The following is a 69,719-nucleotide window of genomic DNA, read 5'->3' as shown; positions in this document are numbered from 1 at the left end:
ATAGTACTTACCTCCTAGGCTCATGAGAATATAAATGAGCTATCATATATAAAGCACTTAGAATAGTGCCTAACTCAAAGCAAGCTCTATATAAATATTGACTATTATTGCATGCTAGTCACCGTTATCGCATTTAATTTTATTATTAAGTATATCAGGCACACAAAAAAGGTATAGATAATAAGAAAATTAACATTTATCTGTCCACCTTCCAGCTTAGAAATGAAACATCACAGATATAGTGGAAACCCCATAGAAACCCTTCCCCTATCACATTACCATCCCTCTGTTCTCAGAGGTAACTTCTTTTTTTCTTAAAGATTTTATTTATTTATTTGACAGAGAGAGAGACAGCGGAAGAGGGAACCGGGAGGAGTCAGAGAGGGAGAAGCAGGCTCTCCGCCGAGCAGGGAGCCCGATGTGTGGCTCGATCCCAGGACCCTGGGATCATGACCTGAGCTGAAGGCAGATGCTTAATGACTGAGCCACCCGGGCGCCCCTACTGTAAAAGTATTCTAATGAAAGAATTTATTTAAGTTTATTTAGGCCATTCTCCTTTGGGGTAACATTGAAGTTGCTTCCAAATCTCTGCTATTACAAACTTATTTAATTTTGTCAGCCACTTTATATTGAGAAAATAGCGAACGTCTCTACGTGGCATGATCTAGGGGAAGAGTGATAAGCAGTTACTTCAGATAAGTAGTCAAGGATTTTCTTCAGTGATGGGAAGCCACTGGAGGATGTTGAGCAGGACAGTGATTTATTTTTTAATAGATTATTATGGCTAGTATCATAATATCCAGGAGGTAAAAATGGAAGCAGGAGGACTGGCTAGGAGTTTATTGCAATAGTTTAAACTAGAGGTGACGGTGACTTAGATCAGGATCGTAGCAGAGGAAAATCCTGGAAGTGGACAGAATCAGCATATAAATAGAAATTAGACCCAGTAAGATTTTCTAATGGATTTGATAAAGATTACATAAAAGAGAAGTCGAGGATAACTCTCCAGTTTTTTGCCTGAGTAAATGGACGAATGATGGCGCTATTTTCTTAAATGGGGAACTTTTTTTTTTAACATATAATGTATTATTTGTTTCAGAGATACAGGTCTGTGATTCAACAGTCTTACACAATTCACAGCACTCACCACAGTACATACCCTCCCCAATGTCCATCACCCAGCCACGCCATCCCTCCCACCCTCCTCCACTCCAGCAACCCTCAGTTTGTTTCCTGAGATTAAGAGTCTCTTATGGTTTGTCTCCCTCTCTGGTTTCATCTTGTTTCATTTTTCCTTCCCTTCCCCTATGATCCTCTGCCTTGTTTCTCAAATTCCTCATATCAGTGAGATCATATGATACTTGTCTTTCTCTGATTGACTTATTTCACTTAGCATAATACCCTCTAGTTCCATCCACGTCGTTGCAAATGGCAAGATCTCATTCCTTTTGATGGCTGCATAATATTCCATTGTATATATATACCACATCTTCTTTATCCATTCATCTGTCAATGGACATCTAGGCTCTTTCCATAGTTTGGATATTGCGGACATTGCTGCTATAAACATTGGGCTGCACGTGCCCCTTTGGATCACTACGTTTGTATCTTTGGGGTAAATACCCAGTAGTGCACTTGCTGGGTCATAGGGTAGCTCTATTTTCAATTTTTTGAGGAATATCCATACTGTTTTCCAGAATGGCTGCACCAGATTGCATTCCCACCAACAGTGTCGTTGGGTTCTTTAAATGGGGAACTTTTCGGGGCACCTGGGTCGCTCAGTCATTAAGCATCTGCCTTTGGCTCAGGTCATGATCCCAGGGTCCTGGGATCGAGCCCCACATTGGGCTCCCTGCTCGACGGGAGGCCTGCTTCTCCCTCTCCCACTCCCTCTGCTTGTGTTCCCTCTCTCGCTGTGTCTCTCTCTGTCAAATAAATAAAATCTTTTTAAAACAATAAATAAATGGGGAACTTTTCAAGAGGAGGAGATTTGGGAGGAAAATGACTACTGTCCTTTGTTTCGAACATGTTAATTTTGAGATTAGACAACCAAGTAGAAACTTTGAATTGGAAGTTCAACATATGAGTGTGGTGTTTAGAGGATAGGGATAAACTAAATATGTTAATTTAAAGTCATTAGCATAATAATGTTTCTTGCCTTGGAATCTCATGTATTTCCCTCGAAAAGTGTTTCACTTTTGCTTTCCACGTTAGACTTTTAGTACAGCTGGAATTAAATTTTTTTGTATGGTGAGAGAAAAGGATTTAATTCCCCTCCCAAGGGAGGTCCATTTTCCCCAGCAGCATTTAGTATGCAGTCCTGCCTTTTTTCCTCCGGTCTGAAATGTCAGATACCAAATTTAAATAGCGCAGGTCTGTTTCTGGATTCTCTATTCTTTTAAATTTGTCAGTTTGACTCTGCCTATGCAGACACCACACCGTCTTAATCATTGCGATTTAGTCAGGGCTTAGTGCAAGAACAGAAACAACTCTAGATATTCCAAGCAGAAAGGAATTTACTACATCAAATTAAAGGAATTCAATGCTTGCAAAATTGTTGGAAGGGCTGAAAGAACAGTCAGAAGGTGCCACTAAACTCATTAGTTGAAGAACATACCACCGTGGTTGATCAACAGGCCAGGAAGAGGCTGCTCCCATCATAGCTGCCAACACCGCTTCTATATGCAAAGCTTCTAAGAAAAGGCTGTAGTTGCTATTTATAACTTCCTTAGTCAACTATCTATTCCTTTTTTTTTGTCCTCAGTCAGCATCTGGCTGGCTCTGGTTCCTGGTGGAGAGACCCATATCTTTATTCCTGAAGGAGCTAGCCTGTAATGGTTCTGCCTGCATTGGGGTGCTCTAATCTTCCATTAGCTTCACCCCACTCATGGAGGTACTGTGAGGAACCTCAGAGAATCCCCTGGGTTTTGAGCATACTCCTCCTTGCTCTTATTGAGAGGCAACAACTCTCTTTCACCTCAGCTGGTCCAGGAACCCCTTTGCCTCAGTTCAGTGGCATGAAGAACACAAAATGACCAGGAAGCTGCAAACCTCTCCTGGGAATTTATCCCTCTAAGCCAGCAGAATCCAAAGTTAAAGGAATGAGAGGTAAGAAAAATGTTCAAGGAGGTCAATATGTCTTAACAGAGAAGTCAGCCTTATAGACACTCCTTGGTGCCTAGATCCATGTATTTTGGCTATGGGGAAAATATCTCCAGATATGGCTCACCCAATCAGTCTTGTAAGACAGCACCCTAACCTCGGAAGGTGTTGTCTCCCAGGTGGCTCTGTAACTGAGTCTTCATTAGGCCATTCCATCAGTCCATAAAGTCACCCACCTCTGGATGACGGAGTACATGGTAAGACTATTGAATCCTGTGAGCATGAACCCACTGCTTCGCTTCTTTTGCTGTGAACTTAGGATGGGAAAAATATAGTGTGGGATATCATGCTAGTGAATAAGGCATTTAGTAAGTTCATGGATAATGGTGCTGACAGAAGCATTGTGGGCAGAGAAGGCAAATCTATATCTGGAGAAAGTATCGGTCCCAGTGAGGACAAAATACCGCGTCTTCCATGATGGAAGAGATCCACTATTATCAACGTGCCTTAGCAGGTTCCCTCAGGTACAGTACCATATGGCTCATGATTGGTCTGTGTTGTTGGCAGATTATCTTTAGAAGGTATATAGTAGCCAGATCTGCCTTGGTGAGCGAAAATCTGTTTTGTTGAATAATTTCCAACCTTGTTCTCACAGCTACAGTATTAATGAGCCCTTTTAGCAAGCCCTGTGTGGCTTGATAAAAAGGCTGACTGACATTTACAGATCCGGGTCATCTTGTCCACCTGAATATCGAGACCTGTCAGTGCCCTTTGGTAATTGAGCATTTACCAGTTTGTAGTTTTATTGATTTTTCCTATTGTATCTTTGTTTTCTGATTTTTACTTTTACAATTATTATTTCTTTCCATTTGCTTGGGGGGGGGGGAGTTTGCTGTGACTTCTTTTTGTAACTCAGCTCTTCGCTTTCCTTTCTTCTTTTCTAATGTATTAAGGCTATAAACCCCTCTCTGATGCTGCTTTTGCTGTGTCCCACATATTTTGTGTATTTTCTTTGTTGTTCATTCTAAATATTATCTAATTTCTATTATTTATTATGCTTTGAAATTTGTTCTTAAATTATTAGCCATATGGGATTTTATCTTTTTGTTATTGCTATCTAAATTAATTGCTTATGTTCAGAGAAATGTGGTCTGTGTAACACTGATTCTTTTTAGTTGTTGAGATTTGTTTTGTGGGACAGTGTATGGCCAATTTTGAAATGTGCTGTACACTCTTTTTTTTTAAAGAGAGGGAAGCTTAGGGGGTGGGGCAGAGGAAGATGGAGAGAGAGAGCATATTAAGTAGGCTCCATGGCCAGCGCGGAGACTAACTTGGGGCTCGATTTCATGACCCCGAGATCATGACCTGAGTTGGACATTTACCTGACTGAGCTAGCCAGGCGTCCAAAACGTTCTGTACCTTCTTAAGACAAATGTGTATACCCTAATTGCTGCATAAAGGGTTCTATATATCCATCAGTGCATCCTTGTTAATTGTGTTATTCAAATCTCCTGTCTTTACTAATTTTTGTTTACCAACTTATTTATTTGAGGGTTATGATTTTTTAATTTCCAACTTATAATAATTCATCAATTTCTTCTTATAGCTTTGTTTTATGCATTTGGAGTGATTATATAAAAGTAAGCAATTTCAGGACGCCTGGGTGGCTCAGTCGGTTAAGTGTCTGCCTTCGGCTCAGGTCATGATCCCGGGGTCCTGGGATCGAGTCCCCCGTTGGGCTCCTTGCTCAGCAGGGAGCCTGCTTCTCCCTCTGCCTCTGCCTGCCGCTCCCCCTGCTTGTGCTCGCTCTCTCTGTCAAATAAATGAATAAAATCTTTAAAGAAAAAAGTAAGCAATTGCTATATCTTCCTGGTGAACTGTTACTTTTATGATTATGTAGTAACTACTTTTTTATCTTAAAGTTTATTTTTATATTGTAGTACAATATATATAAACATAAAATTTACCTTTTTAAAAAAGATTTTATTTATTTGACAGAGAGAGACACAGCGAGAGAAGGAACACAAGCAGAGGGAGCGGGAGAGGGGGAAGCAGGCTTCCCTCTGAGCAGGGACCCCGATGCGGGGCTCGATCCCAGGACCCTGGGATCATGACCTGAGCCGAAGGCAGACGCTTAATGACTGAGCCACCCAGGTGCCCCAAGCACATAACTAAATTTTTAAATCCAGTATGACAATCCAGTCTTTTAACTGATGACTTGAGTCCACTTACAATTATTGAGTTTACTGATAATTTTCTTTTTTATGTACTATCTTATTTTGTACCTATATATCTTCCATATGTCTCTCTTCCTGCTTTCTATTAAATTGCTGAAAGTTTTAAATTCCTTTTATCCTTTACTGATTTTGAAAGTTGTATATATTTCTATTCTTTTCATGATTACTCTAATTTTTAAAAAAATAATCTTACTGGCAGGGCACCTAGGTGGCTCAGTCGGCTAAATGTCTGACTTCTCAGATCATGATCCCATGGTCCTGGGTTAAAATCCCACATCAGGCTGCTTGCTCAGCAGGGAACCTGCTTCTCCCTCTCCCTCTGCCTGCCACTCCCCCTTCTTGTGCTCTTTCTCTGTCCAATAAATAAAATCTTTAAAAAAAATAATAATCTTATTGGCTTAGTCAATATCCTTACTATCTTCCCAAATAACGTAAGAGCCTTGGAAAAATTTAACTCTGATCATATCTCTCTCATTTCATTCATTGCTATTATCTGGTATTGTATTACCTTATGTTTATATCCCCAAATTAGTCATTGTTTTGTCTTGTTTTGTTTTTAGACAGAGGGAGAGAGAGAGGCAGGGAGGGGCAGAGGGAGAGAGAGAATCTTAAGCAGGCTCCACACCCAGCATGGAGCCCAATGTGAGGCTCGATCTCACAACCCTAAGATCATGACCTGAGCCGAAAATCAAGAACTGGACGCTTAGCTGAGCCACCCAGGCGCCCCTCAAATTAGTCTCTTTTATTGTTTGCATAGTCAATGCTTGTTTAGATATACCCACATGTTTTCCAAAGTTTCTTTATTCACCGTAACTATTCTCCTAAGTCTTATTTTTAGTTCTTCCTTCTGGATAGACATTTTTTTTCAGGAAATTCTCTGAAGAGAGTGTCTTTAGTGGGAAATATATTTGTGCTAAGAAACCTGTTTTTGTCTGGAAATTAATTTATTTCACCCCTACCCTTGAATGATAGTACAGCTGCATAAAAATATCTTGACATTTTTTAAACTCAGAACTTTGAATACATTATTGTCATCTATTCTCTATTGTTACTTTTGGAAAGTTTGCTGTGAATATCGCTGTTGTTACTTTGAAGGTAATGTGATTTTCTCTGTTTGCTTTTAAGCTTTCCTCATTGAACTTGGAATTGTTCAGTTCATGGCAACATGTGTGGATATGGATTTAGTTTAATTGATCCTGTTGAAGACTTGTGTAATCTGAATCTGAGGATTCATACCCTCTATTATTTCTGGTAAATTCTCAGCCATAATCTCTTTGAATATTGCCTCCTCCAATTCTCTTTATCCTCTCCTTGTGAACCAGTAATGTATGTTGGATCTTCTCATTTTCCAGCACATCTTTTAGTCTCTAATATTTTCTAGCTCATTATCTTCTTGTATTGCCTTCTAGACAATTTCTTCATATCTCTCATCTGGCTCTATAATTCTTTCTTTACTTATGCTTGGGTTTCTTTTAATTCATCCATTTAGTTTCTTTTTAAACTTTAAAAAATTTGAAGTATAACGCACATACATACAAGTGCACAAAAAATAAATGTATTGTTGTATTAATTACTGTAATTACAGCTACAGGCCGAGAAATAGAATGTTGCCAGACCCCAGATGCTCTCTATCTCCCCCTTCCTGATTACAACTGCCTTCTCTTTGTTGTGATCAAGAAGGGAGAGATGGAGAGCATCTGGGGTCTGGCAACATTCTTCTCCATTAGAGGTAACCACATTCCTGACCATTATGGTAATCACTTCCTTGTTTTTTTTAAAAAAAATGTTTTACCACTAAGTATCCATTCATAAACAATACAGGTTAGTTTCATCTGTTTGGGGACTCTATAAAATAAATATTGTATGTAAATTTTTATGATCTTTGGACCAATATTATATATTTAACATTCACCTGTATTATTGTGTTTACCTGTAGCTCATTTGTTTTTGTGTGTGTTTATATAATATTCCACTGTCTAATATACCAAATATTGAGCCATTCTACTGCTGTGAACATTTTGTAGTTTCCAATTTGGTGCTATTATGAACACTGCTGCCATGAACATTATGGTACATTTATCCTGGTATATACAGATGTGAATTTTTGTAGGTTATATACTAAGATATAGAACTGCCAAGTCCAAAGGTATGTCTATGTTCAATCTTATCAGATAATGCCAAACTAATCTTCAAAATGTACTAACTTACACTCTGATCAGCAGAGAATCAGTATGCCCATTGCTTAACCTTGCCAGTACTTGGTGTTGTAAGAACAGTTTTTAATTTGAGCCAATATGGTGGGTATATGGTAGTATTTTATTATGGCTTTAATTTGTCACTAGTAATTTCACTAGTTACTAATTAAATTATACACTTTTATCTGTTAGGTTTTTATAGTTAGGGACCCTCTTAGATATGATCTATTAGCACTGAACATACATTTCTATTCCCTTCTAGTTACCTTTCCATATAAGAGAATCTGGAAAGCAAACCAAATAAACACCTAAGTACATTTCCCAGGTTCTGGTTACAAATTAGGTTCTACCAAAAAGATGGACTCATGAAAGATTTAGAAGGCAGAAACAAGGTAGGGGCCACCTTCCTGATACTTTTAGCTCTGCATTTATTTTTGTCAATGTGAAAAGCAGGTATGATAAAGACAGTGAGGTGACTCTGACTTTCACTCCTTCATTTCATTCAGTGATTTGTAAGCACCTACTTCCCTGATTCCTTCTTGTTTAAAATACCTAGAGAGATTTCTTTTCAATCCTGAACGCTGACTGATACAATGACTATTGCACTTCAAGTAATCTAAGATGATATCAAAGGTAAGAAACACCATTATTTTATTGACACTAAGAAAGCCACTGTGGCAATTAAAGTAAGACAAATGCTTTCCAGACACTAAGCAATTTTCCCTACCTATTTAAAGAGCCATTTTAGACGTTAGACGTGGGTTTTATAATTTATTACTCTTGTGTATTTATAAGAAAAGAAAATATAAGGGAAATAAATGAGTTAGGGCACTTCTAACACTTCTGCACATTCAGAATCCATCTCTTCTTAATGTCTTTTAAATTCCGTGCTTTTCCATACAATGGCATCTTCTGTGACTTCAAGAGCATTAGTAATGTAGCTTTTCACAAGAGTGCTCCATATTGTCTCCAGGATTCGTTCAAAGTCACTATCACCCATTCCGCAAATTTTAATGCATATGAACACGGAATGACAACTACATCAAAAAGGCTGCCTACCCAGCAGTTATTGTGGGCAATATCCTGATTTCAGAGATAGTAAAATGTGAACATCATTAGAATTGATGAAATGGGGTATGCTTTTTATATCTAAAAATTCTCCTATGTTCTTTTTCAAATTTGTTTCTTCTTTTTTAAAATAGTATTTAGTTTTTTCTCATCTTAAAAAATTCTTCCTTTAGGGGCACCTGGGTGGCTCAGTTGGTTAAGCGACTGCCTTCGGCTCAGGTCATGATCCTGGTGTCCCGGGATCAAGTCCCACATTGGGATCCCTACTCAGCGGGGGGTCTGCTTCTCCCTCTGACCCTCTTCCCTCTCGTGCTCTCTGTCTCTCATTCTCTTGCTCTCAAATAAATAAATAAAATCTTAAAAAAAAATTCTTCCTTTGTATCTTTAATCACATAAGTATGTTTTGTTATCTGGATCTGATAATGTAGTATCTTAAGTTCTGGGGCATCCAAATTTACTATTTGATGTGTCTGCTGACATTTGTTCATTTGGACGGTTTCTTTACACCTCTGTAATTTTGATTTATGAGCTTATCTTGAGCAAGACTTTATCTATGGGAATTCTGTGTGGCCTAGCTGAGGTTGTCTCCTTTCCAAGAGGTTTTATATGTTTGCTTCTGCCAGGCAATAAAGCCTGGGATCACTTTTAATATTAATTTCTAAGCTAAAGAACCCTAACACTGTACATATGATATAAATTTGAACCCCAAAGTGGCATAAAGTGAGGCAAAAATATCTTACAGGAGAATGTGTTTTGATATGTTGGAATTCCTTTCCAGAACCATGACCAAGACAAACTTATTTGTCCTCTCCCTTTACCAGTGGACAGATTCTTCCTTTTTATTTGGGCCAAATTTTGATTCCTATTTCTATATGACCATTAAAACCCAATCCCTAAAAAAAAAGTAAGGAGATGTATTGACTGGAGAAATGGAATGGAATACAAATTACCTACTCCAGTTAAATATATCAGATTGGAAGGAATAAAGAAACCAGTCTAAAGATTGTATTCATGGGGCACCTGGCTGGCTCAGTCAGTGGAGCATGTGACTCTTGATCTCAAGGTTGTGGGTTTGAGCCCCACACTGGGTGTAGTGATTATTTAAAAATATAATCTTGAAAAAAAAAAGTTTGTATTCAAGTAATTATAACATTTAAAAATGAAGATTCTGATTAGTGTTTAACCTTAAACCAAAACAAAACAAAACCTTTGGCTAACGAGATCAACAACTACCCTCAAAAACACTGTAGGGAATATCCAGGATCAGCTCTCACAATTAACATTCAGGTTTTTCAGCTTTCTTATTTTTGATCCCTTAAGAGACTTTTCTCTTTCTATCAAGCTTATTTATACATTTAAAAGACTATTTTAAGGGTGCCTGGCTGGCTCACTCTGTAGAGCATGTGATTTGATCTCGGGATTGTGAGTTTGGGTCCCATGTTGGGTGTAGGGATTACTTAAAAATAAAATAAAATCTTTAAAATAAATAGATAAAAATAAATAAAAGAATATTTTATATTTTATCCAATATTTTAGGTGTTTTTTTAAAAATCATTTCTTTTTTTTTAAGGTTTTATTTATTTATTTGAGAGAGAGAAAGCATGCACAAGCAGGGGGAGGGGCAGAAGGAGGGGGGAGGGGCAGAGGGGGAGGGAGTCGCAGACTCCAAGCTAAGTGGCTAAGTGCAAGTGGACCTAGGGATCCATGTAGGGCTCTATCCCAGGACCCTGAGATCATGATCTGAGCCGAAGTCAGACACTTAACAGACAGAGCCACCCATATGCCCCCCTAGGTGCTTTATAGTAAGTCATTCTTAATGCTGGAATCAAAAGTCCATCTCATTAATATGTACTATGAAATTTCCATTTAACAAATGAGAAAATTAAGGCTCAAAGGGGTTAATCATTTTCCCAAGTTTACACCGATGACAAGTGGTAGAACCAAATTTCAATCTGAGGTTTTTTGTCTCCAAACCCCTGCCATTTTCACTGAACCACAGTTAGGCAGCCTTGTTTTTTTCAATCTCCTGATACTACAGTGACTTTTCCATATTTGCAGTTAATTGAATGATTACATTATTATAGCTGGAGATTTGAGTTATTTGTACTTTATAAAAATGCCATAATGAGGGGTGCCTGGGTGGCTCAGTCATTAAGCGTCTGCCTTCGGCTCAGGTCATGATCCCAGGGTCCTGGAATTGAGCCCCGCGTCGGGCTCCCTGCTCAGCGGGAAGCCTGCTTCTCCCTCTCCCACTCCCCCTGCTTGTGTTCCCTCTCTCTGTCAAATAAATAAATAAAATCTTTTTTAAAAAATGCCATAATGAAATTTTGACAAACTTCTGAATATTCTATTTTTTTAAAAAAAAATAGACTTCTGGGCTTGGAACACAATTTAAAAGGGCGACTTGTCCATCCCCTTGCCTCCAGACAGAACCACCCTCCAACCATTATTCACAATCTTTGCTAGATGATAATTTCCCTTGGATTTAAGGTGCTATAGAAGACAAACTATAAATTCTTTTAGTCAAACTCAGGCTTAGCAAGTCTCCTGATAGTGGCTTATTCTTAAGTCTGAATTCATTCTTTCCTCTGTACCTCCGTCATTCCTGTTCACAGGGGAGAAACAAAAGAGCTTTCCTTGTCCTCTATAAATAGCATCTTTGCCCCTCCCCATTCCTGACTAACCACAAGCCCCTATGGAACCACTGATACTTTAAGCGTTGCCTTCTTTCTTCCTTTCTGGTCATGATTTTTTTTCTCGGCTGTAACTCCTAGTGAGTTATCTCCCCTTAATGATGCTGACGTATGGGACCCAGATAAAGTGCTATATAAATGCTAAGCAATCACAGCCAGCTTTGGCTTTGTGACCCAGGTTATCTCAGGCTGTTGTGTCATGGGATCAGCTCCCTGTTGATGTTCAGGATGAAGTTCACCAGCTGTAGACTTTTTTTCTTTTTTTTGCAATGAAACAGTTTTGTAAGTACTGGCGCCTTCAAAAGAGAGCATGCTATTATTTGCCGGTCTGTCTGTTCTTCAACTTGCACACATATGTGGCGCATTAATGTATACTGGTATACTAATAGAAGAACATGGCTGCTCTGGGAGATGGGAGTAAATCCTCTGTGCTGGGTGTTGGAGGTGAAGGTGGAGAGAGAGCCAGAGAGGAGAGGGATTATGGTGCAGATGGACACACATCCGTAACACAAAGACCGGATCTGCGTAAAATGTGAAAAAGAAATATTTTGACTACCCAATACCAGACGACCAATGTGACTGATTTTTTTTCATTGACTTGACTAAATCATCCCATTGTTTTGACGTTGTGTAACTCTGTAATCAAATCAAAGAACCCATTTCCAACATTTGTGTAGAACGAGTGACTGTAGACCTGCTCAGGTTTATTGTCTGTATGATACCAACCATCTCTGGAAAGGTGAAAATTTAGTCAAAGTCAATTTTAGTCATCACAATGTCAGAAGACATTTGGAATTTTGTCATTAGAGGACAGAACTGAAAAGTCATTTGGGCATTTTGTAGTCAGCTGTGGTTATCTTCTGATTTTATTACCCACTCAAAACTTCTAGGCACTTGGATAACATTGTGTGTGTGTGTGTGTGTGTGTGTGTGTGAATATAATATATAATATTCTAAGACTACAGCTAGAAGAAACTTCAGATTTTATAAACATTTTTCACATTTAATAGATGAAGAAAGAGTCAGGGAGAAAATGACTTACCAAAGGATATTCTATTGAGGGACAGGTGTGGACTAATAGTGGTTTTTTTTTTTTAATTTTTAAATTGTTATGTTAATCACCATACATTACATCATTAGTTTTAGTAATAGTGGTATTTTTTGACTCATCCAGGATTCAGCACACTTTCCTCTCCAATACCATGCTAGTGGGGGTCTGAGATTGGACTAATTTCCTGTAGTTCTTTCAGAAAAAGGGCATTAAGTTGCTTGAAGTAATGGTTAGCTGTTCTTGTTTCTTACAGACAAAAATAGGATGATTTAAACACTATTTTAAGTCTACTGTTGTCTTAGTCTGTTTTATAATATACCTGTGAAATGAATAGCGGTAACTCCATAGGACTTGTGTCTTTATCCGTATCTGAAATGGAGTATCTTTTTGTATATGTGCCTTTCTTTTTTTTTTTTAATAGAGATACAGCGAGAGAGGGAACACAAGCAGGGGGAGCAGGAGAGGGAGAAGCAGGCCTCCCTTGGAGCAGGGAGCCCGATGCGGGGCTCGATCCCAGGACCCTGGGATCATGACCTGAGCCGAAGGCAGACGCTTAACGACTGAGCCACCCAGGTGCTCCCTATATGTGCATTTCTAATATATACATGAATGTTATTCAACATCTCTGTGGGTATGTGTATGCATGTATGGGTTAGAGGGGTTAACACTATGCTTGCCTCCATGGGATGTATACTACTCAGAGCCTATCTATCAGTCTACCTACTAACTTGATGTCTAATGTCTATTGTTGGTGGCTCTCTTGCATACTTTTCTAAAGTGTTCAAGAAGAAACACAATCAGAACATATAAAGACATATACATTCAGCCTTAAACACACACATGTATACACATACCACGGAGACATGGACAGGCACATGCCACAGCACAGTCCCTGGCTCTTTCCTGGATCCTCCTGTTAGAGCTGACAGATATCATTGCCACTTCAGACTGGTACCAGTGAGGCCACCTGCTTTTTCTGTGTTTACCCCATACAGCCGACCAGAGAGATGACTGCATCACTCTCACTCGCTTAGATTTTACCTCTTTTCTAAAAGGTAGGCAAAGCAAAAGCATCTTCCCTGTCAGCATGTTTGTCGCAAATACCTTTACCCAGAAATTCATGTTTGCCTCATCTTCTCCTGCCAGCTTTGTAATTCACCTGCTTCCCAGCCTCTTCTCCCATGACTCGCTGATGCACAGTTTCTGCTCAACCGGACTCCTGTACTCTCTCTACCAACACACGCCTTGTCTTCTCCAGGCTCTAACCTGCACAAGCCATTGCTCAACGCGGGATGTAAGTCTCTTCCCGCTTCTGCCCTCAACTGCATTTCAGTCTTCTCCCCAGCTCTGAACCATCTCCCCTCCTTGGGGATCACTCCCTTGTCTGATTCCCCCCAACTCCCCGTGGCCCTGCTCCTCTGCCCCTGCAGGGATGTCCCTCTCCTCTCTTGTCTCTCAGTCTTCTCACCTTTCTTTTTTTTTTATTTTATTTTTTTTACTTTTTATTGTTATGTTAATCACCATACATTACATCATTAGTTTTTGACATCATTCGTTTTTGATGTAGTGTTCCATGATTCATTGTTTGTCTTCTCACCTTTCTTTCTGGGTCCTGAGTCTCTGTCCTATCTCCCCACACAGATGGGGGAAGGCTCCAGCTGGGCAGGGATTGGCCTGATCTCTTGTTCTGTGGTGGTCCCCACCCCCCGCCCCACCCACAGGCAGTGCCTTTTTCCTGAGAGGGTGTTTATTGACAGACCTGCTGGAGTAGAAGCTCAGCCTTGAGCTTCTCTTTTTTTAATTAATTTGATGTGTTTGGCATCAGCTCTGCTGCTAGTGGGGTATTTTCTAGGAGGGAGAGGAGTGTTGGAGGCCTTGCTCCTGTTCTTTCCCTTCCCAAATAGACTAGTATTTCAACCTGACAGCTCCCAGCCGGTCCTCTGGCTATGGAGCATTGAGTGTTTATTCTCCTGATGTTTTTATTCCAAAGTCTTTGCCAGGGTCATGTTGTTGAAGTTTGCCAAATGACAGCAGCCCCTGACCCTGCTACTGAACCTGACACACTTTACAGGTACAGCTGTTGTCAGAAAATTATAGAAGCCAAAGGCAAAAGATAGCTTTGAGAGGTCATCTTGGACACGCCCCTGTCTCTGGCCTAGTACCCATACATTTCTGCTCAGGTAAATTAGAAAGATCTGGTGTTCAGAGGTAATAGATGTCGTACTCTTCAATTCTCATTCCATTATCTAACAGGCCTCACTGTCACTTTCATTATATGGACCCACAGATTTTCCTTTCCAATGTCAGGCCTTTCCTACTTTAACTGCTCCCAGAAAATGGATGACGAAGAACATAACCTGCTGTACACTTGAAAAACCGGGTTAGAAGACGGGACGTAATCCAGAGAAAGTGGGCCAAGGGATTAATTCAATCTTTAACACAGTCTACATTCCTTGCAAAGACCAGAGTAATTTCCAGACTGATTTAGCTGTTAGCTAAATGTAGACATCTGAAATCCTTCCTAGATCACCATGATAAACAGATTTCTAAGTTTAGACTAGTCTCACCCACAGATTTCAATGCTTTTTGTCTACCCACATCCCAGTCTACACCCTTCCCCCAGCTTAGGCTCCCAGAATGCTGGTACCAGCCAGTAACACACACACTTACCACAGGCCTATGTAATGTCAGGCAACTGGTTGTAAGCAGGAGGAAGATGTCATCTAGTTAATCCAGCCACTTGCCTCCATATATCTAGATATTTGGAACTGACCAAATGGAGGAATAACCCATTGAAGTTTTCCTTCATCAACAGGTCGTTAGCCCTAAAATTTTGTAATCAAGCAGTGTCCATGGACAAAGTTGGCTGCACCATTAACACTTCCTTTCTCCACTTGGCATGCTGTGGCTGAACCGGCTTACTCCCCAGCTGGTGACCCCAAGGGCTGGCTTGAGTGGCTTGGCAGTAGTAATAAAGAGAGATGCCAGTATCCCAAAAGTCTGGCAGGCCTCCTGACTATCAGACAGCTGCTGTCATTTTCATAAAAGAAGAAGCAGAAGGCAAAACAGAACTGCAGGAAGGAGACTGCCCCGTTCCTAGTGTTGGAAGGGGCCAAAAAATGGGAACTTGTTTCTTTTTTTTTTTTTAAGATTTTATTTATTTATTTGACAGAGAGACAGCGAGAGAGGGAACACAAGCAGAGGGAGAGGGAGAGGGAGAAGCACGCTTCCCACCAAGCAGGGGGCCCGATGTGGGGCTTGATCCCAGGACCCTAGGAGCATGACCTGAGCCCAAGGCAGACGCTCAATGACTGAGCCACCCAGGTGCCCTGGAACTTATTTCTTGAGGGTAGTCTATTTATCTTGGGAAGATAATGGGGGCTGGGGGGAAATTTGGGTGAACCAATTCAAAGCAATATATCCTCATTACCTTTGGAGAAAATGCTTCATACTAGCCACCCTTGCAAGGGACCAATTGGGACCATTTCTACACAGTCTAGTGAAGCAAACAGTGATTGGGTATTTAGAGATGGAAATATATGAAACCAAATAATTCAGAAAATCTACTTAAAATCCTAAATCATCTAGATCTACACTCTCTTGTCTATATGTCAGATTAACTAATTGCCAAAGTTCTGCTTCATTTGGTGATATGTCGTTTCCACTACAGTAAGCCTGATCTAATTGGTTTATCTCCACAACTCCCAAGTCACAAAAACATTGTTTTAGCCCATCCCCCACTCTCTCCATGTCTCGAACCACTAGTGGGTCTGAAACAGCAGCTGAGGATAGAGGAAGAGAAACTCAAGGTTAAGACATAGAGAATGTTGGGATGCCTGGGTGGCTCAGTCAGTTGGGTGTCTGACTTCAACTCAGGTCATAATCTCGGGGTCCTGGGATCCAAGCTTGAGCTCCACCACTGGGGCTCCACGCTCAGTGGGGAGTCTGCTTCTTCCTCTCCCTCTGCCCCTCCCCCTGCTCTCTCTCTCTCAAATAAATAAGTAAAATTTTATTAAAAAAAAGAAATAGAGAAGGCAAGGGGCACCTCACTGGCTTAATCAGTGGAGCATGTAACTCTTGGCCTTGGGGCTGTATGAGCCCTGTGTTGGGTGTAGAGATTACTTAAAAATAAAAATTTTTGAAAAAAAAAAAAAGAAATAGAGGAGCCCAAATCACCCTCCTTCCCCCTCTACAGATATCTGGGCTGAAGCAAACCTGAGTTAGGGAGGAGAGAAGATTTCACATTAAATCAAACTCAGCGTCTTGAAGATACATTGGACTGGACATTCTAACTACAGATTTGGAATTGTGTATATGACTTGAAGTTGTTATAGGACTGTTACCTGAGAGTGAGCAGAAGAATCTTGGGGCTCCTAGGGTTTTAATCCAAGGGTCAAAAAGGATTACCTAACAACCATTGATATTTATAATGAGTGATGGAAGATAAAAATCAAGTTGCATTTTGTCTGTTAAAGGGTGTGTTAGTTAAGGATGGACTGGGTGGCCATAAAATACTCCAAAATGTACAGTGGCTCAAACACAATAGAAGGTTATTTCTCCTTTAGGTAAAGTCCTAAGCAAATGCTTCATGTCAGTGGAAAGCTCTTCTCTACATGTGATTCAGGGGTCCAGGCTCTTCCTGTATGAATGTCCACTATTCCCTAGGGCCTAAAGGCTGGCGTCCAAACTGAAGAAAGAGACAGGGAGCATGGGAGAGGGGAATAGGGACACATCCACTTGTTAAATCTTTGGCCAGGAAATGGCATATACATTCCATTGACCAGAGCTCAGTCACATGGCCACATCAAACTGCAGAGGAAGCTGGGTAATGTAGTCCAGCTGTGAGTCCAGGAGAAGAACTCCCAGATTTGGAGCAGTTGCTACAGAGACCCACCTGGAAGATCCTCATGGAGAACTAATGGTTCAACCACAATGGAGAGCATAACTGTGAGAATATTTTTTTCTTCAAAAGGAAGATCATCACTCCCCAAAGAGACTTTGTTCCAGATAGTGTGTGTTGATGCATGGGGGAGAGTAAAGATGGAATGGGGGAGAAATTGAGAGGACTTTCCTGAAAGAACAGAAGTAATCCCATGAAGATGGACGAGGATGGTGTAGCTTGACTACTGAGCCTTCCACTTGGAGACTGTTTCTCCCCGCCCCCCGCCCCATGGAACTTCTAGCCTCTTGTGTAATGAAGATGTGCCTTGTGTAATGAAGATGTGCCCTAGATCTTGAGGAGCCTGGAAGTAGACAGTCCTCTTAAAAGAAAACAACAACAACAACACCCTTTTTGCTACTGAAAAGAATCTCCGGTAAAATGTGCCATTGGATACAGAAGCCAGTAAAATCCAGTGAATGCAGAAGAACTGCCTGGCCCTTCAACCCTAAACAAAATCATATTTTACGTTAGATTAATCATAAAACCGAATTTAATTTTTTTTAAGTGCCTCATTTTGGTAGGATCAGAAGACACATCTGGCAGGGATGAGGTCATCACAAGAAGAGTTTGAATATTTGCAATTAAAAAACACCCGCCTCTTTTGGAGTCTCAGTCGAGGTGGGAGCAAACAGCTTCGCAGGACCCATCACCGAAGGCAAAGTTTCCGAAACTCAATCTCCTCTGTTACCTATATTCCGGGCCCCTAGCTCGCTATTAAAAATACAGGGCGTCTCCTTTCTCACGCAGATGCACCGTTCTGCAGCGACGCTCACTACCGTATTCACGTCTGTGTGGAGTTTCACTGGACTTGTACATTAAGCACCCTCCCCTGCCCGGTTTCTTGAGACGAGCTGGGACACACGCTGGAAAAACAAAACGGGGGAGGGGAGGAGGTCTGTCAAATCCCAAAGCAAAGAGCAGCCAAGGCTTCCTAAGTAAAGGAGAAGGACTCGGGGAAGAAATAATCCGTTAGTGCAGGTACCGCGCGGTTGAAATTACTCCCCCTCCCTCCAGTGCCGTCATGAAGAAGGACCCCGTCCTCGCCTTTAGGCGTGAGCAGCTCTGGGGGTTACAAAGCTGCAAAGAGCGGTCTTTGGAGGCTTGGGGAGTCAGCGATCCTTCGGTTTCCCAACCCCACCCGCTCCTCGCCGGTCCACGAGAAAGCCGGGTCCGAAGGCTTGCAGGGTGCGGAGCCCTGCGCCCCGGGCTCGACTGCGGGGCTGCATCCCCGCGCCCCCGCCCGCTCGCCGCCTGCAGCCCGCCACGGCCGCAGCTCGGACTCTGCCTGCAGAGGGGGCCGCCCTTCTCCAGAAGCGGCTTTGGGGAGCTCTGGGTCCCCGCAGGGCCACAGCGGGAAAGTGACTGGGTCCCCCCAACGTGGAGACGTTGCCGCGGGACCCAGCTCCTGGAAAGGGCGAGGGGGCGCTGGGCGGCTGCCGGGCCCCAGTGCGGCGCCAACACATACAAGTTCTGCTAGGAATGTTTGAAAATCAAGTTTCTCCCCGTTCGGGTTTTTCCCCCCCGTTTCAGTCTATTCCCTTCAAAAAACCAAAGACGTGGGCGGGCGGGCGCCACCGGGTCTGGGCACTGAGGTTCTGACTGGGGCAGATTTCGTTTGGTTCAGGTGGAGAAAATAAGGGTCGCCCTGTCCCAGGCTGGGAACGTGGGCCCTCTGTCCCTGAGCCGTGCAGACCTCCGCGGCTCCCTCGAAGAGGGGCGCTCTCCCGGCCGCCCAGAGCCTCGGAAGGTTCCAAGGAGACCGTGCGCACCCCTGGGCCCCAGCTCCCTGCGGGGACCGGCCAGGGGAAAAGCACTGAGCGCCGCTGCCCGCACCCCTCGAAGCGGCGGGCCTGAAAGCGCGGTCCGACGCACGCTGCGGCGAGGCGAGAAGGCGGCGAGTCCTCGGCCAGCGCTCCTCGCTCGGCTTCTGCTAGGCCCTCCGCCTGATTTCGGCTGGAGGAGGTGGTCGGTTTTCGAGGGCAGAATACGAGGCTACGGGGAAATTGGACGGGAAGGCAATACTCCTGAGCTTCTTGAACGGCCCTGGGAGAGAAGAAAAATAAAGAAGCTACTGATTTTGAAAATAAAGATCTGGAGCGAGATTATGATCCCACTGGCTTTTCCACTGAGGCTCGCCCCCCACCCCCTACCGTGCACGTCGGAGCTGGCTCCGTCCGAGAGAGCACGAGCACGGAAAAAATGCCTTTTGGGCCTTGAGAAGGGGGACCACCCCCCAGCTTTGGATACTTAAAGCTGAAGCTGCTAAACAATGAGAAAATGGTGGAGAGGGAGGCGTTAAGGGGGTTTCTTCACTGCCCTAGGGGTTTGTAACAAAGCAGATTTTGAACTTACTACAAATACGTTCCCTGTTCACATAGCGTAGACATCATTCTTCAAGTCCACTGTGTGGGGCGGGTCGCGGCGGCAAGGTTCTCGTGGAAGTGGGCGGACATATTCCAGCATTCTAAAAAATATTATCACGGCGAAATCGTGGGAAAATTCAGGCGACTCTTCCTCTCACTTACCTTTTGATTAGTTGAGTAATTCAGGAAAAGGAGAATTTTGGTTGCTTGTGGAGACCCATCATCGCTGGAGAGGAAAGAGAGAGAGAGAGAGAAGGAAAATCTAATAGAGAACCATGGAGTGTGTGCTGAGATGGTGGAATGGGTCCTCTGCATATTTTTTGGTGTAAAAGGACAGAGTCTGCCTTTCCGGGGCATCAGTTCCAGGAAGGATATTGCTTCCACTGTGGTAAAAGGCATAGTGCTAGATAAAGTTACCAAAAGGTGCAGGTGTGTATGGTGGAAAACAAGGGGTTTCTACTTATATCGCTGGAAAACATCTTTCTTGGTGGGAATAATACTTGGGCTCTAGTCCCCCCTCCCCGCCCCCCCGCGGGTAGGACCAACCTCCTCCACATAATCCTTAGGCTGAATATGCACTTGCAGAGTGAATCTGGGGCATTACTCCCCCTGACTTGAACTGGCAGATTCAGGTCCATATTCTAAGCTGCGCAGAGCATCTGAGAAATCCCTGCTGAGACCAGAGCCTGAGCAGTGAGCCCTGACAGGCCAACGTGAAGACCGAGGGGGTGTCTCTACCTAGCACGGAGCTGGGCTCTAATGGCTGCACCCAGAGAGCCACAGTACCCTGAGACCAAGGGAGCAGTTACTGTGGGGAAAGGGGGGTTGGGATGGGGCTTTCTTCTTCCCTGGATAAACCACATTTGGGAGACTTTCTTCAAGGGTGGGGCAAAGTTTTGACCGTTGTGAGCCCACTTTTCTTACTGGCAATGTTTGAAGAGAGAAATTCACCACTGTTTATGATCCTGTCCCTACTATTTAAAGTACAAAGTATTCTAAAGAAAAGATTTGATATAGGAAATCTGTAGACCCACAGTGCCCCAGATTTAGAAGTACATTTGAAGCATGCCCAACTGGGTTGTCGTCCTGGATTTCGACACAAAACAGGACATGCAACATGCAGCAAGTGACAACAAATACATAGTCACACCGAAATTAATACTGAGATTTCTATCATGCGAACAATTTGCTTTTTCTCCTTTACCCTTATGCCAGCTAAGATTTAGACAGCTTTGCAGAAGTCCCTTGTCATGGCTTCTCTGCCTCTGCCCACCCGTCCTTCCCACCCACTTCCCCCCACTTTTTTTCTTTTTTTGAGCCAAGAATTCTCTCACAAATTTTCTTAGTAGGTGCATGATTTTTTTTAACCACTTCCCTATCCCAAGACTGGAGATCAGGAACAGAAAATAGTTTTGTTTTGTTTTTCCCTTTCCTTTTGCATTTGGGAGGTGCCCTTTTCCCCAGGAACAAACGGACAGGGAGTGAGAAGGAAGGGAAAGCTGGGTGATTCTTGGTCTTGGCAGTGGTGGTTGTCAACAAAAATTTGCAATCGAGATGCGACCCTGTAGCTAAGCAGAGGAGTCCCCGGAAGCACAGGGACCTGACTCCCAAACCCCCGCCGAGGCTCCCAGTAGCACAGCCTAGCATGCCTGGGCAGTCGGGTAAACCCCCCGCCTCTCCCCACCCGCAGAGCTCCCAGGGACCTCGTAGGTCTGCTCTACCCCACAAATGAATGTACCCACCTGTGCGCTCGGCTACCGGTACCCACCGAGCGCACACAAGCGCATCCGTCCGGATCCCGGGGGCGATCGCTCCTGGCTGGCCGGCTCGGGCCCGGCCGCGGCGGGGAGCGGAGCGGGCGCCTCCCGATGCGGGCACTTATCCCGCTGTCCTCCCCTGTCGGCCCTTTATTGTCCGGTGTGGAAGCGGCTTTCGCCCAGCTTAAGCTCGGTCGGAATTAGTGAAATCAAATACTCAATAATTACTACATGTAAAACAACAACAATCCCCACATCAGCCTATTAAAATAAACGAAGGACCTCTCCAAGTCTTGGGCGCAATCCAGACAGAAAAGGGAAAGGAGTCAGAGGCTGGCGCCGAGTTCCCGGCGTAGGCAGGCGGCGGCGACCGCTCCGGCTTTGGGGGGACCCTGCATCCAGGCTCCGGAAATGAGCCGAATCTCCTAAAGTCCGTGCCCGGAAAAAAAAAAAATTGCGCTGAAAGAACAGTGTCAGCTCCAGGATTCCGCCAAGTTTGGCCAGAGGGCAGCTTGGTTTCCCCGCAGGCGCGTGATTCCGCTAAGCGATAGGGGTGGGTGGGTGGGGATCTGAGAATTACCCAGTGCAGAGTTGCTCCTGCATATCCTCAGACCTCTTAAAACTAAAATTGTAACAAGCATTTCTGCCTTACCTATGCTTGAATACCATGACCACGACACAGAGAAAACACCGGTGAGGTGAATTAATGAACACGTGTGTACCAACGTGTATCTTCGTCCACAAAACGGTAGGTCCACCCGTCCCCCCACACACATGCCGGCGTGGGCATAAAGACAATGAAAGGGTTTATATTTTAAAAATTAAACATGACTGTGTTTCATATTCAAGGGAAATATTTTTGAAGTTTTTACGAAGATTACCTCATTATCTGCATACGGGTATCTGAGGGTGCATATCTTGTGTTAATATTTATATAAAGTTCCCCTAACAACCAGCAAAGCATATATTATGTACTTACTTGTCTAGAGATGACAGGTTCTATAACAGATGAAAGAGAAATAAATCTGTATTACTTCTTTAGAGGGAAATTCATTAATAAGCCAAGCACTGAAAAGAGAGTTACAAGTATTTTGAATCACAATGCAGATTCTGGTGGAAAAGGATTTTCTTAAGGCTTCAGAGTAGGCAAGGAATTGCACAAGGTTCCTCCTCCCCATGCCGTAAGAGTAGCATGTCTGCAAAACTTGAGGATGGTCTTTTCTCACATCCGTTTGTTTATAGTGGCTTAGTGGAAGGAGAGAAGGTCACCTCTGGAGACAGCTGGAATTGGTGGGTTCGCAGAATCTCCCCAAGCTCCCATCCTAAAAGTATTTCCTTTCCTTTCACCCCTACCCATTCCATCAGCCTGCCCCAACCAGCACCCCTGCATGACCAACCGGTAAATGTCTCCAAGCTGTACGAGCACAATGCACACCCATCGCAACACGTGTTCCTCAGCATGGGCACTAACTCTCCAGGAGTGTCCCGGAGCCAGGACTCAGCAATTATGCTCCTTAGAAATGCAGAAGTCCATCAAGTGTGAGGAGCCTGGCTGTGGGTGAGAGCCCTCTGTTCCCCTCCTCTCCCCCCCAAAAAACCTCCCCCTTTTAGGAAGCCCTTCAGAAACAGACAAATAAAATCTTGTTATTTTATTCAAGGCATAGAGACCGTTTATGCCTTGAAAGATATTTCTTCTTATCTGAGGTCAATTTTCTCTGGCTGTGCAAGTGAGTGCGGTAATCTTTGGGAAGAGAAAAAAATGGATGTCCCCTCCCCCTTTCTAGTTATTCAGATTTCATCCACTTTGCTGCATGTACAAGGCAACACCACAACTGAGAGAAAAAAGTGCTCCTAAACACTCCCTAGAGAATGGGAATTTGGGTGAGAGGGAGGAGGCAGTGAGGGAAGAAAAGTCTCATACCGTCTCCCCAAGGGTATCATAGGGATAGTTTCCCACCAGTCACTAAAACTGCACCAAATTATATCTTTTAAGGAAGACTGAGTTAATTACCACCTGTTGGAATCTTGTTCCAAAGTACCGCAACAAACTCCCTCCTGCCTTTCTGCTCCACAGATCCCAAGCCTGGTTGGCTATTTTAACAGAGGTGTTTATTTGCATCCCCCCCAAATTTAGTTGAGTCTTGGGTCTTCACTTCCCTTTTTGGAGATGGGGAAATTAAATTTTCTTTCTTTTGATAAAGCATCTTCTGGAGGTCCTTCAGTTGCTTGTGTCCTGCTTGATTATTTTCAAATTAGAATGATTAGACTGTATCTTCTTCTGTGACTTCTGAGGGTATCTGGTCATGTGGAGAACTAAGCTGTGTGATTTCCCCCCCTTCCTCATGATGAAATGTACATATATACTCCACCATCTGCCTCTTAGGGGTTCCACCAAATTCCAGTTCCCAGCATCACGGTGGCATTAAGGAGGTCTCTCACCTAGTTAGAAATGAAACCTCTAGCCCTTCAACTCTTTTATATTTAGTCATTCTTTGGGACGGTTAAACAGTCCTCTTTGATACAGAAGAATGATGTATTTGGGGTCCACAACCCCTCCTTTTCCTAAGAAAAACGTTATTCTCCATATCTTCTTTTAAAGTAACTAGAAATCTGAAAGAGAGAGAGATTGGTCAGCCTCCTTCCTAGGAGCCCCAAATCTAAACTTTAAAAGATGGAGGAAAAGATCAAAAGTGATAAATGCCTTTTCCAAGCATTCAGTTTGTTGGCTTTCTGACCAAAAGGGGCCTTTGTTAGATCTCTGCAAGAAAGCCAAACCCAGCTCCCAGCAAACACTCCTCCACCTCTTCCCCACCCCCCTCACTCCCTTGTCTAACTTGAAAATGAACTTGGACTTCCCTCTCAGACAGGCCCTAAAGCCAGGAGAGATTTTATTTGTCTGTTTCTGAAGGGCTTCCTAAAAGGGGGAGGGTTTTTTTGGGGGGGAGGAGGGGAACAGAGGGCTCTCACCCACAGCAGAAGATGGGGTAGGGGTAGGGGGGCTCAGGGAGGCAAGAAAGGGGAGGAGGTACTTGTTAATTTCTAAACTCCATGTTAATTCTCCGAATTTTCTTTTGTCACTGGAGGGTGAGGAAAGAGCAAGTAACAGGCTGAGATGTTGCCAAGAGAGACAAGAGAGTAAGAGGGATGAGATTAGAAAAAGGATGGCGCTGGGGAAGGAGAAGCTGAAGAGGCCGGGAAGGGGTTCTGTCAGGAGGTTGACCAGGCTGGGAGGGTGGGGCCAGAAAGCAGTGGAAGAAAGAGGGCTGGGGTAAGGACCCCAGAAACCACTGGAGGAGACTTCCTGAGAATTCTCCATGGCAGGGGCTGATTTCCCCGCCAACCCAGTGCACCACCAGGCAGGGTCTGAGATTGTGGGCAGGCTGGTGGAGAATCCAGGAAAAGATTGGTGCTAACAGCCTGAACCTGAACCCCTGTGTGGATCCCTGCAGAACTAGAGAGGAAAGTTTGATGTGGTGCCCCAGGCTCTGGGCCAGCACCACAAGTCCTAGTTGGCAGCAGAAGGGAATGGATTTCTCTGATGTCTAAAAGAGGGAAGTGAATGGGGTCTGGAGGAAGACGAGTTTGGGTTTGAGAGTGGAAAACTCTGAAACTAGGAACAAAGTGATGCCTCAGCCATCCTGGTCCCATCTTCCCTCAAGCTGGGAGCCCAGGGAGGGAGAACAATAAAGGTAGAAGATGCCAGGATGGCAGCCACTGCCCAGGAGGTGAGTTCCCAAGCTGGCAGGAGAGGTCTGGGTGGCCCTTTTCTGATGCCAGGCAGTGGGGGTGGAGAAAATTAAGTAGAGCATGTTCCAGAAGGATCCAGGTGCCTGGGAGGTGGCATCTGTGTCTCCATACTCCTTGGGTCATCCCCAACCTTCCAGAGCCCAGAGACGGGGAGGGAAAGAGGAGAGGAGGAGACTGGGCTAGGCCAGGGAGCCCCAGGGTCAGTCACTTTTCTTTCCTTCTTCACCTATGTCACCTTGGCAACCCACCAAGAATTTGCCCTGAGTGTGTGGGAGGCTCTCTCACTCAGACACACTCTCAGGGGTGCCCTCCCTTAGGCCTTCCCTGAGCCCCCAAACCCTTCCTGTATGTGGCCTCTTAATCCAAAACATCCCTTTCTTTCCTGGATAGCTCAAGCCCTATGTCCTCCGTAATCCACAAATCTCCTTTTCCACTCTGCAGCCCGTGCCCTGGACAGGAAAGGGCCCCCCAAACTATGCCTGCCCACCAAGGCCCCAAGTCTGGGCCAGAATCCAGACCCCATGGTGGCGAGGCTCTTTGTTCTCCAACAGCCTCAACCCACCCCCTCCTTTTTTTTTAAACTGGAATTTCTCCCATAAAAAAGGGGGGGCCGGAGCTTGAGAGCTTCAAGCTTTTTTTTTTTTTTTTTTTTTTTTAAATCCTGGGGAATTTGAAGGAAACAGAAGAGATTGTGGGGAAAAGAAAGGGAAATCAACTGATGCTTAATTTCCAGAGAGAAGAATCTGGGACATACCAACTTCACTCCTCTCATCCTTCTCTCTAACCTGATGTTTAAGGTACCCCAGGCCCTCAAACGGGCTCATCAAGCTTGCACCCTTCTGCTGCAGACACTGCTAACTTACACCTCTGACTTTGTCTTTAATACAGTGGGTCAGGAATTCCACCCCTCCTGTTCAGAAAGGCTCAGACAGCTGCCTCTTCATTTTCTTAGTATTTTCCTGGGGCATGTGTAGGTAGATAGGATGGGTATGTAAATCAAGTGTGTATACAGAGAGATAAACGGACCAGCAGAGATCTTTACTTGCATATAGAGGATGTCAGCAGAGAGCTGGGTATCTTCATGAACACACTGGGTTGTGTCCACAGGGGCATGTGCTGGAATAGTGCATGCAGCCTGCACACGGTCCCAAGTCCACAGGCCAGGAGCGAACACACACACACACACACACACACACAGTGAGAACCCACGCTGAATATCTCCTTTGTATGTTGGACACTTAGAAAAGAAGAATTTCAGAGTTGAACTTAGCCTGGAACTCAGTCCCCAGAGGAAACTAAGGACAGAGCCCAGCCGTTCCAAGTGTCCCTTTGAGAAAGGAGCCCAGAGCAGAGCCCGGTCTTCCCCGATGGGGCTGAGGGGCTATTTTCCATTTTCCTTTGATATAATGAAATGCTGCGTCTTCACTCCCACACCAGCAGCTCAGCTAGAGACCGAGGAGTCACATTCCCTTTCCTTTCTCTTGACTTCCTCTAAACTTCCTCCGCAGTCAAGCTCCAGCGCCCCATCGGCGAAGCCGGCAGGCGAGGTGTGGCGTGCGGTGGGGGGCGAGCGCGGGCCACGGGTTTCAGCGGCTTTCTAGGGCGGGATGGTCTCGGAGATGTAATTACTACGTTTCCAGGGGTGCATATTCTCCTGGAGTGTTTAATTTGGTTTTATCTGTGTCTCAGCCAGATCCACATTTTTTCGGGGGAGGAGAGAGAAGCGACCCCAGGCTTAAAGTTAATTAACCAAGCAGGCTTTACTTTCCGCCGCCCGTGCGCCCGAAGGCTCTTGCACTGCCGCCTCCCTCCCCGCTCCCGGAGCGCCCCCGTCGCGGAGCCGATTTCAGGCGCGGAATGTCTTGGGGAGCCCAGCGAAAGAACCGGGAATCATTCAGAGTATGCGGTCACGTCTCCAGATGCTTTGAACTCCCTTAGCCCTGAACTTTCCCCTTCTCCAGCCTTCCCACACCCCCAAGTCTCTTGGAGGGCCTACATCTTCGCTGGCTGGTCTTCTTGATGGAGACTTTGGTTCTCTCTCTTCTCGTTGCTAAATTTTGGCCCCATCGTGCCCCTAATAAATGGAATTGTAAAATTGCCGGGTTAATTAAATCTATATCTCATTGCAATAGGAATAATGTCCTTACATAAACCTGGAAAAGAACATACTATTAATTTTATTTATTGCTGGGCCGCCCTGCACCCGGATCCTCCCCGCCGTTCTGCCCCCTACTCCCAAAGGCTGGGGGAAGCGTGTCTTTGGGTTCGGGTTCGCGGAAGACGCGTCTGGCGTTGGGCTAGAGCATTCCTGGATGGGGGAGGGAACCCCAGGAATGGGGTGGGCGGTTCAGGCCCTTTGTTTCCCGGCGGCCCCACAGAGCCCGGTCCACGTAGCCCTGGGTTCTCCACGCAGACCCAGCACTTCACAGTGGGAGAAGCCAGGGCTTCGGCACCCCCTCTACACCTGCGGCTGGAAAACCTCAGCCCTCCTCACTACCTACCCCACCAGCCAGGCAGCAGGCAGACGGGGGCCAAGGTCAACACGACCCAGTCTAGACTGGCCAGCCCCTGTTTGCTCCCCTTGTTCTACCTTGACCTTGGACTCTGAGGCAGGGAAGCCAGTTTCCTAGCCAAAAGCCAGCTCCCAGCAAGCCCCCACCTTCCCCGGGCTCATCTCTTCTCCCTCCACCACCATCATCGCCCTCAACACACTTTGAAGCTAAGCCAGCTTATGTTTTGTATTTTCTTCCTACTGCCAGCCCAGCCCAAAGCCTGCTTTCAGACTCTGAGGTGACCCTTCTGGATGAACATCACACTGATAAAGATTGCTCATTTTTTATCCTAACTCACTGACACCAGGGCGCTCTCCATCATCAAATACTACCTTCCCCATACAGAGAGAAGGGACGTGGCCATGGGGCCGCATCTCAGTACAGACTTGGCATTTGCTCTCAGGTTTGAGGGATCCAGTGGGTCTGGACTAGCCTGGGGCTACTGCATGGCCACCCCCTGTGAGCCGTCTGGACAGGAGCACCCAGCATTTAAAATCTGTGGCAGTGACAGGAAAGAGGGAGATGCTGCAGCCCCTCTCCCCCCCCCCTTTTTTTCTCTCTCTCTCTCTCTTTATTACCTCACTGGGCATAGGAAACCCAAGTCTGGAGACTGGTAAGGAAGAGGGGGACTTTTTCAAAAATCAGTAAATTGGTGTTAATTTTCTCTTTGACATATGGGGCAATTTTAAAGCATGCAGACACTCCACACTAAAAGGGAGTGACCCCAAGAAAGCCGTGGAAGCCTAAGTTAGAGAACTGTGTTGATCCTGGCTCTGCCCCTGGGCCCTCTTAGGCCGGCTCAGCCCAGGCTGCAGAGGGCCGAGGCGGCCCACCAGGCTTAGGTCGGTCCTTCTGGGGTCTTACAGAGTTGTGCCTGGGAAAGGTCCCTCCAAAGGGGCAGATCGGCCGACTCTCGTTCCACGTTTCCTTTTGTACACCGATCTGAGAGCGCTTGCTCTTGTTCACATCAAGGGCTCTTTAGCTTTCCTAGACCGAATTCTTCCCCCACCTCCTGCCCTTTTCTTTGCAAATCTCACTCTGAGGCTTTTCATTTCTATTGCACATTGAAAGATCAGTCTATCCTATTGCCCTCATTTCCCTCCTTTTACTCTTTCTCCATTTTCATCACTCCACCCCTTCCGTGTAGTGATGTGTGTGTGTGTGTGTGTGTGTGTGTCTTTTGGGGCTATCACATCCTCTCAGCCCTCTCTGCTCTGCGGTGGAGGTGGAGGAGCCGAAAGGGTCCCTCTCAGACAACTGGGGCTTTGGAGAAAGTGGCTGAAAGTCGGAAATGGAAATGCAATCCCGGCATCAAAGTCTCTCGGTGCGCGGCTTCGGGTTCTTTCCATCCGCGAGTTCTAGGGGATTAGGCCAGGGCCAGAACCAGGGCTCCCCACGCCTTGCCCGCACGCTTCCGCCTGCTTTCTAGTTTATTTATTTTAAAAAATCCAGTTTCTCCCCCACCCTTGGCCCCAACCCCAATCCAGTCACAGCGATCGTTTTTTGGCTAAGGATCAGTCTCCCCCTTAGCCAATCTAAACCTAAACCTAGAGGGAGGCGCCCAGGAACAGTCCTAGTCTCTCCAGACCCCTTTGCGTCGGCCAAATTCAGCCTCCCCCTCCTCCCTCTCCCTCCCTCGGGGCTGCCAGGGGGGCGTTGCCCTGTTCCTTTAAATCTCCCAGCTCCCTCCTCTTCGCCCCTCCTGAGAGCCAATCATCAGAGACCTGTTTCCTTTTGCCCCACCCCACCGCAAGGGGTGGGAACCCCAGGAGACCGGGCCCCAGAATCACGTGCGTTGGCAGCGTCACGTGGGCGCGGGAGGGGTGCCGAGGGGAGCCGGGCGGGAGACGCCGGATTTCTTAATGAAGTGTCCCCGCATGCGTAGAGGGTATGTAGGGAGGGCGGTGGAAGCACCAGGAGGAGGAGGGGAGGAGAGAAGAGGGAAGGGAGGAGGGATGGGGGAGGGGAAAAGGGAGCGAGGTGTCTCCCTAGCTCGCTGCCTCTGGCAAGTGGAGTTTTTAAAAAGCTCGAGCAGATCATGTCATGACGACTTCGCTGCTCTTGCATCCGCGCTGGCCGGAGAGCCTTATGTACGTCTATGAGGACAGCGCGGCGGAGAGCGGCAGCGGAGGCGGCGGCGGGGGAGGCGGCGGCGCGGGCGGCGCGGGGGGCGGCTGCAGCGGAGCGAGCCCCGGCAAAGCCCCCAGCATGGACGGGCTGGGCAGCAGCTGCCCGGCCAGCCACTGCCGCGACCTGCTTCCACACCCCGTGCTGGGCCGCCCGCCGGCTCCCCTGGGCGCCCCACAGGGCGCCGTCTACACGGACATCCCGGCCCCGGAGGCGGCGCGGCAGTGCGCCCCGCCGCCGGCGCCCCCCACCTCGTCCAGCGCCACCCTGGGCTACGGCTACCCGTTCGGTGGCAGCTACTACGGCTGCCGCCTGTCGCACAACGTGAACCTGCAGCAAAAGCCTTGCGCCTACCACCCGGGCGATAAATACCCGGAGCCGTCGGGCGCCCTGCCCGGTGACGACCTGTCCTCCAGGGCCAAGGAGTTCGCCTTCTACCCCAGCTTCGCCAGCTCGTACCAGGCGATGCCCGGCTACCTGGACGTGTCGGTGGTGCCTGGGATCAGCGGGCACCCGGAGCCGCGTCACGACGCGCTCATCCCCGTCGAAGGCTACCAGCATTGGGCTCTCTCCAACGGCTGGGACAGTCAGGTGTATTGCTCCAAGGAGCAGTCGCAGTCCGCCCACCTCTGGAAGTCTCCCTTTCCAGGTAAGGAAGGGGCCCGAGTGCCGCCGCCGCCGCCGCCGCCGCCGCCGCAGCCAGGGACCCCTCCCCGCCCTGCCTGCCCCGGGGCTCCGCGCCTCAGCCACCCCCGCCGTCTGGCCCCGGCGCGCCGGCTCTGCTGGGCTGCCGATGGAGCCTGCCGGGCGAGCTGCGCTGAGGAATGCGCTGGGGAAGAAATCTGCTCCGACACGTTCCCCGGAGCTGCCCGGCCGAGAGTGAAGCAATCACAGGCGCCCGAGCGCCGGGCCGCCCGCTCGGCTCGAGTCGGGAGCTCGCCTCCTCCTCCCCCAGCCCGCTCCAGTCTCACGCGCGGCTCTTGGCCCCCCGAAGCCCGCTTCCAGCCAGGAATGGGGGTGGGGTGGGCCTTGGGTGCCTTGGAATCCGAAACCACCAGGACAAAACCCTCAACCCCCCCGGATAACTGAGGAAAAAAATAAGAACTATCTTGCCTGAATTTTCAAGACCGTTCAAGCACTAGATAGGTTTTTATGTTTGTTTTTGTTTTTTGAATAGGGGTCTAATTTGCCGGGTCCAAAGAAATGCAGAATATTTTCTTTTCTTGATTTATTTTAAGAATTCGGCCATGAATTTCCCGATCGTTAAAGGAGCAGAACTAAAAATCTCTGGAGAGGATGTGGCGAGAAGGGAGTTTGCATCCCTCTCCTGGGATATAAAATTTTCTTTCCCTCTCTGGTATCCTGAGCTCAAATCCTGTGGGTGTTCCCACTGCCAACTCCCCCAGATGTCGGGGAGAAAGAGAGTTTTCTATGCCTCAAACACAGAAAAAGGGGAATGAGGATGGGAAGTGAGGGACTGAAGACCTGTTTTGGATACATCTGGGATCCAGGCCCAGGCTAGGGACCCCTAAGTCTTTGCCTGTGTATGGGGGGGGGCAGAATTCACCGATGTCCTTTTCCAATTGAGGCTATTTCTGAACCAGAGGGGATCCTGAAATCCCCATCATTCCCCATGGGAGAAAGATCAGTCCTAGGTTTGTCAAAATCACATCAGGAGCTTTGGATTCAGCACAGCGCTGAGAAATTATGAATCCAAAGCCTGAGTCTGCTCTGGCTGTAAGCAGACCTCGGTGGGAGAGGGCTGACTGGCTCCATTCTAATGCCTACAGGAATGGGGGGGGGCATGGAAGCCACAGATGTCTCCCCATACTATCCAGAGGGCCCCCCCGCTCTACATGTGAGCCCAGGGACATTTTCACTGGGAATTAGAGATCTGAAGACCTCCTAAGGGTGGGCCTGAAATTCCTCTGCATCCGGGATTGGGGCAAGGGCAGATGGTGAAAAAAAAATCACTGAATGATGTTAGAAAGTGTAGAAGATAACATTCTTGCAAATATGAGATTACTTAGTATAACACAACTAAATCTCCGGGTGGGACCCACACTAGACACCCCATTTCTGGCTGCCAGAAGATTCCAGGATGATAGAATTATAGTACATGGTATCATGTATTACCTGTTCTGAATTGGCAATAATATTTTTATGTAATATAATTTATGTTATCAACTACCTAATATGAAACAGGTGATAATACATTTCTAGCAGATATGTAAGTATACAGTAATGTTCTATAGACAGATGGCTCTTTAATTCACCATCTCATCCAAACGGAAAACTCCTTAGGAGACAGGGGTCCAGCAGGAATTCCTGGAACAGGGGGAGCTGGTAGGCCATGCTAAGGGGCCGAAAGGAAGGGGAGCAGATGCCCACCTCACCCACTGTGGGCAGAGACATGGGTCTAGAGCAATGGGCAATGGGTTTAGTGTGGAGAGGTGAAGAGAAGGAGCTGCTTTGGCATCCCTGTGAATGCATGTAGAGTGAGGTGGCAGTGAAGGATTGGAGAGAAGCTCAGAAATATCTGAGCAAAATGAACATCTTAAAGATTCCCAGAAAAAAAAAAAACCTGGTAAAAATAAACACTTTTTGATCATAGCCTCCTAGAGAAAAATATCTTTGAAATAAAAAAAAATACAGCCCAATTGAGGTTTAATACACTTGCAAATTATGGCATGGAAATGGATATAAAACCCACTATGTCTCAGCAGCGATATGCTCACACACTCCCCGTGTGGAAACAGAATCAGGCTGGTATATCTCAGTGAGTGCAGATGTCCAGGCAAAAAGCAGATGAAAAAGAAATTATCTTCAGACACCCTGCATCTTTCTACCCACACAGAGATCTTTTAGAAGTAGTGAGATTTCCAGATAACTCTGTCTATGCACTTGTGGTTTGTTCGGCAGCATCTGGGCATAAACACTACTGTCTCTCTTTAGCGCCTCTGGCTCTGAGAAACCTCGCTATGGCGGTCTGGGCTGGTGTGGGCTATGGAGGCAATTGTTCAGAAAGATCCAGATAATTAGGGCCAAGATGTGTTGTGGCTTCTTCCCCCAATTATACAGACCCTTGTTTCATTGCTCCTTTTTTTTTTCCTTCCTATGATGAGTGTAGGCACTTTTTTTTTTTATATACAGAGAGACAAAAATTCTAAGAGAGAATCAGTAGAAATTCTAAGAATCAGAGCATGGGGGTGGGGGGGTGGGCAGGGAGAGACAGAGTCAGGATTGGGGGAGAGCAATAGAATGAAATAGTGGGTTCTTTGGGCCATACTGGAAGTCCCTACTGACAAGCCTTTGGATTATGGTTGAGAAGAGCAGCTAGGATTTCTAGCTGGACAAAGTCCTCTTCAGAATGCAGAGCCCTGTTGTAGGAGTGGGTGGTCAAGAGCAAGTGGGCAGTGGGAACCTGTGCACAGGACCCCAAGAGAAGGCTACAGCTGATCATTGATCTGTTTTTTCTTCACTTCTCAAAGGTGTCTATTAGGTCCCCAGGTATGAAGTGGTTTGTGTGTGTATGTGCTCTGGAGGGATGTTGGGGAAGGCTTGATTGTAAAATTAATAACTAAGTCCCCTACTTACTTTAGGCAGTATAGACACAACTCGAGGTCTGAGCTTCCAGATGTTTCTGTATCTGTAGATCCCAATTCCTTTTCAGGCAAGACAGCAGACAGTGAGAGGGGGCTTTTTTGAGAAGGCAAGACTAAAGGTATTTTCCCAAGGGGCCAAAACAACCAACATTTTGGTCAGATCCATTAAAAACTTTGGCAAATCAATCCTTGGCATCCTATAGAGAAAAATAGCCAGTTTAGACCAGGTATCTGCTTTTTAAAACCAATTTTTAAAAATATTTTTATTTATTTATTTGAGAGAGAGAATGAGAGAGAGAGAGCATGAGAGGGGGGAGGGTCAGAGGGAGAAGCAGACTCCCTGCCGAGCAGGGAGCCCAATGTGGGACTCGATCCCGGGACTCCAGGATCATGACCTGAGTCGAAGGCAGTCGCTTAACCAACTGAGCCACCCAGGCGTCCCTTAAAACCAATTTTTAAGGATTGTGTTGATTAAACCTCATCGGAAATTTAGAGTTGGTGTTTAGAGGATCCAAAATTGGGTAGGTAACTGTGAGCATTTCCAGAAAGTGAAATAAAAAGTCGGACAATTAGCTGGTTAATTCAGGAACCAAAACCCACTTTATCTCATTTTGCTCTCCAAGGAAAAGGAGGGATTTTGTACCAGATAGCCTATTTCCATTTTAGAACTTACTGTCTCATTATGTTGAGTCAGAAAAATCTTGGTTTAAAATCTGGCTCTGCCACTTAAGTTATTTTACCCACTCTGAGCTTCAGATTCCTCATCTTGTAAATTGGGTTTAATAAAATAAGCCTGAAAAAATGTTCTGAGGATTTAAATTAAAAACAAAACAAAACAAAACAACAAAACACCAAAAACCTCATGGTATCACTACTTACCCTCTTTGTTTTACTCTTGTCCCGGAATCATCAATCTCCTGAATCAGAGCTATGTCTGTAAGAGTAAAACAAAGTTGAGAACTGAGAGATTTTTTAAAAATTATCTTGTACAAAAAATTCTTTTTACCCTAAAGGATCTTCTCTGTTAAAGTGAAGCTGTTTTGTTTTTCAGATTAAAAAAAAAAAAAAAAACCTTGACCTATTCCTACACAGGCAGAGAAAAGTGACAAGTCCAACAATTTTCCTAAGAAATTGTCATCATGAAGACAGCCAAACCAGGCCATTGGGACCCCCTCTTTCACATATTCTTCCTGAGCACTTTATTTCCTACTGGCATTTGATTGTGACCTCTTCTCTTTCCGGCCTGTATAGACAAGTATTCCTGGGTGAGAGCAGACCCAGTGGGAATGGTGTAGGGAAGGTGTTTTATGAGGGTGGGGTGAGAACAAGCATTTCAGGAAGAGCTTTATGTCTGTGTTCTGGACTGCCTCTCTACTTCCAAAGGGCAGTAAGAATGAAGGGGGAACCCCAGATATTCAGTCCTCATCATTAGCTTCTGCCTGAAGAAGTCTAACAATTACATTTTTAAAAATTGAGGGGTGAATTATTCAGATGATCTCCCTAATACCCCACTTTCCCCCTTGAAAGTGTTGCAATGATCTTTTTATTAACAGAGGTGAGGGTGGAATGGAAGGGGGGATATAAGTGACATATATTGTTCTTAGTTCCTGTGAAATTTACAGACTTAAAGAAATTTACCTAGTAGTGGTTGGAATAACAAGGTATTTAGGGTGGCTAGGGTTCCTGTATGTGATGGAGACAGTTTCTCTCAGCTTTGGAGGAATGGAGAGGAGAGGGGGTTGGAGCAGAATTTGCTCTCTTTTGGTGAGAGGACACTTGGGGTGGGGGGCAAGGAGAGGCACTGAATTCTTTTTGTAGAAGACTTATGTCAACAGCTGGTTTTAACCCAAGAAGGGCTCTCCTAGTGCCTCCTTTGGTGGGCAGACCCTGGGGCATGGACTCCACCTCCAGGGGCCTGATTCCCTACATCTCCCATCCAGGACCTCTTAACTTGGATGCTGTTAAGTGGCTCACAACATTGGACATCTAGAGCGATTGGCTCCCCAGCAGGCTGGCTTCACCTGGACGCTTTTCTTCTCTATCTGTTGGTACAGGTCTCAGATTCCTAGGGCAGAGACAGTGACCAAAGGCATGAGGCCCCACTCAGTGGTTGGTTCCCACTGAAGCTCTCTCCTTCCTGCCATTCCCTCCCTCAAACTGACAACAGAATGCCTTCCCCTGATAATGGGGCACAGTTTATGCTAATGGATGCCCAAGTGATCTAACTGCAGGAAGGAAGAATTTTCCTGAATACTTGCAATCCTCTAGGCCCTCAGACCAGGGTGAAATTTGCAGGGACCCTTTTAAGGGTATGGGATTTTAATAACAAATGCTGTGCAGAGCTGTATTGGAGCCTGAGGCAAAAGGAAAAATCAGTACTATTGGTCCCATGTTTATTTTTAAATTTGTTATTCTGTTTATCATGGGGGTTTTTTGCATTCATTTCGATTTTTTAAACATTGCATTAAAATATTACTTACCTCGATTCCCTAGTTTTTGGCTCCCCCCTCTTTAAAAGTTTTCACCAGGGGCGCCTGGGTGGCTCAGTCTTTAAGCGTCTGCCTTCGGCTCAGGTCGTGATCTCAGGGTCCTGGGATCGAGCCCCGCATCGGGCTCCCTGCTCAGCGGGGAGTCTGCTTCTCCCTCTCCCACTCCCCCTGCTTGTGTTCCCTCTCTCGCTGTGTCTCTCTCTGTTAAATAAATAAATAAAATCTTAAAAAAAAAAAAAGTTTTCACCAGAGGCAACACATCAGTGGCCTCATCTTAGTCGTGGCCTTGCTAATAACAGGCGCAAAGAATTAGGGGGCAATTCGTCTGTCCCCTTCGAGTCCCTGCCGGCACCTTGAGCCTACTTAGTGGTGCAGCCTGGGGCGCACAGCCCGGTTGGCCCAGGGTCCAGGCACACGACTCACTTCCTGCCGCCCGGCTTCTTTCTGCCCCCAGACGTGGTTCCCCTGCAGCCCGAGGTGAGCAGCTACCGGCGCGGGCGCAAGAAACGCGTGCCCTACACCAAGGTGCAGCTGAAGGAGCTAGAGAAGGAGTACGCTGCCAGCAAGTTCATCACCAAAGAGAAGCGCCGGCGCATCTCTGCCACCACGAACCTCTCCGAGCGCCAGGTCACCATCTGGTTCCAGAACCGACGGGTCAAAGAGAAGAAGGTGGTCAGCAAATCAAAAGCGCCTCATCTCCACTCCACCTGACCGCCCATCCGGCCACCCGCCCCGTCTATTTATGTCGCCGCTTTGTACCATTACCGAACCCAACGAAGGACGCTTCGCCTGGTGCAGACGAATATTTAATGTTAACAAGCAAGAGTGACTGCGCCGCTGGAGGCAGAGAGGATCAGAGGGCGCGCTCTGCGGCCCCCTACTCCCCACCCCATCCTCAACTCCCACCCCTGTGCAGATGGGACCTACCAGGCCTCAGCAGCTTTGGAGGTGGGTCTGGGTGGGCTGTGGGAGGAAGGCCGACGGCCTCCACTCCCTTTTGCCTTCATTCTTCACCTTGCTAGAAAGCTGAGAGGCAGGGGGCGAAGAGCCCCATCATTCCAACCAAAGCAGGGTTGGGGAGCCCCACATGACCCCATTCTTGCCTCATCCTTTGCCCAGGCAGGTTGATGACCCTCCTGAGGGTGGGGCCTCGGTGCAGGACCTGGTGAGCTCACACTATCCTTCCAGTTCCTCCTCCTGTTCCCTGTCCCTCCCGCACTCCTTAGTTAGGCAAGATTTCCCAGGTAAGGTTTTCTGTGCATATTTTAAAAGTCGCGTTAATATTAATGATAATTGTTAGGGATCTGGCATCGTGATTGGAGTACAGACAGCGCATAGGTTTTCTTTCTTTCCTGTTTCAACAAAAGCTGGAATTGGTGGAGGAGCTGCCTACCCCCACCTCAACCAGGAAACTGAATTTCTCCGGAGCCGACTTTGCCCCCACTGCCTCCTCTGTTCTGCTCTCTCAGTCAACATGCAGAAATCCAAGGAGGATGGAAACTCCAACCACACTGCCAAATATGTCTCTCTCTCTCTCTCTCTCTCTCTCTCCCCCCTCTCTCTCTCTTTCTCTCCCTCCCTCCCTCTCTCTACTGGGGATCAGGCCAGGCACAGAAGCAGAACATTTTTCTAAGAAAAGGACAAACTTCTCTTCCAAGGGGATGGAGAGTGGGTCCCCCAGCAGAGCCCCTCTCCAGTTGCTTCTCCATGGAGGCAGTCACTGAGGAGAGCGCCTCACACTTTCACTTTTACTGATTGTCCAGAGGGAAGCAGTTTTCTTCCAGGAGGCCGAAATAACCAGCCCCCAATTAACCAGCTAATGTAGACGCTGCCTAACTATCCCTCCTCAAAGGCCAACTTGCTGCTGAGGGGGGAGGTCCCTCACCTTCTCCCTTCCCACTGGTGCATTACAAAACAGTGTTCTTTTGAAATGTTCATCAGAAATAGGCTTTTTTAAAATGTTGTGTATCTGTATATAGTGTTGTGACGTCTGAATGACAATGTACTGAATGCAAAAAGAAAAAACACCCACAAATCTGTTTTTAAAATAAAATCTTTTTTTTTTTTTTGCCTTGATTTTATTACTCAGATTCCTTCTGCAGACCCTTCTGTCCACTGGCTCATCAGGGCCATCTTTGCTGCCCTGACAGCCAGAATGGGCAAGGGGAAGAGTGTAGACATCACCCGCCGCTGGGTAAATTTCCAACTCATATTCTGTTCCACTCAAGTTTTTAAAGTGAGTTATTTGGGTTGTTGATGTGATCTAGATAGGAGAAAACTCCTTCAGAAAAGAGGAGTGTACGTTGGGGAGAGAAGGATGAAATCAGCGACTGGGAAGGCCTGGAAGCAGGTGAGTGAGAAAAGTACATTGCCTGTCAATTTCAGTTATAATGGTTGGGCTCAGATCCGGATTTAGGAGCTGAGAAGGCGGCATGCGGCCCAAGCCAGAGCTGGATGCTGTGGTGGTAGTGGACGTGGTAGAAGCGGTGGGGGCCGTGGTGGGGAGCTAATCTTGGGCTCCTGGGGCCCTACTGCCCCCAGAGGGTCTGCAATCCCTCCAGCCAGTGCAGGGCTGGGGCTGGGAAGGGGTCTGCACAGCCTGTCCTGCTGGGGGGCAGCCGCAAGCTCAGCGCTCCTAGGCTGCTCTCTTTTCTTCCCCATCAATTTATGCAGGGATATCAGGCCGCTAGGACCCCTTCCCTTCCCCCGCCCCGTTCATAAGCCAACCCCACTTTTATTTTCCAGCATTCCTGGGGACCACAGACTTCTAGGCTGTCAGGAGCCGTGTAGACTCTGCTATTAATTTGTTTTCCCTGTCGCGTCCGTGGAGCCTATCTCCCTATCTGGTGGAGTTAATGAGATCGTTAAGTTGTCAGGTTAAGAGACTTTTAAAAAGCAATATAGCCTAAAACAATGTTATCTCAGATTAAATCTTTACTGCAGCAATTTTTATTTATATATAATATTTTTCCTCTTGTGAGACACAATGACTGGAGGCATTGGGTTGGAAATCAGAGCTCTCCGACCTCCCTTTGCCCGACGGTTGAATTTCTTACAATTTTATTTAAATAAACGTTTCTGGGGGTGAAACACACACACACACATGCGCACGTGCGCACACACACATGCACACACACACCATGGAGTCTGAGAGAGAGACAAAGAGCCTGAAGAATTCATCCTCCATAGACGCTCTGCTAGTGATGTGCCTGCCAGCTCCGGTCTACTCCATTTCAACTCTGGGTTAACTATCAAAGAATCACATGCTGGGAAGTGGGGTTCAGGGGGGCATAGGTGAACCTCCCAGGAATAAGGTTCATTCATAATTCCATCTTCCCTTGTCTTATCACCTGCCACTTTAACCTCTTCCCAAAACCCTGAGTCTCTCCTAGGATGGAAAGAGTTGAAAGTTAAATGTGTGTGTCCGAAAAAGGAACTGAGCAGACAAGAAGCCTGGGGCTCTCTTGATATGGGCCCCCATCCCTCTTGACTTGCGGGTACATTGGCTTTGTCCCATGACAGCTGTCGATACAGTGGAAGTTGGAGACTGTAGGGAAAGAGAAGTCTAGAGTTCTCCCAGGGATCTCTCTACTTCTGCACACAAACTCACAGAGAGTCTAATGAGGGAGTCTTCCCACACAGAGGGACCCTCCCTAAGGCCCCAGAAGGGGGCGATGGAAAAAAGGAGAAAGCTCATGCAGGCTCATTGGGGTTGCATTGGGACACCGAAAACCCAGGCAAAGACAGCAGTCCCTCTGAGTCCCTGGGAGCCCCGGTGTGCCAGGGGTGTTTGGGACCGTCTCTGACACTGGATTAAATATACCTGAACGGGTTTTGGAGGATTATCATGTCTGGATCAATTTTGGAGATGCCTCTCCCATAAGAGTAAGCAAGCGTGAGAATGGAAACTCCTATGTGAGACAGGTATTGTGTGAGTGTGTATTCTGGGGAGGCAAAGATGGGAATGATGCATTATTCTCTTCCTGACTGTGTGGGTCCTTTACCTTTCCTTCCTCCAAGAGCTGGCATTCTCTTTGGGGACTCTGTGGGACATTCCTGTGAAGGTGTGTGTGTGTGTGTGTGTGTGTGTAGAGAGAGAGAGAGAGAGAGAGCTTTTGACCAGTGGAGATGTTCCCATGTGTGTGCAAACATATAAGTAGGAATGTTGTCATCACGGAGTGTAGAGCATGTTTACTTTTCTTCACTCAAATCTGTAAGGAGCCTTTCTTTCCAAGGCCAATCTCCTAGTGCTGATGCGAGAGTGAGGTTCCACTCTATATGAGGGTGCAGGGGGATACGAGATGTGTGAAGGGCTGAGAGCACAGAGGCTGCCCCTGGAAACAGACAGTCTTTCTCCTCTGGGACTGGGGCTCCTATGATCTTTCTCATAATCCAGTGTCACTCCCCACTCCCCATGCCTCCCCCACCCCACTCCCCAGGCCAGGACTGAGGGGCCTGCCTGGGCTGGAGCCTCACAGGACTCTCCATCTAGAGGTCACTCTACCAAGCTGCCAGGGAAGGCTCAGATCCTTTCCTGGGCTTGGGGGGAAAAACCTTCCTCACCCACATTTTAGTCCCCAGACCCAGGGCCAGCAGAATGGACCTTTCAGCCTGTAGTCCCACAGCTAAGAACCCACCTAAGGGAGCAAGGCCAGCAGTTCTTGGGGAGATCCCTCCACGACTGTGTCCAAACCATCTGTTCCTGAGGCTGGTCCACAGGCAGCTGGATCAGCAGGCCAGTGTGGGTGTGAGGCAGGGGCCATCCCTGGGACATTCTCCATCTCTGGGAGGATTGGAGCTCAGAACCCTGCGGCAGGTCCCCCAAATCAAAAAGGAGCTCCCCACCCTAGGATCCACCTATGCCCCGACTTGGATGATGTCAGAAGCCCACCCCTCAAAAAACTCCAAGTGCTGGTTCAGACAGATGTGTATCCACACCTGCGCTGGTGGAAGATTGAGGGGCCCTGGGGAGCGAGGGGCTTCTGGGAGGAGGAGGGGGCCAGAGCCTTTTTGCAACCAACCAGGCTCTTCCTCTTTTAGCCTTGACCGTGAGTAGGTCTTTCTGACCTTGACATCACAGGGAGCACAGGAAAGGGGGCAGGGTGGAAAAGGCCTTGATCTTCCGGTGGCCAGAGAAGGGGAGGGCCGCTCGCCCCCTTGACGCGCCATCCCCCTTCCCGCCAGAGCCCGCCGCCTCTGTTTACACACAGAGGAGGTGTCGTCTCCAGTCTAGACAGGGGCGCTAATAACGCCCATAAAAGGCGGCCTCTCCAGAGATGTTCTGCAACTCGGCTCCCGCGCGCCTACCGCTGGCCGCTTCCTCCTCCTCCTCCGCCCCGCCCTCCTCGGATACCAAGGCTGGGCCTGCGGCGGCCCTGGGGAAGGGGCACCCACAAGGTTTCTAGAGGCTGAGAAACCCCGCCCCGCACCCTTCTGAACCTCTTCTGTCTCCAAAGGTAAGTAGACCCCCGCTCTTCCAGCCCAGCCTCGAGGTTAGCAGCACATCCTCCCACCCCCACCCGCCAGGCCGATGGCCCCCACCTCAGTCCACCCGCGCCCCCTCCCCGCCCCGGGACTGGGGGCTTGGATTTGGGAAGCTGTGGAGGCTGAGCCGAGTAGACCCCAAACAGATCTCAGCCTCTCCCCAGTGCTAGGCCTGGCCACAGGCCATGGTCACAGCGAGGCGCTGGCTGCGGGGCAGAGGGCACTCGGGTAGTCCTCACCCCATACCGAGCTTCGAAGTCTCGGAGACCAGGCCCCGGGCTCCCGGATCCAGGGCAGGCGGCTGTGGGTGTGGCGTTTGATGAGAGTGGGGTTTGTTGTTGTAGTTGTTGTTGTTTTACTCGGTCCCCACACCTTTCCTGACACTCAGTAATTCACTAGGCGGAGGAGATCCTCTGCTGGCGGAGGGGGAAAATGTCAGAGCCGGGAAACTTTAACTATTAGTGCGCTGAAAGGACAGAGAATATGGGGAAGAGGGCTCATTTAGGGATGCTCAGGTGAAAGGTGGAGAGATGGTCTCCCGGATGTTCCCGCCTGGGACCCCCCCTCCACCCCTTCCCATTTTCGGAGTGGCAATCAGGCTGGGGTCTTGTGGAGGGAGGGGGCCCAGGGATGCCGTAGAAGGGTTGGAGGAGGTAAGGACGCTGCTGACCCCAGGCCGCTGGTGTGAGCCTGAAAGCCTGACTGGGCCCCTCACCCCAGGTTCCTCTAACGCACCCCCCCCACTCCAGGCTGCAGATGCCTAGAAAGCAGCACCTGGAGAAGGGGTCTCCCACCCTTCCTCTTAAATCCTGGACACGCGGAGGGGGGGCTGGGAGCCAGGTGGACTCCAACCCCTGGAGGAGTTAGTGAAGGAAAGAAAAAGGAGACGGAGCCCCCCTACCTCCACCCCTCAGCCTTGTCTGAACCCAACAAAGAGGCTGTACCAAACCTGAGCTGCCTCAAAAGAACGAAATGGAGAGGTCTGAACGGTCGGGCGGGGACGCAGACCTTCCTCATCGGCCGCCCTTTATCTCCCCTCTCCACGCCCGCTCAGTTCCTACTCACATCCCATCCGCAGCCCAGGCCCTGCCTCATTTGCATACGCGGCAGAACCGCTTTCTGCAAACTAGGCAGTGACCTTGAACTGGGCCGCTGAGGCCTCGCGACTGACCGTGGAGAAGGCAGCACCGCGCGGAACAATTCTGACCTCGGGTCCGCGGGGGAACTGCTTCCCGCGGCTCGCAGCCCCTCCGCGGTGGCCCGAGCCCCCCGCAGCCGCCTTGCCCCTGCCACCGGAGCGGGCACGGCTGTTATAATTAACTCCTGCCGCCGGGCTCGGCGCGGCGGGGACTCGAGGCCCCGCGCAGAGCCCGCGAACTTGCGGGAGGGATGGAGGCACCGACAGAAGGCGCGGGAGAGGCGGCGGGGCAGCCAGCTGGTGGGTGCGCGGGAGCGAGGGCTGCCTCGGGTCTTCAAGGAAAGTCTTGGGCCGCATCCTAGCCTTCAGTTTTAATTAACCCCTGAGTTAATGAGCGCGGCATGGTTGAGCCAGGCCAGCTGCAGCAGGAGCCGGCGGCTCAGGGGCCAGCAGGCAGGCCGCCCCTTCCAACCGTGGGATTTGATGAATGTGCGGGAGAGTGGACGCACAGAGCCCTCAGCAGTTCCAGAGCCTGGGTCTGGCCAATTACAGTTCTGCGGATGGGCTGCGAAGTGCGGGTGGATAAAACTCGGCTAGCCGCGGCCGCCCAGCGCTTTGGGTTGCGAGTCCCCCCCCCCCCGTCCCCTCCCCGTAGCCCTAGCTGGTTCTTCGCAGGCGGCTCCCGCCGTGGCTGGATTTAAATTTGAAGCTTCGCACCCGAGCCTCCCGCCGGCCCCGGGGACCCAGGCTGGGCGCGGCGCTCTGGGGCGCGTTTGTGGGAGCCCGGGTTAAGGAAGGGGCTGAGCGGCGAGAGCGGTAAGGTGTGCCTTAAAGGTGGGCAGATCCGCGGGGGTGCACTTAGATTGCCTGGGTCCTCTCCGGGGTCCTGAAAATCCCTAGGCTCACAATGGGCCTCGAGGAGCAGGACACTGGGGATGAGAACGTAGCTGATGGTTCCCGGCAGCGCTCCCTGAGGGGAAATCAGGGTCAGCCGCACGCAACCAAGAGGGGTTCGTGCGTGTGCCATTGTCCACAGAGTGGAAACCTGGGGAAAATGCCCTTTTCGGGTGGGGCCAAATCGGAGGGGGAGAAACTGCGTGCCCGGAGGAAGGAAGCCCTCACTTCGTTCTCAGTTCCCCCAGCGTTGCATCTGCCGCCCTGTGGCCGCCGCTCCGTGTGCTCGGCGGCCTGGCCGGAGGGCAGCGTACAGGGCTCTCTGGGCCGCAGGTTTTCGGGCTGGAGAGGGACAGGGAGAGGCTGGGACCTTCCTCCTGGGGTCCCCTTTCTGGGAGACTGGAGTCATCTGGAAGGGTAAAAGAGGACGGGAAGAAGCCTCTGCCCCACGAAGACTAGGGATGACTCTGTGCAGCTCAGCTCGGCATCCCTCATACCAACAATAGCCGCCGAGCACCGAGGCCTGGAGGCCTGGAGACCTTGCTGCCCGCGCAGTGTCTGATTGAAAAGAGCAACAGTATTCAAGTCACACCCTGTTTATCTTTAGGACCAAAATAACCCCCAAATAAATTTTTTAAAAAATTTTAAATTTTCAGTGGCGCTCATTAATGCATCTCGAAAAGGGGGGCACACATAGGATGCTGGAGATGCTGTGACGTGGAATCTGCAGCTCAGGGATGCTCCTTTCTGCAGCCGCGCAGCCCCTTAATCAATTAAGCACAAAAAGGCCAATCCAGGCGGTCTCCTGCCCGCTGCTCGCGCCGTTCTGACTGGAGGTGACTGCGCGGGGCTAGCATCTCACGCCTCCGCCTCGGTTCCGGCAAGTGGGCCCGGCGGGTGCCGGGCGCGGGGCGGGCTCCTGGGGGCGGGAGGGCCCTGGCCGGGCGTCCCGGCAGCTGGGGCGAGGAAGGGGAAGCGGGCGAGGGGCAGGCGCCGCGCTGCGAGCCCTGAGCTGCGCCAGGCAGGGCGACGCTCGCTCGTGCGGACACATTTCTGTCCGAGGGAGCAGTTCTGGTTTGGGATATGAAATCGCCCGGCGAGCTGTGGAATTCCAAGAATCTGCGTTTCTCTCTGCCGCGTCCTGCAGAGGAGAGGGACAAAAAGGGAGATGAGAATCTTCGGCTTCGGTCTGCTTTTGTAGCTTCGGCTCATTCTCAGATACTTAACTTTCACCTACATGGGTTTCTTTCTGCCATATTCTCGCGGAGACTCTCGGTTTCTCCAAATTTCTCTAGATCGCCTGGTGGTTTCCGCATTTAGATGTTTGCTGAACTATCTATTTTACCTTATATTACTCAAAGCCGTGCATTGCACAGGAGCCTGAGACAATCAAATAGAAATCCGAGTATTTTGTCTACTAGACACCAATAGAATACACCCAGTTTTGAGGGCTTTGTTTTGGTTTTCACTTTAATCCATTTATCTGTGTTCTGTGGACTTGGTTGAGATGGGATTGTGGTTTCCAGATGTCGATTAATCTCATCAATGGCCAGTGTTAGGTTCTCAGCCTTCTACGGAAGGAGCTGCTGAGGTTAGCACCATAAATATAATTTTAAACCCCAACAAGGTGATTCTCCGGAGTCCTCTCCCTCACCCCCGGCACATCTACTGGCATTGGCACTGCTCTCTGATGGTCCCAGCAGCAGGCTGGGCTGGTTCTTGGGTGTGGGGGGGTCTCTTCTGCAGCGGAGTCACGAGGCTCTCAGGCCAGCCAAGCCCTGCTGGGGTCCCAGAGCCTCTTGCTGTCAAGACTCTGGAAGACCCCCAGAAGCCCATCTGACCCACAGAAGTCACAGGCAAGAGCAGTTCAGGCCCCCAGATTTTCAAGAGCAGGTAGTCAGGTCCACATAGAACTGGGCACCTCCTTTTTTCGGCTTCTTCTGCCTCCTTTCTGCATCTCTCCTCTAACAATGAGTGGAAGTGTGAGGCTGGGGTGGATCCCAGCTCCGGGGGAGGGGGGGTGGATGCCCAACACTAACAATTCTCCCATAGTCCTTCCTAGAGGAGAGGACCCCAAGTGTCTCCCAAAATTCCTGAGGAGAAAGAGCTGAGGAAGAGGAGCACAGCAGTGGCAGGGCTGGGAAAGACAGTGGCAGGGAAACCTGTCCTTACCCCCACTTCGCCTCTACTGTAAATAAACCCCAAGCCAAAGGGCTCATCAGTCTCCTTAAACAGCCAGTAAACTTTATATGACACAATATCTAATAGTAATTTATTGGGGAGATACTGTAAATTCCAACGGTTTTAGTTAATAAAGGAGCTAATTAAAGAAGGACAGGCTGTGCTTGGCCAGCTGTTGGCGAGAAGATAATACATCTGGGGGGGTGCATGGTGCAGAAATGCGTATGTGTGGGTATTTTTGGTGTGGCTTTTTCCTTCTTGCCCCGTGTCGGGCGATTGCCTCACTCTCTGCATTAGGTTTTATATGATATTTTTAAAAACCAGAATCCAGCGAATAAACCTGCCCCCGCGTTTTGTCCCCCCACCACCCCGACTGGGGAAGGGGGAAGTTGGAGTTGGTGCGGGATGGGGGGGGGGGGGATTCGCTGTCCCCACCCATCCCCCTGGCGGCGGCGCCCACGTGAGCTGGATGGCCAATGGGTGGCCGGCGCAGGTTTAACTATGTTTAATGTCAGATAGCAATAAAGTAGAAGCCGCCGGTCCGGCCCCGCGGAAATGGGCGAGCATAATCTCCTGAATCCCGGGTTTGTGGGGCCGCTGGTGAACATCCACACGGGAGACACGTTCTACTTCCCCAACTTCCGTGCGTCGGGGGCGCAGCTGCCGGGGCTGCCTTCGCTGTCCTACCCGCGCCGCGACAACGTGTGCTCGCTGCCCTGGCCGTCGGCGGAGCCCTGCAATGGCTACCCGCAGCCCTATCTCGGCAGCCCGGTGTCGCTCAACCCGCCCTTCGGCCGCACGTGCGAGCTGGCGCGAGTGGAGGACAGCAAGGGTTACTACCGCGAGCCGTGCGCCGAGGGCGGCGCGGGCCTGAAGCGGGAGGAGCGCGGGCGCGAGCCGGGCCCGGGAGTCGGGCCGGGGGCAGCGCTGCTGCCGCTGGAGCCGTCGGGGCCGCCCGCGCTCGGTTTCAAGTACGACTACGCGGCGGGCGGCGGCGGCGGCGACGGGGGCGCGGGGCCCCCGCACGACCCGCCCTCGTGCCAGTCACTGGAATCCGACTCCAGTTCGTCCCTGCTCAACGAGGGCAACAAGGGCGCCGGCGCGGGCGACCCGGGCAGCTTGGTATCGCCCTTAAACCCCGGCGGCGGGCTCTCGGCCAGCGGTAAGGACCCCGGCCCGCTCGTGCGGCGTGCGCAGGACCCGACAGCTCACCCGGGCGGGCGGGGTAGGACTGAGCTAGGGCCGCCTGCGGTGACCGAATGTGTGGTGAGGAAGCGCTTCTTTTAAAAAGAAGTACGGGGGGGGGGGGGCGCCTATAAACATGTAAATATCCCCATAAAAGAACTGCAGAGAGTCCCCTTTTAGCCGACCTGCGGCTGGAGGGGGCAGGGAGCTCCGGAGAAGGGGATTCTGACAGACATTTCCCCAGGCCTGGGGGTGGGCGGTGGGGACCCAGAGCTTGGTCCCCGCTCTCTACGGCCTCACCCTCCGCCTTCGCACAGGCTCCTACCTACATTTTTCCTCTTAAGAAACGCCACTGGACCCGGTTTACTCTGGCCACTCGCTCCTGTCTGTTTTAGCTGATCAGGGACCCCATCCCGGAGGATGTGAAGGGAAGGGGCCAGGATAGCCGGGAGAAGAAGAGGTTTGGGGAGAAATGAGGGGATCGGAACACAGAAGGGTCAGAGATAGTGCAGTGGGAGGTAGGGTTGAGGAGGCAAGGAGGAGTGAAAGGGGAAAAAGAGAATGATGAAGCTGGGGGAGTTGGTGGGGATGAGGGTCTGTGTAGAAGAGAGGAGATGAGACAGGAGGGCAAGGGCCTGGGATTGGGCAGTAGGCCAAGGTGAAAAGGGCTGGGGAAGGACCAAGGGCACTGGGCTTGTCACCTCTTGGTCCTCTGGCCAACACTGCCGGTTCGTCTCCACCCAGGCGCGCCCTGGTACCCGATCCACAGCCGCTCCCGGAAGAAGCGCAAGCCCTATTCGAAGTTGCAGCTGGCGGAGCTGGAGGGGGAGTTTCTGGTGAACGAGTTCATCACGCGGCAGCGCCGGAGGGAACTCTCAGACCGCTTGAATCTTAGTGACCAGCAGGTCAAGATCTGGTTTCAGAACCGGAGAATGAAAAAGAAAAGACTTCTGTTGAGAGAGCAAGCTCTCTCCTTCTTTTAGGGGAGAAGACTCGGGCACTGGCCCCAGACTGAGCCTGTCTCTGGCAGAGAGCAAGAGGGGGCGCTGCCTGGGACGCATTCCCCGCTTAGAACACCAGGCATCTCTGGCAGGTGCTCCCTGGACATCCTCTTGTCTGTTTTGTTTGTGGTTCCCTCCCACACCCGCCGCCCCCCCCCCCCAGCAGGCTCTGCCAGGTCCCAGAGAGAAGGGAAGAACCCAGCCAGGGAGGGAGGTGCTGCAGGCAGGGGATAGGGACAGGAAAGGCTGAGGTGCTGGGGAGGGGCTGGTTTGCAGTGGGACTGGGGCTTTTGGCCTCTGGCTGAGGATCTGGAGGAAAGGTAACCAGGTGCTCCCCCCCACCACCACTTTCCTTCCATGATCTTAAGTCAATCAGCCTGCTGTAGGCAAAAGTGGGGACAATGGAACCAAGGCTCCCCAAACTCCCAGTATTTGGGGTTAGGAGAGGAGGGAGCAAGAGTGGAGGGTCCGTGGAAAGATTGGAAGGGGTTAGGGTAGCTCTGGGAGGGCAGGAGGAAGTGTGGGAACCTAAGAGGAAGTGCAGTTTGGGAGAACACAGTGATCAGTAATGCTCAAGTCCACTGGGGTCTGGTCCTCTAGGCCTGGAATGAACAGACGGAGGTACAGGCGTTTGGCAGACCTGGCTGCGGACAGGGCGATCATCAGCCCTATGTCCCCTCTAGGGCAGCCTGCCCGAAAAGTCTCCTGGTCCCCTTTCTCGAAGGCCCTGCCCGCCCATTCGCTCACAGGTGTGTTGCCATCCACTCTTCCCGCCGCCTAGGCGGCTGCAGACCGGAAGCCGCAAGCGCGGGATTGCGAGCTGAGCGGATGCAGCTTCAGGTTTAGTAGCCACCCCAGGGACCCCCACCTGGCCCTCCAGGAAGCCCAAGAGGCTGTGAAAGAGGCCGTGAAGCCCAGCATTGATTGACCGGGAGAGTTTCTGGCAGCCGCGGCTACCGCCACTGATTCTCCCTTCCCCGCTGGCGTTCACGGTCACGGCCGGCCACAGGCTGGACCGGCATAATTTACGAGGCAGGAGGAGAATCTGCCCCTAAAGGGGCTACCGGCCACGGAGGCCCCTGCTCAGCCCGGGTTTCCCAGGCTGGTGACAATGAAGGAGGGGGGCGCTGCTGCTCCCCACACAACTCCTTTCTCTCTTTTACCCATCCTCACTCACCCGCCCCCCAAAGTGGCCCTTTGTCTCAGGATCCGCTGCCTCCGCCTCCCCCTGGCTGGCGAGCCGCCGAGTACAAGGACCAGAGCAGAAGCAGGGGCACATCCCCAGAACTGCTTGGAAGCCAGAGTGGCTTCTTCAGCCCAGGGCCTTTTATTCATAGCGCCCTTCAGGCCCCAGCCCCAGCCCAATAGATCTAGGCTGGCTTAGGAGAGAGAGGCAGTGAAGAAGCCCCACCGCACTTTCCTGCACTCCGTTTTTATCCCTCTTGGTGAGAGTCCCTCAACCTCCCCGTCTGCTGACCCACCCTTGCCAGGAGTAAGAAGGTGAGAAGAGGGGACTGATGGGAGTTAAGCCCAGCACGCACAGTGTGAACTGGCCTGCTAGCTTGGTGTTCTTCTTGCCTGGGAAGAGTCGCCCCTAACCCACCCTCGAATGGCAATCCACAGAGCCTCCCACTCTCCCACCAGCACACAGCTTCAAGTCCCTGTACAGGATTGTGCAGAGGCGTGGGCAAACAGAGGCACAGCGGAGCCCAGCACCCCCATTGGGCCCATGCCACATTCCTGACTGTACTTGTAAGCGGTCAGCCTCATGTCCCCAAATACAGCCCTGCAGAGTGGCCGTACAATCACTTGCCCTCATCCCCCACTGGGCACCTGACACACTTCCCCGCTGATAGAAACTTGTTTCGCCTACATACAAGTTCGCAGAAATCAGCACCATTCCAGCTGTGGGCACAATCCCTTCTGGGCTGGCCCTGGGTACCAGGCGCTCTCCCCTTTGCCTGGTCACTCATGTACCCCTTCATGCAGCCCCTCCTGTGACCTTGTGGGCTCTGGGGTGCTGGATTCAAGCTTCACCACTCCAGCCTGGCTCCCACAGCCTAGTAGAGAAAAGAGACCAGAACACTCCAAAAGGGGTGGGGGTACAAAGATATGCAATATTCTTTTCCTGTCGCTTTAAACTTGACTTTCGTGAGCTTCTCTGTCAATCTGCGTCCTGTTCTCTTGTGCCCGTTGCTAGTACCTGGTGTAGTCTCTGTGGGTAGATGCCCTTCCCAGCTCTCTGTAGTGTGCCCTCCTATTCAGCCGTCTGTCTTTAGCACGTTTTCCCTTTATATAGTCCTTGTACAGAGTTGCTTCATCATATTAATAATAACAATTTAAAAAATGACTGAACGATGATGTGATTTTTTTGAGAAAGAATTTTAAACTGACTCCCCACACATGGTCTCCACTGCCCAGAAAGAATGGGATCCCCATTCCTAGCAGCTCCCCCACTTGATTGTCTCCAGCTCAGATGAATAATAAAAATAATAAATGTATAATGATAAAGGAAGAACGGTGCAGGGGCAACAAAAATATACGAGCAACCACGATCTGTTGATGAGCTGCCGGCTCTAGTCCCAAGCAATTACTAGCAGAGAGAAAACTGGGGGGATAGAAGATTGGGGGGGGAGAGGGATATCTGAGGAGTCATGGGGTCATAAAAATAATGTAGACAGCCCAGAGGAGGCTGAAGCCACCTTCAGGGCCAGAAAGAAGAAGTCTGAGCTGCAGGATCTCCAAGAAGTGAAACCACAGTAGGGGTTCAAGTAGGTTGGAGCACGGATAGCAAGAGTGCCCTGGGATATGGGGTAGGGGCTGGTGGAACCACACTTTAACCCCAGGGTCTAACCCCATGGCTTCACTCTGAGAGCACATTTTGTGCCCTGCAAAATGACTAGGTAGGGGACTAAAGACCCCTTGGAGCTGGCGAAATAGGCTTCATCTCTCTCAGCCAACAACCCTCTCTGAGCCTTGCCAGAGAGAGGCCCAGGTGGAAGCCAGAGTCTGGGTTCCGGTAGAGCCCATGAGCCCCCTGCACTTCCACTTCAGCCCTTCCTTCTGGGTGGGACATCCTCCCTCTGCCTCCATCCTTGTGCCTCTGGTCCCTGAGTTTCCCTTTCTCACAGCCTGGCTCCAATCAGGGAGTCTCCTCCAGAGTCCCCCTCCACCCTCCTGGGACTGCTTTGAAATAGCAGGGGCCCCCACCAAGCCTAGCGTCCAAGCCACACCTCCTGCCTTGAAATCTTTCTCTCTCTCTCTCTCTCCCTTTCTTTCCTTACTCCTAGAAAAACTAACAAATTTAAATTGAATCTCATTCTCCTTTTGCTCCTAACACACAGCTTGTCTTGTGCAGCTGAGGGATTTGGGCAGGAAGGAAGATCCCAAGCTTTGGGGGGTCACTCATACAAAGGCCTCCACAGAGTACAGGCAAAGCTGGGGACAGGATAGCTTCTGGTAGCCATGAGCTGGGAGAGGGACTGGGTGGCTGGCTGTGTCTGTGTCCGAATTAAGGGGGGGGGGGCAGGAGTTGAATCCCAGTGAACCCAGGCCAGAGACTATGATCTTCTTAGGACACATCTATACAGGAAGAATTAACAGTGAAGGTATTTCTGGCTAAAAAAGAAGGGAGGGAATTTAAGGAGGTCAGGAATAACTGGCCTTTAATTTATTCCCTTGATTTATTCCCAGAGACACTGAGGATCTGAGAGAGGAGGTACCTTGTTGGGTGGTGTCTACATAGGTCCCAAAACTCAATAATTGGGGAGACTGTCAGAGTAGAAAAGACACTATAACCTCCTCCTAATGGTTAAAAAACTTATCCTTGGGTCTCTGGGCCAAAGAGAATGTCATGGTTGGAGCCTCAACCCAAATACTCAGGGTAAGGCTGAACTCTGCATCTGGGCAAGGATTGCATCTATTTTGCAACTATTTGTCTGGTTTAAACCCTCAAACTACAATTTACTCCATGGACTTTAAGACAAAGAATCCCGCGTCTCTAACTGGGTCTTGAGGAGCAAGAAATGGAGAGAATTATCTGGATACTTCAGGTAGAAAATATTTCTGCTGTCGTGTATTTGTAAGTTTATACCATCCCTGGCCCCGGTTATCCACCCAGTTCCACTCCACTCTGACCTGCATAGACACAGCTCCGGTATTTAAAGCCGCTATCGAGCGGGCGGGAGATGAGCCCGGCCGCCCGGGTCCTGTGGATGCTAATGCAGCCGGAAACCCGGCGCGCGATCGATGGCTCAGACCCAGAGCAGAGCAGGGACCGCCAGCCCCATCTACGAACAAAGCAACCCCCGGGACCTTGGGTTCCGGACAGGCCGGAGCCCCAGCCCATCCTCCCCGCCATTACCAGGATAATAGGAGCGGCTTTTAGGCCCCGGGCCCGCGCGGGAAACGCACCCCGGAGCCCCCAACCCTCTCTGCGCGGCGGGCACAGGGAGGCGCCGGAGGGTCCGGTGTAATTCAGCGCGCGGTGGGCTGCAGGCGCCGGGTCCCGCAGCCGCGCGTCTGCCGAGCCTCAGGCCCGCGCGGCCGCCTTCCGGCGTCTGCCTCCGGCGAGACAGAGCTGCGGGTTTTCCGTGGAGAAGCGTGCGGCCCGCGCCCGCCGCCCTGAACGCCCCGCACCGCTGCGGCCCGGCGCCGTGCTCGCGGTCGCCGCTCAAAGGGAGGCCCCGAGACAAAGGCGCGGCGGCCGCTGGTGGCCGACGCGGGCGCCTGGAGCGCTCCGTGGCCTGGCCCGGCGGAGAGGGCTCTGGGAGGTCGGTCCACGGCCCCGGCCGGCTCGGCCCCGGCCCCCGCCCCGGCCCCGGCCCGCTGCAGGGCCCCGGGGAGGGGAGACCCGGCGCGCCTCTCAGCCCCTGCTCCCCGCGCAGCTCCCCGCCCAACAGCCGCCAGCAGCGCCGGTCGCCGCCCGAGGGCCGCCGGGCCCCCGCCACCGACGGGATGACCCCTGCTGGCCGGAGCAGAGGAGGCTGTCGAGCCCCGCCCCGCCCAGCCACTCGGCCCTGAGCACCCTGGGCCTGGGCGCGCCCCGCGAGTTTGTGGGAGACCTGGAAGAACAGCCCGAGTCTCAGGCGCTGCCACGCTGCGGGGACCAGGCCTCTCTGCTAAGTGCCCTCCCTCTGCTGGGCCCGTGGCGTCCCCACAGCGGCCGTCCGCCCTCCCGCTGGGCTTCTCACCGCCGGCGGCGCTGGCCCCTAAAGCCTGTGCCGCCTCCAGGAGCCCGGCACCCGAGGCGAGGAACTGGGCTCACGGGAGACCAAACACAGCCGGACCTTGAGCCAGTGTGGCCCAGCCGGCTGCCGGTGGGTGATCCCTCCTCTCTGAGCCAGAGCCACTTCCCGGAGACCCGGAGACAAGGCTTCACTTTGTCAGTTTCCACGTCCCAGCGTGGAGAACTTCCTTCGAGGACAGGTCTGAGCGGATGGAACTCGCGGGCGGTTCTTGCTAGGAAAGTTCCCTGTGAAAGATGCATGGTCCGTATGCGGGGCATGGGAAAGATGTTTCAGAAAACACACACTTGGTACAGCCAACATAAGGGATACATTGAAACAGTCTAAAAGGCACAGATATCTATATTACATGTACATACTGGGCATGGAAAATATATTTCTCTAAGAAACATACATACAGAGGCACTTTTATTTGTATGGGAAAGCAACCTTCCGGGAAAAGGTTACACAGAGCATGGATAAACACCACTTGTAAAGATTCATTTACATAAACGGTACACTTGCATATATATCCTACACAGGGAATATACAGTCCTCATCGATTTAGCTACATAGATGTATCCATTCCATAAGCTGTATAAAATCATGCATGGAAATGCATCCAGATATTAATGCATCCACATAAAAAGCGCATGGAAAATACATCATATTATTATATATACACAAATTGAGTATCTACCCAATGTATGAAAAAATATGTTCTGTAAATTAGTTTGTTTACATGGTGTGTGCGTACCAAATACATTGCAGTACATTCTTTGAGCTCACATATTATTGTATTTATAATACACATCTATTTGGCTATCTTACAAACAGTAGCAGGAGGAAGCTCAGGCATTGGCAATAACCATCTCCACCAGCTGAGCCTCTTTTCTGTCTTTCTGTTTTTCTATTATTTCCATCTTTAAAAAACCCCTTCTATGTCTATATGGATTATTTATATAAGTGGTCTCCTATCTCAGTTTCCCTAGTACATCTCTTGCCAAAGTCAGGGTCTATATTTAGAATCCCAAGTCCTGTTTGCAGCAGGGTCTGACTGCATAATCACAGCCTGTATGGAATGAGCATTATATAATTAGGTTACCCCTGTGTCTCAGGACTTGTTCTTCTAGACCTAAGATAAATATATTAGAGACTTACTCTAGGCTGCCAGTTAAGAAAGGGGGCTGGGGAGGGAAGAGGGAAGTGCAGTGACCTGGCAAGTTGTGTAACAGGCAGGTTGGGGGAAAGGCAAGTTCTAGGTGTATGCTGGGCACTCAGGGTTCCTGAAAGCCAAAGTTTGTTTAAATTTTTTTAAATTTATTTTTAAAATCTCCAGTGGAGAAAGACGCATGAAAGAAAGGCCCGACCTGGTCTCCTACGTCCCTCTCAAACCCCAGAGCAGCCCCACTCCCTCTCAGCTAACCAGGAAGAGGATTCTAGCCCACCTAGCTCCTCAGCAGCGGTTAGCATCCTTAATGCTGGCCGGGTCTACACCGGCAGCAGGGAAAGTTTACCCTGGAACCCAAGTTTTTCCCAACAAAATCCACTAACCCTTTTGGAGAGGCAATAATAGCCGAAAGCATTTTCTGACCCTGAGCGAACTCTGTTTTGGCCCCGGAAAAATGAGTCCCACTTGGGTCTTTCTTTAGTAGCTAAAAATCCGAGACTACCTGACACACGCCTATGGAAAAATTCTTTGAAAGACAATGCACTCACACCCCGCAGAGATATTGTTTATGGGTTCCGTGTAGACACTGCCATATTTTACTGTCCAAAGGAATCAATTAATTAGTGCCTCGCCAGTCCCCGCGCCGGCCGCTGCTTGGCTGAGCGTGAGCGGCTGAGATAGATGTGCGTGGCCAGCTCGCTGGTCTTGTTAACAAGCCTCGTCATAAAGATGGAGATGATAAGGAGAGCGCGGAAGCCCTGGCGGCCGCGAGGGGGGGCTCCGAGGACCAGCCCACAGCGTGTGGGGCAGCGGCGGCCGGCCGAGTCGGAGCCAGAGCCCTGGCCCGGTGCTGCTCGGGCTCCCGCTGCTCGCTCGCCGTATCCAGTCTTGTCCCCTTCTGGGGCGTTCACGCTGGGACTCGGATAATTCCCTCTCTTCTCCGCTCTTCTGAATTTTCCCTTTTCTTCATCAAGCCCCAAATTAAAAAAAAATTTTAATAAAAATATGTAAACCTCTGTCTGTGAGTGCCTGTCTTGCTCTCTGCCACACTTGTTCCGAGACCGGCTGCCTCCTCCTTTCCCTGCATTACTCCGCGTGGTTTCATCTCTGTCTGGAGCTCTCTTCCCTCTCTGGCTTCATGGTTGCTTTTTCTACCAGGTTGGTACTGGCTCAGGCCCCAGTGAGCTTGTAAAAAAAATAATAATACAAATAACCCCTGGTTATCTTGCGGCAGAGTTAACACCCCCTGATAAGCCAGACCCCATAATAAAAAAACCCAACCTTGGATGTAATTGCTGGTTTGGGTTGCAACACTTAATTCTGTTTATTCTCACCAATGTGCATACTTAACGAAGAGATATTGATATTAAAGGGCAGGGGGGAATTAATTTTACTTTTATGGTCATCTATTAAGAGCATAAGATGGTCTGAGTCTCCTTTAAAGGGACCAAAAAAGGGGGGAGGGAGAGAGAAGGAAAGGGAGGGGGAAGGGAGAAATATGACTGAAGGCGAACAAAGATCTTTGCCTGAAGAAACAATGTAACACTAGACAGAACTATAAAGTCTGGGAATGTAACAACGCAGGACCCTCTCAACTTCCCCCATTTGGAATCCTGTCCCTTGCACTTCCTGCTGAAATCCCAGTCCTGACTACACAGCAATATTCAAGGAAGAATTCATGCAATTATCTGGATAATTGTAGGGAGAGAGAGAGAGAAAGCATTTCCCTTTTATTGTCTGATCCTCTCTGGTGTCAGTGCAGAGGAGGGGGGGTGTTATATGGGATATGGAGGAAAAGGAGGTAGTAGGGTCTCCCAATGTCACCCTAAGACCTACAAGATGGCTACTCCTGAACCAAGGAGGTCCAAGGCAGGAAATCACAGATTCTTTAAGAGATTTTGAAGGCTTCAGTGATCCAGTTTCATTTTCCAAAATATTTGTTTGGTTTTACTTTGTCTGTATAGACCTGCCTCATCTAGTATTGTAATTATCAAATAATAGATAATTATAGGGGTGTCGATAATATCATTTATTTTATAGCCGCACAAGATAGGATTAGAGTTAATGTCAGAGGCTCTGTTGGAGCCTGGAAGGCAGCAAGAGGTAAGGTAGAGAGAGAGGTAGATTGCCTTTCTCTTTCCTATTTTTATGTGTGTGTGAATCTCCAGAAATCCCCAGTTCTCTAAATCCCCTTCCCAGATGTGTTAAGGGAAATCTCTACAATTTTAGGGGTTGGGAGCTCAGAGAAGGGCAAACAATTTGGTACTTAAATCTCCCCCTTAGTCTCAGGGCCAGTAGTCTCTGCTCTCCCATGTTCCCCCACAATGAAGGGCTTCACCCTCAGTTCAAAACTACTAAGGTCACAGAGACTTGGCAATTTAGGCCAGTGAGAGGAAGACAGGGTCTTACCAAAACCAAGTTCATTGTCATCCTCAAGTGGGCACTGGGTCCAGAGTGAAGCCCCCTTTGATCCCAATTTGGCCTTCTTTCCTGGACCTCTTCCCCAGAGACACCTGGATGGGAGCAGAAATCAGGTTAGGGCCCTGGAGGTTGGTTGGGTTGGGGATGGGGAAAAAACTGAAAATCTGCTTTCTTGTTTCTGGGATTCAGAACACCAGAAACCAGAAGCCTGGGCGGGGGCGGGGAAGGGAGAGAGAGAGAGAGAGTTTGTGGTAGAGAGCCAGGCAAGAGAGAGTCAAGGGAAACCATGAAACAGGAAGACAAGAATAAAAGGAATGAGTGAAAGAAAAGGGGCAGGAGGAGAAACCACAGGGAATAAAGGAAGGAAATAAAAAGGAAAAGCTAGAAAAGGAAATAAGAGAAGAAAAATGGAGGAACATTTAAAAAAGGAAAGAAAGATTTGAAAGCGAAGGAGAGGAAGGAGGGAGAACAGAGGCCAGGGTCTGCCGGCTGTGCGCTCTGCCAGGCTGCCTGCAGCAGTCTGGGTGGGCGGGGGGCGCCATGACAAAGTGAAGGTCAAGTTAGCATCGTACCTTATAAGGAAGGCGTCAGTCCTCCATTTCAGCCTTTCTTTCTGCCTGGACATGGCCGTAGCATTTCTAGGCTTGTAAACACTGGACTCTTTGGGGCCTTAGAAAAAAATAAAGACCCCCTTCCTTCCTTTATTGGGGGTGAGCTCCACCGGCTCGGGGAAGCAGCGGACAGAGAAGTCAACTAATGAAGACTCTGGGAAACTTTTCTCTCCTTTTCTCTCTCTCTCTGGCTCCACTCCCGCCCGCTGGGACTCCCTCCCTCCCTCCCTTTCTCCCTCCCTCCCTCCCTCCCTCTCTCCCTCCTCTTCCCAGCCTAACGCCTCTTTTGCTCTCTGTATCTCTGGGTCTTCCGTGTCTCTCGCCACTGTCTGTAACTCTGGGCTCCGTCTTTCCACACTCCCCTCCCCTACTGCAGACTTCTAAATCCGTTCCATTCCACCAGGAAAAGGAGCAGGACATAAGAATTGGAAAGAAAATTAGCCGTCACAAAGAAAAGTTCATTTACAGCCTAAATGTCTATTAAGATTTCCTTCTGAAAATAAGGCGGTACACTCGGTAAGGAGGAGAAGTGAGGCAGCGCCAGTGGGAGGGCTGATGAGGTAGGAGACTTGGATTTATTTATTTTTCAGATCAAGAGGCGGAGAGAAAGGGGGAGAAGCAGACAAGCGAGAGAGAAGCGTTTCAACCCGGCAACTAGCAAAGGAGGCTGCAGCGGGCGGGACTGGGAGCAAAGCGCGCAGGCCGAGGACCCGGACCTGCCGCCGCGATCCTCGAGCACTGAGCGGGCTCAGCCTAGGCCTGGGGTGCGGAGAAAGGAGCATATTCGAAATCTGTTGGCCTGAGAAGTGGGGGAGAGGCAAGGACGGAGGGAGGCAGGGAGAGACAGAGGAAGACGGCGCCGCAGCGGGCCAGCCGGAGGGAAAGTGAGTTCCGGAGCTGCGGGGGCGGTGGCGACCCCGGCGGGCTGCGGGCTGGGGGCAGCGGGCGGCTCAGCCGAAAGCCAAGTCGCCAGAGAAAGGAACCTGAAGTGGAATCCTTGATCTTTTCCCTGCAGGGTGGCACTGGGGGAGAGAGGGAGGGAGAGAGAGAGAATATAGCGTAGGGGTGTCTGTGAAGGGCTCACCTCCTTTTTCCTGGCCCTGACAGCCTGTTTTCTCCTGCTCTGTGCCCACGGAGCCCTTTTTAGGCCTAATCGTTGCTTTTCTAATGGCGAGGGAAGGGAGAGATGCTCAGGACAATTCTGGGGACTTCTGGTTCAATCTGATACTCCACAAAGCCCTAATTTTGTCACCTCCGCCCTTCTCAACTGGAAACCAGCCTCTAGGGTCAGTCCCCTCCCACTTTACCTACCAGGCTAAGGTGCCTAAGGGCTACTAGGGACCCGAAGGAAGACCTGACACCCAGGTGGGAGCAGCCGGGAGCACTGGGGGTGGTCAGTGGAGCTCCCAGGCCTCAGGGCCTAAGAGCCCTCCCACCCTGCATCCTGATAATGAAAAACAAAGGGGGAGGACTTGATTATTTCTGATGGTGTTAAAGGATCCAGGCTTAGAAAAACAGCATCTGACCCTGAGCTCTAAGGTGATAGGCGTCTCTCCCACAGACATTTAATCTGGGCAAATGTCCCACTGCCTGAGCTCCAGGGGCTGAGGAGGTGGCCAGGGTGAGGACATTTGCTGCCAGAAAGCCCCAGGGAGGGAGCGGCAGGCCCCTTTGGTATTATCTAGAGTTGTGTGGAGAGTATTTTAAAAGGTCAGAATGAAGTGGGGAGGCCCTTTCTGATGTCCCCCTCAGCTCTGAGAAGGGAAGCCCCAGGAAGTGAGGGAGTTTATGAGCTGGGACATTTCCCCCTAATGTGGGAAAGACAGAGATAGCCAGACCTCATCCTGAAAAAATGTGTTTTGTGCCTGTGACAGAAAATTGGTAGCTGCTTGGGAGATTTCCGGACTTTTAGGGAGTAGAGCAGGGCCAGACTCTGGGGCAAGGCAGAGGCTGAGGTGTGATTTAGGGTAAGTGGAGGAATCTAAGGGAGTAAGACTAAAAAGGTATCACCCAAATCCATTTCCTCGGAGAACACACACACACACACACACAATGGGCTCCAATATTGAAAAACACCAGATGATCTCCTTCAAAGGGACATAAATAGGCCAAGCGGATGCAGGTTAATAAAACCTGCAAAAACCAGACAGGAATACTTAAAATGCCCCAGAAACAAAGCACACTGTGACAAATTCTCACCCAACACACAAGTCCATGCACCAAAATGTTCCCAGGCACAGAGAGACCCTCCCCACCCTGTGCCTCCCCACTTGGACACTCAGGTGTACCTGCCCAGCTCCAGGGGCACACACAAATCTGTGCACTTTCCTAAACTTACACACCGAAACCCTGGGGGGCAAGGGGCAAGCGCTTGGCGTCACACACACCCCACCGAGCCAGACCCGTGTCTCCTGAGCCTCAATAATGCACGATCCATACCCGGAGATAAAAGTCTAGACAATAGACGGCTGTTTATGACAACGGGGCTCTCCAAGTTTGGAGCCAGGCGATAAATCTCTGGTGAATCTTCCTGTAACTCAACTTCTGGCTGTAGTGACGAGAGAACCACGGAGACCACAGAGAGAAAAGCAGCAAAATGCGAGAGACTTTTAAATCGCGAGCAGAAGGCGACTTCCCCGCTGGGGCAGGAGAGGGCAGGCGGCCACACTCGCCCCACATGGCACGTCCACACTGTGGAAGCTTTCGGATCAAGCTTCAGCACGCAGGCGAGTCAGGTTTCCTGGCCCCCCAGAAATCGGGGCGAAGTGTACAGGCAGATGGTGGGGCGTGGAGGCTGGAACAGACCCACAAACCGTTCTTGCTGCAGGCAAAGGGTCTTTTTTTTGTTGGTGGTGACCAGAATCTTCCTGCTATGCGTCACCTGAATTTTTTCATCCCAGTCCCCCTCTTCTCCCTAGTGTTCTCTCTCTTTCTCTCTCTCTCTCCACACCCCCCTTTTCCTTTTTGGATTGATGGGCTGTTCCCTTTTGCATTTTCGACCCAGGCGTCTGATTACAAGTAAAGAGCCACTGAAGTTCATCTCATAAAAATGCCGCGAGCTCACTTTGATCTGCGCGGACTGGGTCCGAGCCTAAGTAGGCGCTAAAGCCAGGGAATGGCGGCTCGGGCCAACGGGCCTCCGCTTGGCGGCGGGGCGGCCAGAGATCCGGGTGGCCCAACAGGGCAGTCTGGCCCAGAAAAGACATTTCTGTGCTGCTGTAACTGGGTTTGGACACCAAGGTCCAATAGTAGCAGCTCAATTCAGACTGCTTTTAAGGCATTCCCTTCATTTTAGAGCATTTGGTGAGGGGCCCAGTGAAACTGGCTCGTAAAATGGGACTTTTATGGGGAGAAATGGGGTCGCGTTGCTAGCCTCCTGGGACAATCCCTCCGCGGAGGAAGGTGGGTGGGGCTGCGGGGGGCGGAGAAGCTGCCCTTCTCCCTCCCCCTGTCACTTCCAGGAGCCGAGGAACCTCAGAGCAGCATCCACTGGCTTGGGTGACCTGACTTGGGCCCTTGGGCTTGGGGCAATGGCCAGGGCTGAGGAGAGGTGGGGGCCAAGACCAGCAGTCCCACCACCCCCCCTCTAGTTCTTTGGCTGAAAGTGAGATGTGTCCTGGGATGCAAGGTAAACCGCTGGCCTAAAAATCCCCAAGCACACTATAGAGGGATTACTAAACACCCCCGATTGCTCTAAGGGGAGAGAAAGACGTGCAACAAGGTGCGAGCTGATTTCTAATGAGGGTTCATCCTTGTGGGCCAAGCCTCCGAGCGCTGAGGTTGTCCACGCGCCTGATGCTTATCTCTTACTGACTCCACATGGGACTGAACTTAGAGTCCAAGCCCACCGGAGCTCTAATGGTCCCTCTTTCTCCTCTCTGGCTTTCCCTCTTGGTGCCTGGTCTGTGGGATGGGCCCCTTTCCCTGGTTCCCCCAATCTGCTCTCTAGAATTGGGAGGTGGACAAGCTGCAAGGCCAGCCAGCGCTGTGTGTGGGGTCTCCCATGCGGGGATTCAGAATTCAGAAGATACTACCCCCTTCTGAAGCTGCCTCTGGTGTCCGCGTGTGGAAGGGAGCATCACTAGATCTGTTTTGGTCCTGGCCAGAGTACAGCATCAGCTGCCTGGACCAAAACGCAGCTGCCTGGAAGCGGCCAGGCAGGCAGGCGGGCTGGAGGTGCCGACTGAGGCCACCAAGAACCAGTGAGCTAGGCCCTGGAGGATTTCAGGTGAAAGATGGGACTCCAGGATTGTGGAAGGGCCACAGGCACCCATGAGATGGGGGAGGGGAAGCCACCTCCCGCCAGGGAGTGGGGCTTGCCACGGTTCTTAGGAACTGATTTGGGACCACAGTTGAGTCTCATGTTGGGGGGATGCACTGATGCTCTGGGGTGCAGCCTGGGGCAAGCGCCACAATCTATGCTTTGGAGTGGTCCTGGACTGAGGGTTGGGCAGGGAAGTGGCCAGCCCACACTGTGGGCATTTTTGCCCATCAATACCTTGCTGACCTCATTGTCCAGGGCCTTCTTTCCTTGACTCTGGCAGCGACCTCCAGTTGCTGGGATTTTTAAAAAGTTGTTGAAAAATTAAAAGTCGGACCAAAACTAGGAAAAAAAATTGAACTTCATGCCTTACTTTTAGGGGGAAGAATATTAATTCTCAGAAGCCTCTGTTGGGAGACCTAGAGTTTCCTGGACATCAACTTCTTTGACATTCTTTCTTGCCTTCTTTTTTGTTTCAAGGAAATAAAGCCACCACTGGCTCCTTGCAGCCGCCTGGCTCACTTTTATGGTGGCCCTGGAACAAACTTTGGTGGTCAAATTCAAGTGCTCAGGCCCACAGCTGGCTCCTCACAGGAAGCGTACCCCTCCCCACTGTCGGCCTCTGCAGTACAGAATTTGCCTTGGGGGCTTAGGCCCCACATCGCCCTGGAGACCAGGATGGAGAAGGAAGCAGGGCCCTGGGGGAACTGGGAAAAGCCGAAGCCGAGACTCTGAGCTCTTATCCCCACCTCTGCAAGGGATAGGGGTACCTCTCTCTTCCCTCTTGCTGGTTCCTATCACTGTTTGGAGAACATTTTGCCTCCAATAAACTTGAGTTTAATGAGGTCAGCATGAACCCCATAAAAGCCATAGTCCATAGTTCCCCATCATTATAATTAAAAACGCTAGCCCCAGGTCACCCTATAAAAAGAGGTAGAGGAAGGAGGAAAGCAACAAATTTTTCTTCTTGCAGTTCCTCACTGACGGAGAAGTCCCACACTTGAGCAAAGCCGCAATCTAGTTCCTCTTTGCCATCCTTTAAGATCTGGCCAGGACTAAAGAAGGGCTCAGGAAGTATGGCCCACCAAATAATGGGTAGAGGGGTATCCTTGGGTATTCCAGAGCCACCCCAAGAATGAGACCCGTGGCCAACGTGGCTCCACTCCAGGTGATGCTCTAAAGGCTGAGCAAATTTGGGAAGGCAGGAGGATTGAGAAGGAATGGATTTGGGGAGTTATATCTGGGGACATGAAAAAATTTTTTGTGTCTTCTCCATCTGGTTTTGGGGCCTCAGTATGTGTCACCAAGCTCAGCAAGGAAAATCAAATCCAAATAGTACTTGTAAAGTAGAAATCAATTTTAACCAGGAGTTAGGGGTTAAAAGAGGGTTTGGGCTATTTCTGGCTTTCCCTGAGTCCTTGCAGGGCTTCAGTCCTCCCCTCCTGCCTGAACAAATCATGCCCTGGTAGCTCCTCTTTGGATCCAAGGTTGCTTTCTGCCTATGGCGATTGCTCTGGCCCCTTGGATCCAGTCCAGAACCTTTCAATAAAGTGATTCTCAGCTGCCTAGATGTGTCCCATGGTGCCCAGAGGGATGAGAGGCGAAGGAGGGCAGAACTACTGAGTCCACCTCTTGGGCCACAGATGTCTAGGAGGCTGGTGGACATGGAAGAGGGCAGGGAAGGGCTGAGAAATGGGAAAGAGGCACCAAGGCCTGCCTACAGCCCCCTGGGAGCAGGGCTGGGGGCCTCCATTAGGGAGTGGTCCTTGGCCCTGCCCTGCCCACCCAGGTTCCTCAGCTCCCTTCCACTCCCCTGCTAGTCTGTCCAGCAGACCCACACCTGGCCCCACTGCCCACCTCCCAGCCCCCAAATCATTCAAGGATAGGAGCCCCAAACCCAGCCCCCCCCCATATCCTTCCTGGACCCTGACTCCAGGCTTCTTTTTGGCCCCCAAGCTGAGGCTGAGCCCCCAACCCAAAGGACCCCAGACAGAGAAAATACATGGCTCTCATTCCGATCTTTATCTTTGGGGTTTGAGATTTCAAAATCCACAGTGGATGTAGCTTTCTGCACATTGATTGACAATAAAGGCAGGCATGAAATATTCACCCAGGGCCACTCTCTCATACTAAATATTTAACACAACATTAGAGAAGGTTTTTCCCCAGACTTGGCCAGGCACCGGCTGGGCGGCTGGCGCACTGCTTACCACTCGTTTATGACTAATCTGAGTCCCTAGCCGCAGGCAGCACAGCAGAGCCAGACAAAGTTGGGACCCTGGCTTGGTGCTGGGCTGCCTCACCTTTGGAAAACTTCCCATACTCTTCTGAGGAGTCTCTCCAAAGGGGAAGGGGAGTCCTGACACACAGCCCTGGCCAAGAAAAGAATGGACTTCTTCAAACTCTTGTAAAGAGGCGCTGGCCCTCTGCGGGTTGGCGGGGTAAGAGTCCCTGAGAGTTGGGAAGGATTCACATCTCCCGCGGAACCAGGCGGTGGGGAAAGAGGTCTTCATCCCCACCTCAGTCTTGGGCTCATCATCCGGAGGAGGCAAGACCCCCCAGAGGTGGGAGCCCTCCTCCTTCCCTCAATTCTGGGGTGGGGGGAGAAGCAGCTAGAAAAAAATACAATTACCCCCTCCCCGCCACCCCCCCCACCGCCCATCCCACCGCCCACCCCACCCCAACCCTCTCTCTCCTCCTTTGCTCGCTCTGTGGAATGGAGAGGAGGGGAGTGACGAGAGAAAAACGAATACAAATCTGCAATTGATTTTCATAATGTTTCTGCGGTGTTTGCAAACCAATCGCCTGAACGTCCCCATCTTACCTAAGAGAGAACCCCTCCTACGTCTGCGAAGTGCTCCGAACTGATATATGACAATATCTACTTTGGATCACGTGCTCAGGGAGAGAGACTAAGACGGATAACGCGTCATCTCGCCTTCCCAAATTTTCCCCCCTCGCTAGATCGGGTCCAAAACCTCCATCTGGAGCCGGCAGGAGAAGAGAACGATGTTTAACTCGGTCAACCTGGGCAACTTCTGCTCGCCGTCGCGCAAGGAGAGGGGCGCTGATTTCGGCGAGCGAGGGAGCTGCGCCTCCAACCTCTATCTGCCCAGTTGCACTTACTACGTGCCCGAGTTCTCCACGGTCTCCTCCTTCCTGCCCCAGGCCCCCTCTCGCCAGATCTCCTATCCCTACTCAGCCCAAGTGCCCCCGGTCCGGGAGGTCTCCTACGGCCTGGAGCCATCCGGCAAGTGGCACCACCGGAACAGCTACTCCTCCTGCTATGCGGCGGCCGACGAGCTTATGCACCGGGAGTGCCTGCCTCCTTCCACGGTCACCGAGATCCTCATGAAAAACGAAGGCTCCTACGGCGGCCACCACCACCCCAGCGCCCCGCACGCAGCCCCCGCCGGCTTCTACTCCTCAGTCAACAAGAACAGCGTTCTGCCTCAAGCCTTCGACCGTTTCTTCGACAACGCCTACTGCGGGGGCGGCGACGCGCCCGCCGAGCCCCCCTGCCCAGGCAAGGGCGAGGCCAAGGGGGAGCCGGAGGCGACCCCGGCCTCGGCACTGGCGTCGCGGGCTGAGGCGGGGGCCGAGGCCGAGGCCGAGGAGGAAAACACGAATCCCAGCTCGTCCGGCTCAGCCCACTCGGCGGCCAAGGAGCCGGCCAAGGGAGCCGCCCCCAGTAGGTAGCAGCGGCCGGGACACAGGCGGGCAGCGAGGGAGGGAGCGCGAGAGGGAGGGCGAGAGCAGGGGGGAGGCGAGGGGAGCGGGGACGGCCTCGTGTTTTGGGTCAGTCCGATTTTATGTGGAGTTTTATAAGCATTCAAAGGATTTTATTATAACCTACAAAGCCCTCTCTCCCAACGACTCGACTTTTTACGATGGAGAAGGGGTGGGGAGGGAGGGAAAAGGGCTCTTTGGAAAAGCCGGGTGAACCCCCCTCCCCGTTATCTCCCTCGGTCTGTGAAATTTTTAAAAGCGCCACCATCGCGAGCGATATTAACTTTGATCGTGAACTTAGAAGAGCATTTAAGGAAGGATGGGGAGCCGGGCTGCCGGGGGGTGGGACGGAGGGGAGGGGTGGAGGGGGAGAAAGGGGAGGGCGATGGAAAGACAGGGAGAAACTCAGAGAGGGGGAGTGGTAGGGGAGAGGCAATGGAGCAGAACCTGAGACCGGAGAGGCAAGCCAGGACTGCTCTGCTTCTTTTAAAAACTATTTTTGAAATGTTCAAACTATGTGTTCACGGGTCCTTGAGCAGAACCCCAGCAAGCCGGAAGTCATGGCGACAGGGGGTGGGGAGAGGCGGCTCAGGGCTCCGCGCGGCTCCAGGCCCGGGTCTCAGTGTTTCCCTGCGGTCCGCGGCCTCAGCGCCGGCCTAGCCCGGTAGCGTGGAAGGCGCGGCCCTCCGGGCGTCCCGGGGCGCCAGGGCCCCCGGAAGCGGCTCTCGGGTGTCCTTGGTGCCTGCTCGCTCGCTTCCTCCCCGTCTCCACACTGCTCTCGCCAGCTCTCACTTCTTCGCGCCTGTTCTCCGCGGTCCCCCCAGATTTCTGCGGGAGGGGTGGGTGGGTGCTCAGAGCCACTTGGAGGGCAGCGCAGGAAGGGGCCGAGGACAGCGGTTGAGCCGGCGGGCCCCCCGGACGCACTTGGCCCGGCTGGTCTCCTTCTTCCCCGGACTCCACCAGCCGGGGCTCTCGCCCGAGGGGAGGGGCGGTGACCCCGCGGCGGCCGCGGATCGGTCGAGCCAGACCTGGCAGGGGGTCCCGGGCTTGCCCCAGCCCTGCGGCCCGAGCGGGGAAGGCAGGCCGGCCTGGCGGGAGGGCTGCCTGGCGGTGGGGCTGGGAGAAGGGTCGCCGAGCGCTCAGCGGGCTGGGGTCGCCCGGGTCTCACGTGTCTCTCTCCCCTCTCCTCGCACTTGTCCCCTCCCTCCCCTCCAGACGCCCCCCGCACCCGCAAGAAGCGCTGCCCTTATTCGAAATTCCAGATCCGGGAACTGGAGCGAGAGTTTTTCTTCAACGTGTATATCAACAAAGAGAAGCGGCTGCAGCTGTCCCGGATGCTGAACCTGACGGACCGACAAGTGAAAATTTGGTTTCAGAACAGAAGGATGAAAGAAAAAAAACTAAGCAGAGACCGGCTGCAGTATTTCTCGGGAAATCCTCTGCTGTAACCGCAGACCGGGCCCTTTACGGGGAAGGGGGAAAGGGGGAAAATTATTTTATTTTATTTTTATTTTTTATTTTCTAACTCGCCTTCTTTCCGCGGGTGGAAAACTGGACTGTGGCCAGGGCTGGCCCCCACTGCCGTCGCCCGCACCTCTTTCTGGAACCTCCTTCACCTTCCGTCTGACTCGCTGTGGGACAGGGACCGGGCCTGGAAAGAGGGTGAAGGGAAGTGTCTAACCCACGGCGAGTGGACATCGTTGGCGCCGAGGCCAAGACTCTATTTAAAAGAAAACACACCTCGCGACAACGTCTTGCTGCTCGGATTGGGTGGGGGAGGGGCGACAGTAGTAGGCGCCTGAGCGAACAAATCCTTGAACTAAAAGCCTTCCCTTGCCCAAGTGATAAGATCTGCTAAGACACCGTGTCTGCGAGGGGAGACTTCTTGGGCTCCCCACCCCTACCCCACCTCGCCCCACTGCTAGGGGGCAGCTAAATGTGATCCTGCCTTGCTGTGAAATTTCTGTACCTTCGACCTGGTGTTAGGTGTGCAAAGTCCGTGTCCTACCTCCGTCTGCGCCCAGGCCCCGCCTGAGCCTAGTTGTTCTCCCCGTGAACGTGTAGAGCCCTCCTTTGAAATTTCTTAACTGGTGCATTGAGGTTTCCTAACCTATTTCCAAGCCGTGCCCCACTCCATGGATTTATAGCTATAGTCTATGCAGTTGTTACCTCCTTTTTTTTTTTTTTTAAGGAAGAAAAAAAAGATTAGGTTGGAGGAGGCAGGAGGGAGGTGGGATTGGGGGCCTCCCCCATGCTGGGGCCTGAATTTTTGTAAATAAATTTCACAAGCATTTCTTTCTACCCAGAGGGGATGGGGTGGGGGGGAGGACTCACCTGGAATGAGATTCAAATCACCCATCTCTCTCCATGAGCGTGAGTGTGCGTGTACGTGTGCAATCCCCACCCTGCTCCCGTCCCAGAGGGATTGCTGTGAATTTTTTTTTTTTTGGTGGCAAATAAAGATATTTCATTCTGTTCAATATTATGATTTTATTTGACCCTTTTATTAGCCCCTCTCCTCTTAAAATCCTCAATGCTCCCAAGGCGGAGGAGGAGAATGGTGGGTAGAGGCCAGCTGGGGAGGACAGGCGTGTGAAGGTGAGGTAGGCCCGAGCTGGTGGGCCTGCACCCTCTCCTCGCTGGCAGGGGCAAGAGCGTGGCGGTAGCGTCGTCCTGCTCTCAAGCTGAGGACATTCCACGGCTACTCTGAACGCTCTCTCCTCTCACGTGCAGCTCGAGCTGCGTCCAAACGCCCAGCAACGCTTTCTGTTTAAGTACACGTTTGTTGTGGAGTTAATTGTAACCATCATCGAATTTAAATTTATAGGAATTTTCTTGGCTCCACCACCCTCCCGCCAGATGTCTCCGTCTGTCGCAGTTAAATGTGCAGGGTTGAGGGTAGGGCTTTCTTTTTTCTCTCTCTCTCTCTCTATGAGAAGACTGCATTGGAATTTTTATATACAGTTTTGAAGGAGGGAGGGGAGAGGAGGGGAAACCAGCCCCCTCCCTTTCCTCACCGAGGCTGGCCCCTGAGGGTGGGAAGGTGGGGCTGGGCCCCTTCCCCTCAAGCACAAATGGCCAGGTTCCTCCAGACACAACAAGACGCTAGACTGGGGCCACCCTGATGTTTGTACATTGGGTCTCCCAGAGTAGAAAGCCCCAGAGATTTGTTTTGTAAGGGGTTGGCATGCGGTGGGGCACTGGGTAACTGGGTGACCCTTGGGGACATTCGCCATACCCATCTATATTTGCTACATGAGTCCTTTGTTTTTTGTGGGGGTTTTTTTTTTTCTGTAAAAAGATAACCATAGTCCTTTCAAGTGCTTTCAGCGAGGGCCCTCTGGCAGTCTCTGTTCCAAATTCATTATTTAGGGGCAAAGATTTGGAACCGGTTTCTCTCATCTTTTCCCTCTCTTTGGAACTGTTCTTATATAATTCAAAGAAAATGTTTTTGTCAATACGATTCTGTGGAATGACAGACAAAAGCACCCCGATAATGGGCAATCACATCCAGGCTCCGGCGTTGTTTTTGATGACAGGGATCCATGCAGCTCAGCTATCTGAATCTGTAATTCGTAAATGTGAGTCTTGAGACAAAATCTGAAAGCTAAGGTGTATATAGAGCCCCACAATTCCCTTATGTGCTCCCACACAAGTATTTTAAGTTGGTGTGCCTCTGTGCACACGGGAAGGAATCTTATATGTATGTTTTCGGCCTGTGCTATGGAGTAAACCTGACCCCATGCACATCTAGGGCTTGTGGCCTCTGGGGTGTGTAAGCACTGGCGGTGTTTATCAGTGTCAGCAAGAACGCAGCTGAGGGCGCTGTGTGTGTGTGTGCATGTGTGTGTGCACGCGCAAGACCTCTCTCGGTATGATATTTATCCCCTAGTCATATCAAGGAATATTGGCATGCTGGCCATGTTTCCTATAAAATAAGATGGGGATAACTCTATGAAGCAAACCTGTTTTTAGAGCAAAATGATAATCTCCAAATGGATTCGGATTTTGGAGAAAAATATCTAAAACCCACAGCTATCACTTGCCCTGCAATATGCAGCCCAGAAAAGATCCCTGGCCCCAGAAGGGATTTCGGAAGGCAGGGGGTCATAGTGAAAGAAAAACAAAGGCTTCTATGACCCAGGCCCAGGAACCTGCCCGTCCTTGGCGACCATCTAAAAAGAGAAAAAAGGGGTCTCTGTCCCCCCCAAACAAACCCATCTTCTGGCCCCTGGGATGTCCAACCCCCCTTGCACTCTGGGCTCAGCCTCTCTGGGTAATCCCCTCCAGCCAAGGCGCTGCCCTGGAACAAAAGAGCTTCGTCTAGACGCCGCCATAAAGCACCCCCCATGCCTCTAAACCCAGTTTCATTTCACCCTTAACGACCCAGTCTGGCCTGTGTTAGAAAATGCTTCCGCTCTAAACAGTAAACAAACCCACAGTGGATAGTCTTGGCTCCCCCAACACACCCCAGACCCCCACGCCATTAC

The 69,719-nt window shown here is 50.2% G+C and overlaps 3 protein-coding genes and 1 long non-coding RNA gene across 4 annotated transcripts; 3 read left to right on the top strand and 1 right to left on the bottom strand.

Annotated features, from left to right (window-relative positions):
• The first annotated feature begins 29,750 nt into the window (after positions 1 to 29,750).
• Positions 29,751 to 36,639, top strand: HOXC13 (homeobox C13). Its single transcript, XM_035002009.1, has 2 exons — positions 29,751 to 30,483; positions 36,383 to 36,639. The coding sequence occupies exons 1-2, from the start codon at positions 29,751 to 29,753 to the stop codon at positions 36,637 to 36,639; spliced, it is 990 nt and encodes a 329-aa protein (XP_034857900.1).
• A 9,541-nt stretch (positions 36,640 to 46,180) lies between these two features.
• Positions 46,181 to 47,793, top strand: HOXC12 (homeobox C12). The gene is made up of 2 exons (XM_035002008.1): positions 46,181 to 46,787; positions 47,555 to 47,793. Exons 1-2 carry the CDS (start codon positions 46,181 to 46,183, stop codon positions 47,791 to 47,793), a joined length of 846 nt encoding a protein of 281 aa, XP_034857899.1.
• Positions 47,794 to 53,348: 5,555 nt separating this feature from the next.
• LOC118008778 lies at positions 53,349 to 57,398 on the bottom strand. The gene is made up of 3 exons (XR_004678751.1): positions 57,201 to 57,398; positions 56,617 to 56,720; positions 53,349 to 55,392 (listed from the first exon to the last, which is right to left on the bottom strand). It is a non-coding gene; the product is annotated as an uncharacterized LOC118008778 (long non-coding RNA).
• A 7,040-nt stretch (positions 57,399 to 64,438) lies between these two features.
• HOXC11 (homeobox C11) lies at positions 64,439 to 67,703 on the top strand. The gene is made up of 2 exons (XM_035002007.1): positions 64,439 to 65,191; positions 66,445 to 67,703. Exons 1-2 carry the CDS (start codon positions 64,510 to 64,512, stop codon positions 66,675 to 66,677), a joined length of 915 nt encoding a protein of 304 aa, XP_034857898.1. The 5' UTR covers positions 64,439 to 64,509; the 3' UTR covers positions 66,678 to 67,703.
• Positions 67,704 to 69,719: the final 2,016 nt, after the last annotated feature.

This window comes from Mirounga leonina, unplaced genomic scaffold, assembly GCF_011800145.1.
Source record: "Mirounga leonina isolate KUSES-001 unplaced genomic scaffold, KU_Mleo_1.0 Mir_126, whole genome shotgun sequence".
Lineage (NCBI taxonomy): Eukaryota > Metazoa > Chordata > Mammalia > Carnivora > Phocidae > Mirounga > Mirounga leonina.
The sequence above is the reverse complement of the archived record's forward strand: the minus strand, read 5'-3'. Positions and strand labels throughout refer to the sequence as shown.

Excerpts from the sequence above, each read along its gene's own strand:
- HOXC13 (XM_035002009.1), top strand. The coding sequence starts at position 29,751 with ATGACGACTTCGCTGCTCTTGCATCCGCGCTGGCCGGAGAGCCTTATG. Across the intron at positions 30,484-36,382 it reads CTGGAAGTCTCCCTTTCCAG|ACGTGGTTCCCCTGCAGCCC; the intron begins GTAAGGAAGGGG and ends TTCTGCCCCCAG.
- HOXC12 (XM_035002008.1), top strand. The coding sequence starts at position 46,181 with ATGGGCGAGCATAATCTCCTGAATCCCGGGTTTGTGGGGCCGCTGGTG. Across the intron at positions 46,788-47,554 it reads CGGCGGGCTCTCGGCCAGCG|GCGCGCCCTGGTACCCGATC; the intron begins GTAAGGACCCCG and ends GTCTCCACCCAG.
- HOXC11 (XM_035002007.1), top strand. The coding sequence starts at position 64,510 with ATGTTTAACTCGGTCAACCTGGGCAACTTCTGCTCGCCGTCGCGCAAG. Across the intron at positions 65,192-66,444 it reads GGCCAAGGGAGCCGCCCCCA|ACGCCCCCCGCACCCGCAAG; the intron begins GTAGGTAGCAGC and ends CCTCCCCTCCAG.